Source organism: Kogia breviceps, chromosome 13 (genome assembly GCF_026419965.1).
Source record: "Kogia breviceps isolate mKogBre1 chromosome 13, mKogBre1 haplotype 1, whole genome shotgun sequence".
Classification (NCBI taxonomy): domain Eukaryota; kingdom Metazoa; phylum Chordata; class Mammalia; order Artiodactyla; family Physeteridae; genus Kogia; species Kogia breviceps.
Window position 1 is genome coordinate 4,392,817 of NC_081322.1, and position 72,089 is coordinate 4,464,905.

The 72,089-nt window shown below is 41.3% G+C and overlaps 1 protein-coding gene across 11 annotated transcripts; it reads left to right on the forward strand.

Annotated features, from left to right (window-relative positions):
- Window positions 1–5,488: 5,488 nt before the first annotated feature.
- On the forward strand, window positions 5,489–38,321 carry HMGN3 (high mobility group nucleosomal binding domain 3). 11 transcript variants are annotated; one of them, XM_067011278.1, is made up of 7 exons: window positions 5,489–5,728; window positions 26,052–26,102; window positions 32,824–32,853; window positions 35,857–35,907; window positions 37,187–37,300; window positions 37,421–37,520; window positions 37,842–38,321. In XM_067011278.1, exons 1-7 carry the CDS (start codon window positions 5,714–5,716, stop codon window positions 37,853–37,855), a joined length of 375 nt encoding a protein of 124 aa, XP_066867379.1. In that variant the 5' UTR covers window positions 5,489–5,713; the 3' UTR covers window positions 37,856–38,321. The 11 variants fall into 11 exon arrangements, with proteins under 11 accessions (XP_066867379.1, XP_058939090.1, XP_066867376.1 ...); XM_067011275.1 differs by having other exon boundaries at window positions 5,535–5,728; window positions 32,824–32,934; XM_067011274.1 differs by having other exon boundaries at window positions 5,538–5,728; window positions 32,824–32,934; window positions 37,421–37,507.
- The last annotated feature ends 33,768 nt before the right edge of the window (window positions 38,322–72,089 follow it).

A 72,089-nucleotide genomic window follows, 5' to 3' on the forward strand; every position in this document is an offset into this window, starting at 1 on the left:
GAGAAGCTCTATAGCTCTGAGTTCAAATGCAAAGAACAGAATCCACTGTATCTAACTTAAGGAGGAAGAGAGAGATTCAAAGATTCAATGGCTCATGGATAGTTGGGAGGACTAAAGAAATAGACTGTAGGTTGAACTTCCAGAAAACTCTCCCAAAGTCTCACCCCAGAACCGGGTCATCAAAGGAGCTGTGCTTCTCCCGCAATCAGGAATCCACTGGCGTTAGGACCCCTGGAGAACGGAAACTCTCTCAGTCAGGAAGCCATCATTGCCACCAGTTCCAGACCAGGCTACACCTGCCACAGTCTATGTCCACAGGATAGATGCAGGGAAGCCTGCCCCTCAAAACCCACAAAGCTGGTGCCTGGCATCTCTGCTGATACTGTCACAGAAAAACAAAAAGCAGCAGACACGACAGGCAGAGCTAAGTGTGGCCTTCTCCTAGTCTCCACTTTCTAAATCTCTTGCCAGTGCACCCGACTGGCCAAATCCAAATCCCGCCCGGAGCCCAGGCTGCAGTGGACTCTAGGTATGGTTTTTAGACTCTAGCATCTACAGTCCAGGGAGGCACACCACAGCAAAGACAAGGTTGAGTAACAAGGCAACACATCCATCCTAGCTGTCGTAATTTCAGGCATTACCAGCAACTCCCAGAATGCAAAGGGGAGGAACGGAGGCAGACGGCAGCTGCGGGCTGGGTCCGCCCTGTTACAGGTGATGTTTACACTACGACCTCGTGACTCCCGCACACATCTCGTTTCCAAAACAGTGTCACATGGCTACCTTTCCCTCTGCCAGGGAACTGGAGGACGAAAGGTTCTGTTTCGTTTTGGCCAGAGCTAGTACCCAAATCAGAATTCTGTTAATGAGGAAGAAAACCAGAGTGAATATTAGGCAGGAAGCTAGCAGCACCTGCCTCAGATAAACATTATTCTCTTCATTGTACAACAAAGAAACCAGGGTTCAAAGAGGCTGAGTAATGTGATCAGAGCTTGGGAATTGAATTCAGGCCTTATGATTGCAAAATCAGGGCTTTTTGATAAGAATTTATTTATTGGGGGCAGGAATTCTTTTATGAGAGCACAGTTGATTTACAATGTTGTGTTAGTTTCAAGTGTACAGCAAAGTGATTCAGTTATATGTATATATATATATATATATATATATATATGTACACACATGCTTTTTCAGGTTCTTTTTCATTATAGGTTATTTCAAGATATTGAGTATAGTTCCCTGTGCTATACAGTAGGTCCTTGTTGGTTTTCTATTTTATATATAATAATATGTATCTGTTAATACCAAACTCCTGACTTATCTCTCCCCTCCCCCATCTCCCCTTTGGTAACCATAAGTTTGTTTTCTGTGTCTGTGAAAGAATTTATTTCTAAAATAGTTAAAACAACAAGAAATTTTGACCTCTTATCTTTTTTTCAGAAAACAAACGAACAAAAAGAAACCATTTGCTAAAGATTCTGGACAGCTGAAGTGGGAGTAGGAATTAGAAGGGGGGAAAGGACGAGATTTTCTGTGGGAACAGCACAATCTCATGCTTAAACAATGACAACAAAACCCCCCCATGCTTAAAAGCAGCCTTAAAGATTATGGAACATTTTCAGGCTAGTTTCCCACTGCTGGGTAAAAATTCATTGCCCTGTGGTTAGAATTCATTCTGACCTGGCAAAGTCATTTTTATTGCTTCTATTAACTCTTCCCTCGTGCTTGAGAATTAAAGCAGCTCTTAACCAACCTTACCTGAAAATCATCTCCAATTGCTATATGGTGTTTTCCAGAGTGATTCATTTGATTCTCATTTCCCTAAACCTGGCTATTTTTGCTGTTGTTGTTGTTTGGTGTTTTTTGTTATCATTGAGAAAAGGAAATGGTTTGATCTGCCCTGAAAGGCAGGTCCCCTGTGAATAGCGAAACGGATGGGGCTATTGGATATTTCCTACCAGCTCCCAGGGATTCTGAGGTTTGAAGGAAATGCAGAAGACATCAGAAATGGGTGCCAAGATCCCAGCTGAGAAGGGAGGGGTGGGCCTGCTTGAGAGTGCATTGCCCTGGCCGTAGTGGGCAAGCACGTACGACCCCCAACTGGTCTTGGGCACCTGACAGCCTGTGGCTTTTCCCTTAAGGGGATGGGATGTGTCCTTACTTTGCTGTGTCCTTGCCTTGAACCCTGGGGATTCCCCTCCCTTAACTTTCACCACCTTGAACCTGGTTGGCTCTTGGCTCTGGACATGCAGACAATCCAGCCAAAAAGGATGGCCGAGCAAATGTAGCCCAATCCCTGGCTCTAGCTACTGAGCATGGTTAATTCCTGCCCAAATAGTCGTTTGGGAACTACAAAGAGAAAATTAATTACACTCCTGTGAGTTTAAGCAGCAGCAACAAGAAGGAGAGGTAAATAATACCGAGATTGGATCTGAAAAGGACCAGGGGTGGGAAAACTGTGTAAAACACACTTGGGGTAAAGAATCTGCACACAGATTAAATGTAATTGAAGGCTGGGAAAAACAAAAAGGGGGTTCCTGTTGGAAGATCACAGAACGCCCTGGCCCTCCTTGCTAATGCAGTTACAAGGTGTGCTTGTCCAATCATTGAAATAATAGAGCCTTCAAAGTTTGTGGCTTGTGGGGTTCTGCTCAGCTTGGGTTCCCTCTGAGGATGGGGTGGAGGGGCAGGGAATTTAATCTTGCCATGGGCTGAGGAGCTGCCTAGCGCTGCCTGGGAAGCTAGGAGGAGGTGCTTTTCTAAGGATCTCGGGGTGGGACTTTTTCATCTTGCAACTAGCGAAGAAGGTGGGTAGTGCCTAGAAAAACTGGAATTGGGGAGGGATGGAGCCCAAGCAAATTCTAGTATAAAAATCACATGGGAAGCTTGTTTGAAACGCAGATTCCCAAGGGCAGCCGTAAAAGACTCTGATTCAGTAAGTTGGGGTCAGGGTCTGGGACTCACAGGCAGTGTCTATGATTTGGGAGCAGTGGCTCTCTGTCCCAGTTACTTTGCAAAAACTAAATGTGGTCTCTTCAAAAGTTAGCACTCAATCCAATTAGAGACTTGACTGATAAAAATACAAAGAACAAAATAGACTATTCTTTTGCCACCTCTCGTTCATTCACCTTTGGAGTTCTTTCGCCTATCCACTGAAGAATAGTAACTTACCCAGGAATTACAGAACTATCAGAAGCAACAAAATATGATTCTAGTATTGATTTCTCCACAACTGCCACTACTTAGAGCAAAAGCCTGCCTGTGCCTGCCTGAAAGAGGGAAGGAGGGACAGATCAAGAAGGAGGTGATCCCTTCCTTTCAAGATTTCCTTTCGACATCTGAAGACTGAACACCTTTCTTCCAGAGGAAGAAAGTGCTGGGACCCCCAGAGATCCACAAGATTCATTAGGGCTGTGCAGTAGCTTTAAGGTTTTTTCACCAAGACCCATCCTAAAAATACATTTCAAGACACAACCTACAACACACACACACACTCCACATACATGTACCTATGTGTGGTATGTGGCTACGTGGATGGAAAATGGAAACGCTTTATAAAACACGACTTGCCTTTACCGTGTGAAATGCACTCTGATATTTTCTATGCTCTGCCCATTTTTCTTTTCCCTTCTCCCTCCAGTGTAAGATTCCAACTGTTCTGAGTAGGAAAGAAGGGGAGAGGAGTTGGAATTGGAAAAGAGGTTTGTTTACTCATTTTTTCCTTCTTCCGTCCTCAGGAAGTAACTCTCTTCATTTATCCATTGTCTAAATTGGCTAAGACAGCATCCACATCATGCAGAGAAGACTTTACAGTCTTAGAGGTTGATACATCAAAACAAGAGAAACGCTCCTCGGAGTTTACTGATAAACAAAGAAGTCTTCTGGGGCAATATGAGTATCAAAAAAAAGTAATAATGGCAATAGATTGAAGCATGCCAAATATATAAAAATCCGTGAGTTCCTAAAGATATTACAAAAAAGAAAGTCATTGACCACTTCTGGAGTTTTCTAGGATACTAATTCATTACTCTGAAAATTAATAAAGAAAAATGTCAAGCATTAAAATTAATTACCTGATAATGTTATTTAATACATATTTGTAGCCTCTGCGTGACCAAAGTGGATTTGGCCATATTTGTAGCGTAAGGTTTCATTAGTGTTTTCCTAAAATGTGAACTTTTGCCTTCTAATATGATTATAAAACTAACGATGCCTAATTTTGCTTTTTAAAAAAACTAATTTCATATGAGTGGAATTATTCAGTGTGGTCTTTTGTATTTTCCTTCTTTCACATAGCATTTTGTTTTTGACATTCATCCATTCAGCAATATTTTATTAAGCTGAGCAGTATTCTACTGTATGTAGTTACCATAATTTGCCTAACTGTTCACTAGTGCTTTTCCTGTATCTATTGAACTGATAGGGTTTTTTCCCTTTATTCCAGCAATACGGTGATTTACATTGACTGATTTTCAGATGTTAAACCAATTTTGCATTCCCAGGATAAACTTAACTGGTCATTCTCTTAAATGTTGTTGGGTTTGATTTACTAAAAAGAACTTTTTAAATTGAGGTATACCTGATGTACAATATTATATAGATTCCAGGTATACAACATAGAGGTGATTCACAATTTTTAAAAGTTATATTTCATTTATAGTTACTTGATTTACTAAAATTTTGTTCAAGATTTTTGTGTCTATGTTTATGAAGGATATTGGTCTGTAGCTCTCTTTACTTTTGTGGTTTTTCACTGGTTTTGGTATCAGGGTAAGCATGATTTCATACATTCAGAAGTGTTTGCAATGCCTGTTAAATGCCTTGCAGAACTTTGAGAAACATTAAATTATGCATATTTAAATTGTCATTTAAATATGTTTCAAAAATAAAATAATCTGTTCTGACCTTCTTCAGTCTTTTCTAATTTCTATAACAAACATGGAAGGTGAACTCTGTTCACCTTCAAGCCTGGTTTGAAGGTGGCTGAATTAGTGAGTGATTTGTAATCAGATTTCAGGAAACTATTCCTAAGCAATTTTAGGGAGTATTGTCACTAGAAACCTAGAAGGGGAAACCGAGACCCTTAAAGGCTGCCAGACTCTTCCAGATCAGAGTACCTTCCCACTTTCACAGCGCTCCATCACACAGCATTCATTACAAGCTTTTACAGGAAACTATATAAAGTGCCTGTTGTGTATACATTTACCTTATGAAATTAATGTGTCCATCCTTACTCTTTTTCTTCCTTATGAAGGCCTACTCTTCCTACTGACACAATCCAAAAGGGGAGGGGCAAAACAACGAAACTACAGGATCCTGTGGCTTGGGGGTTACTAGTTGAACTGGGCATGCTCAGTCGCCAGGCAGATTTTTTTTTTTTTTTTTTTTTTTTTTTTCCGGTGAAGTGGAAACTACAACAGAGCGTACCGTGCGCACGAAGGTGGGCGTGCCCTCGTGGAATTTAGAACGTTGCCGCAGCCAATGGGGCCTCGCGGCCGGCTGCCGGGGCTCCTTATTGGAGGAGCGGGGAGGCAAGCGAGTAGAGGGCCCCTGGAGGGAGCCGCGGAGGTTCAGGTCCCGGAGGCCGGGCTACGCCGAGCCTTAAGCGTGAACAGCTGCGGCGGGGGCAACCTCCAGCGGCGGTGCCAGCCTCCAGCGGCGGTGCCAGCAGTTCCAGCCCGTTGCTTTACTTTTTAGCTTCACCAACGTAGTCATTATGCCGAAGAGAAAGGTGAGTCTTTACCAAAAAACATTTCAAAGGCCTTCAAATTGTGCTAACAGCAAATCTTGTCATTGCAATGGATGGCGTGCGGTGCACTCGGTAGTAACTCGGGGGCTTGTTTTCAGTTGCCTGTTGCAGACATTGCGCCCTCCCTCTGTCCTCATCGATCTCTGAATGTTACTTTCTTTCCGGAGACCCGGCTTCCCTTCTTTTTGAACTCATTCTAGCCGGAATGGTTTCCACCTCGACCAAGAAGCAAAAGCGCTTTTCACGCCCGCTTCCAGGAGGGGAGTTTCTTCTTTACAAACTGCCAGGTTGCGGTTAGTGTGGAGGAAAAGCAGCGCGGGGTGGGGAACAAGTCCACGCATAGGGAGATCGAAAAGGAATCCAGTAAGTCGGGCAGATGTCGGGGTTATTCCCATGTGGGCCGTGCCCACGCCGGTGCGCCGCGATGGCTCTGAGGCTACAGGAGAGGGAAAGCCATGTTTAAAATAGCGCTCACTCCCCTGCTCGCCTGCGCTGCAGACCCGTATGTATCAACTCCAGTGTCAGGCAGGGCTGGGGACGGCGCAGGCGGGGCCGGGGTGGCTGGAATTGCCCGCAGTTGGCGGCGGCAGCCGCGGAGTTGGCCACACGCAGGACGGGACGCCGCCGGGGGCGCGCGCACCGTGGCTGCAAAGGGCAGGGGCCACCGGGTCCGATGCGGGGACGCAGACTCACACTCGGTCCCGGAAGGCGGGGTCCGCGCGCTCCCGCGTCCCTGGGTGCGTAGGGGGCACTGGGGTCACTCCTGGCGGACTGTTATGTCCCCTTCCGCACAGTTATGTCCCCTTCCGCACAGGCCCCGGACACCAAGTAACTCGCATGGGGAGGCACGTTTCCCTCGGAGTCCGGCTGCGACTTGTCATTGTCCCAGGGAGGAAGGGAAGGCTTTCCTCCCACCCCGAGGCAAAACCGCTGTGTAGCGGCTGTTTCTAAGAAAATGCCTTGCCCTCGTGTTTCCAACGATGTTAACCAGTGAGGGTATTAAATTTGAAGCAAAAGGGCAAATAATATTCTGCTTAATCGGTTAAAGATGGTGGAATGATTTGTGTGTGTGTAAATGACTGGATTATTTTAACATATTGAAGCTTTAAAAATACAGAAGCTTTTGCCTTTTTATCTGTCTTTACTAGGAATTTGGTGGACACTTGTCTCCTCCATTTTTAAAAAAAACATTATAATTAAAAGTTTCAAAAATTTTTTTAGAGTTTATTGTGCGCATACTATGTGCCTCGTAGTGTGGGCAGAGTTTGATTTAACATGTCGTTGAATCCTCTCGTTTAACCTTGACAGGGGTATTCCATGGAACTGGGGCTTAGAGACAGGAATTACGCAAGGGTCTCACCAACCAATAGCTAGTACCAGAGATTTAATTAGATGCTGCAGGTCTAGAGGCTTTATTTTCAGACATTGTTTTTACTCATTCTCTTCATTTAGTGGTGGGTGGGTCAAGCGGAGTTTGAAATGCAAAGAGACTCCCAGCCTAAGAAGATGGATGGCATTTTGAGTACTAATACTTCAGGTTCATTATTTAAACTTAATTTTTATGAAAGTATTGTTTTTGCATTACTAGAACGAGGATATTAGAATGATACCACAATTTTCAGCATTTTATCTTTGGTTTAATGACGAAGCTGGGAATTCTAGTAGAGTCCCCAAGAAATGGGTTGCTGAGTGAGTTGATGCCATCTCCTTTCTTGGGAATTATTAACAAATTTAGACAAATAGTAGGTAAGAGGTGCACAAATTCTTTATTATAATGGACCCTGATGTGCTGGAATCCTTGTTGTCCAAGGGTCAGAGTTGGTGAAACCATTGCTCTTACTTTTCCTCATTGCCCACCTTTCTTAAGGAAATAGAAGGGAAGAAAAGAAGAGCAGTAGAGGAACTGGCTTTTAGTTATTGTTTTATTTCCCTAGAAGGCAGGGAAGAAGCTAGCCATAAAGAAGCTAGCCAGGCATCCTGGGACTAGGGGCAGACCTCGGTGCAGGCACCTGTGTGTCATCGTAGGGACATCAGAGTGTTTTCGGAGGTGGGAAAGCTCTTCTTTTTTTTTTTTTTTTTCTTTTCTTTTCTTTTTTTTTTTTTTTTTTTAACATCTTTATTGGAGTATAACTGTTTTACAATAGTGTGTTAGTTTTCCCTCTACAACAAACTAAATCAGTTATACATACACACATGCTCCCACATCTCCTCCCTCTTGCATCACCCTCTCTCCCACCCTCCCTATCCCACCCCCCAGGCGGTCACAAAGCACAGAGGTGATCTCCCTGTGGGAAAGCTCTTCTTGATGAATAGAAATGCTCTTCATTTATACCCATGGCCAAAAGACCTGGACTGGTACCTGGACAGGAGCAGCCACAAATTAAACATGGCTTCCATGGCCATCCCGTCTACAAGGCAAACCTTGGAGCCGCCTCATGGAACCCTGGAGTTCACGGCAACTTACACAGGAACCAATAGTCATTAGGTAAAGGCTGCCTAGATGCAAAGAAGAGAACTGGAGACAATCTGTGCGTTGCTCTGCAGGATCTGTGAAGCTGGGGTATCATGTACATACTACTCCACGATATTTTTCTTGGCTGAAGCACTGCCTGTTCTACGTTATAAGTTTCGAAAGTGTCCCCACAATACTTTTTTTCTTTTTTGAACCGTCTTGGCCCCTTTTTTTCAACTTTTCCCAGAAATCAAGAAATGTTATTTAACGAACACCGTTGAGGCTGCAGAGTAAGAAACGGCACTAATAAAGTCAGTAGAAACATCTGGAATCCTAGCACTGCTTGCGTGCCATAGGGATATAAAGTTTGCCCTCATGGAGCTTCTGTTTAATTCAATGAGGTGATAAGGGTAGTGGCCACAAAGCAATTGAATAATATTAAGCCTGTATATATGTCCCAGAATACATAGTATAGATTCTAAAAGCTGTAGGATACATAAGGAAAGAAGGTTGAACTGGGGCCAGTCTTGAAAGTGTGTGTTGGCGGGGGGCGGTTTCAAATATACAAAGAGAAAAGCAGGCATTTTCTGTTTTCAGGCATTTGGATGCCTCTTCTGATTGTATCTCAATATGACCGGGCCTCAGGTATACACTGTACCTCGAAGGCCACAGTATCCACATTAACATAAAACATTCTTATGACATTTCTTTTCTTTAAATATTTTACTTTTTTATTGTCTTTGTTTTTGTTTTAATTTTTTATATAATTTTTAAAGGTTACTTTCCATTTACAGTTATTAGAAAAAAAAATTGGCTACATGCTCCGTGTTGTACAATACATCCTTGAGTCTGTCTTACCTTTGTGAGTTTTATCTATATCTTCGTGTGTGATAGTCATAATTACACGAAACCAAATGGTTTTTATAACTGCGGTAGTATTTTTTGAAGCAGTATAGCCCTCAGTGGTGACGAGTTCTTCAGCTAGCGTTCCATCTCTTCCCAAGTTGGTGAGATTTAAATAAAGTTGAGTTTCCTCTATTCATTACCTAATGGGTCGTGGGTCACCACCCACTAATTCCTGGACTCAGGTGGTGGTGGGACACTGCATGACTGAGTTCTAGACTGTTCTGGTCAGACATCCACGAATGCTTACAGTGATCATGCTGTTATGTGATGACCTGATGGTCTACAAAGAGACCTCAGCCAGCAAGTCCTAGAGCCATGGTCCTGGCATGAGTAGCAAGCACATTTTCACAGCCGCCTTTTTCTTTTTCCAGTTCTTCATCACTGGAACTATTGGAAATGTCTAGTGTATCGCATCAGAAATTTTCTCTAATGAGGCAGTTTTCCAGGAATTTGCGATGTAAACACGAGTCTCTCTTTATAGTTAAAATAAAGGTTTAAGGAAGAAAAGTCTGTCCGCCTCTAGCTTTGAGATTTGAAATTACGTTTTATCTCTTTTCATAAAGTGGAAAGGCCCATAGTGCTGGGCTTGGCACGTGGGATGCTTAACTAACAATACTCAAGGTTTCTGATTAATCTTTCAAAGGAATATCACATATTACAACACCAGAGACAGACTCTGTAAATGAAAATAGAGATAAATTTGACTACGTAAAAACGAATATGTCAGTATGGCAAAGAAAAGAAAACGCCGTTAACAAAATTTTAAAACTTAGGAACAACTGGGGAAAAAATATTTGTACCATGTATCACTGAAAAAAGTGTCCTATTTTAAAAAGATAAAGAGCCTCACATGTCCTTATGGAAAAGATGTATATCCTTATGAGAAAATAACAGACTCAATAGATGAAAATGTTTAGTTTTACTAAAAAGCAAAGAATTGTATATTATTAAGAATAACGAGATGTGAGTTTTTAAAACCAGTCTGGTTTAAAGAAAAGATTGAAAGTGTTACTGCCCAGTGCTTAGTGACACTGACATTTCAGCAACTCTCAAGCAATGTGGATGGGGGTATAATTTCGTCTTTTTTTTAAAAAAAAAAAGCCTTATTGAGGTATGATGTACTTACCATAAAATCCGTTCATCTATTCAAAGTATACAAATCAAGGATTTTTAATAAATTTATAGAGTTGTGTAACATTACTATAATCCAGTTTTAAACCACTTCTATCACTCCAGAAAGGTCTCTCCCATTGTTTGCAGACAGTCCTTACTCCCACACCAGTCCTAGACAACCACTAACCTACTATCTCTGTAGATTTGCTTTCTCTGGAAATTTTATATAAAAGGAATCACACAGTATGTAGTCCGTTACGTCTGGTTTCTTTCACTCAGCATAGTGTTTTTGAGGTCCACCCGTGGGGTAGGATGTATCCACACCTCATTCCTTTTTAGTGCCCAATAATAGTCCACTGTGTGGATATTCGACTTTTTGTCTATCCTTTCACAAGTTGGTGGACATTTGGATTGTTTCAATTTGGGGTTATTATAAATAATGCTGTTGTGAATATTTGTATGTCAGTCTTTGCACGGACATATCTTCATTTCTCTTGGGAAGTTTCCTAAGGGTGGAACTGGTGGATGGTATGAAAGTCTGTCTTTAAGAAACTTCCACACTGTTTTCCAAAGTAATTGTATCATCAGTGAATGACGGTTCCAGAGTTTCCACATCTGTGCTCATAGCTGGTATTGTCAGGGTTTTTTGCTTATAGCCTTCTAATTAGTCTAATTTACATTTCCATGATAAGTAATGATGGTGAGCATCTTTTCGTGTGTTTACTAGCATAATGGATATCCTAGGTGAAACATCTATTCGAATATTTTGCCCCTTTTGAAATTGGATTGTTCATCTTATTATTGAGTTGTAAGTGTTCTTTATATATTCTGACACAAGTCCTTTATCAGATATATGATTTATAGATCTTTTCCTTCAGTCTGTGGCTTTTAAAGAAATTTTGTCTTGATGTCTTTCAGAGAACAGAAGCTTTCTAATTTTGATGGAATCCATTTAGTGTCCTGTCTAATACATCTTTGCCTAATCTAAGGCCACAGATATTTACTTCTAGAAGTTTCATCATTTTAGCTCTTCTATTTAGGTTTATGATCCATTTTGAATTAAATTTGTGTAGAGTATGAGATAAGGGTTTCAATTCTTCTGTGTGTGTGTGTGTGCACGTGTGTACGCAATGTGGATACCTACCTGTCTCAGCACCAACTGTTAAAAAGACCATCGTTTTTCCACTGAATTGCCTAGGCACCTTCGTTGAAAATCAATTCATCATAACGTAAAGGTTCGATTTCTGTCCTCTGAGTTGTGTCGCATTATCTATAGGTTTGTCCATATGTCAGTACCACAGTATCTTGATTACTGTGGTTTTATAGTAAGATTTGGTCAGTTCCGCACTTTGGTCTTCCTTTTCAAAATTGTTTTGGCTACTACATCCTTTGCACTTCCATATAAATTTTCAAATCAACTTGTAAATTTCTACAACATGCCTGCCATGATTTTGATAGGGATCGAACTGAATCTGTAAGTCAGTTTGGAGACAACTGCCTTCTTCGCCATATTGAGTTACCCAGTCTGAATATGAAAGGGCCTGATATGTAGTATGCCATCCATAAATACTTGCTGAATTTAATTGCGCCAATATTGATATGAAACCTGTATTTGAGTAAAGGCTTCAAAATGCCAGGGTTATACATTTGATTCATTCCTTCACTCACTTCATGTTAAATAAACATTTCTCAGGCATCACCTTTATGCAAAGTACCATCACCTCGGGAAAGTAAGTGAATTGTTGTTTTATCCAGCCCTTTTTGAAGTGAATGAGTAAAGGCCCTTACTTTTAAGCATCTTTCAGTCTGACAGGGTACATAATATACATGTGTCAGTATTCATAACTCAGGGCAAGAAGTGATGATGAACCGCAAGAAAAACTATGAGCTCTGAGCATTCAGAAGTTTGGTCAGACTCTGTGTCCAAAGAAAAAACACTCGCAGAAAGTTGTTCGGTTAAAAGGGTTGGGGATTATAGCTTCTTTTTTTAAAATCACAAGAGAATCGGTGCTAGTTTGTTAATAAAGGTGATCTCTGAAGTCTTGCTTTCTTTGAAGTGGAAGGAAGTTAAATTCAAGGCCGGTTGCAGCATTTGGGGTTAGATTGTGTACGGTAGCCACCCTCACTCATTAGTAAAGGTTCAGTGACTTCTTGGCCCCTATGCTTTTCGTAACCACCCTCTTGTGTTTAAAAGGTCGTCGTCTGGGACCATGTTTCTAAGTTGACACATGTTATTTGATTGATTACCTAATTTTGAATTAACTTTGTAGTCCTTCTAATTCCACTTGACCATGAAGTCTTTGGTGGCTCTGGTCTTTTTTTAATCTCCCTACAGCTCCTCGCACAGGTACTGTAACTGTCTGCTGAACGAGTGCATGAATGAATTGTTTTCAAGGGAAGAAGGTAGTAACTTTAATTATTTCATATCCTTGTTGGGGAGATAGTCCAATATAGCCTGGCTTTACTGTTTACTAGCTGTGTAATTTAGGGCAGGTCACGTAACTCCTCCCTAAGCTTCTGAGTTCCTAATTCTCTGAGACTCGGTTTCCTCATCTGCAAAACTGGGCTAAAACTATGTTCTACCTCGTTGCGTCGTTGGAGGCATTAAATGAGATGGTGAATGCACAGTTCTTAGCACAGGGCCTGGCGTGTGTGTGAGACGGTCAATGGATGTTCATTACTGTGGAGCTGGTAGTTTTAATTATTAAGAGAACTACAGTGAAATAACAGGCTTCTAATAAGCCAGGCTTCCATTTTGTAGGACCAGTGGTGCACAGATCTCACCCTGTATGTCCAGTTAACTGCAGTTATAGGAGTAGGTAGTGTTCTTGAAAGAACATAAGCTTTCATCTGGTGCATTTCTACACGGCTGATTTTTCTCACAGAAAAAACTATGCTTAAAAATATTGCCCCATAACATTAAAATTCCCTTGGCAAATCAGTTATCAAGTGATCCTCTTTTCCTATATTTTTTTCCCCTACAGCACTGCCTTTGTTTACACCAAAGTTAAATAGATTCCACTTTCCTGCAGGGTACAATTCGGAAATGGCAACACCGTTTAAGCCGTCTGCTTTCACAGTACCTAGGATGTTGAAATACGATGTTAGTCCCCTGAGTAATTTAAAAATCAGTGTTGAAGATAACGAACCAAATCAAAATGCTGAATATTTTCTCCCGCTGGCTGCTTATTTAGTGTACATTTAACTGCGTTCTTGGAAGAGCTCAGTGGAAGCATGTACGGGTTCCTGGTCAAGGTATTTATTGAGTCCAGTATTTTTACATCTTGTGAGCATGTCCAGAAACAGGGCCATTTATATATGCCCAAGGCAAATGCATGTTCAGTCCCAGAAAGTAAATGATATGCATCGTCAGAAGTAGGGAGATATAGAAAAAGGTTTTAAATCTCAAAATTGGTTCCAAAATTTAATATTTTAAGAAGAACTTATATCCGTAACCATATATACACATATTTATCCCCATTAAAATTTAAAGAGCTACCACTTATTGAATACCTGGCCGTACCGGACCTGAGCTTTGTGCTTTCTAGTCGTTAGAATAAAATAAAAATTAAATAAAGATATGGGAAGCTGTTAGAAATAAGCCTGTGTGGCAGGTATTACGGTGTAATTTCATATTATTGCATTTTATTCCCCCCGCAGTTCTGCGAGGCTGTCCTCATCTCACAGTAAATAACATTTAGGTGGCTTTCTTGTGACTCAAGTCACCGTTCCCAGCACTTGGCATTAATGAGCTGAATCGTCCAACCACCCGGTCGGGCGTGTGCTCTCCCCGCGGACATCTTCAGAGGTAGCGGGTGGCCGAGCCGGGAGTGCAGCCCTGGCTGGCTGGCTCCAGAGCCTGTGCTCTGAACCACGGAGCCCTGGGGCCTGGGATTTGGTGCAATGAAGGCATTTCCCCTGAGGCACACAGCTGGGAAGGGACCGAGCCAGGAGTTCTACCCCAGCCCTCTTTTACTCAAGCTTTTTCCTCCTAACCATGACACCACAGTACTTCCCGTAAATATTTATTTCTAATGGCCTCGTGTATTTTTATTTCAATCAAGGTGCCCAACAAATGAAACAGGGAAGATTCAGGGGTTATGTAAATATGTGAGTGTCCATCTGCTTAAAATGTTGTCTTTATTAAGATAAAGGCTGATGCCGTCGTTTCTAGGTACCAGTCACATAGGAAGGTACCCCACAAGTCATTATTATCTGTGATCACGCCCTCAGGCTGCCCTCAGGGTCCAGGCCTCTGGCTTCTGAAAGATGTAGGTTATCATGAAGCCTTCTGGGTGTTTCGGGAACTAATGGACTGTAGGGTCATGTACAAGGTATATAGATGACGTTTCCTCATCCAAGCCTTGGTATCCGAGTGCTGAGGGTCTAAAACTTCGTCTTTTCTCAAATTCCACCATGAACTGTTGGGTTTGCTATTTCTAACATGTATTGTCTTTGTTAATTTGTTATATTTCAGATAATAGGGATATTCCCCTGTGGCCAGAAACATGTAAACACACTTGCATATTATACAATATATTGAGAGCTTATAATGTAAATGTTAAGCCACCATTGCTTACGCATTGGATTTTAAAAATGAGCAGGTGTTTTGTTTTAGGAGGTGCTAAAAGCCTCATAGTTTAGCAAAGCTGTTGGACCTAGAACTGGATGGGTTTTAGTTTCAGAGTCCTGGATTACCAAATGCTTCATGTTTAATTACAAAAGTTATTTTTTAAAGATATAAAGTGATATTATTTTAAAATTATATCTTTATTATTCTGACCCCATACAAAGGTAAATACAAAGTTTACCCCAAGAGATTGTTTTTTTCTTTTCTTTCTTTCTCTCTGTTTTTTCTTTTTTGGGTACAAGCTGTGGCTTTTTACAGTACAGTACTGGACAGAATTTGTTAAATTCTACATCGTGGGAAGTTGTGAGTCTTGGGCCTGGTGTATGTAGGAGGTAAACATACCAAAGGCTTGAGGTGATCAACGTGTGAAGCTTTAAAGACTGCTTCTGAAGTTACATATATATGCCACATCAGTTTTTAACTGTATCTTTTCTATCTGCTTCTCATTGCTTTCCTTTATCGCTTCTCTTAATTACAATTTTTAATTTTACTGTTCCCCCTTTAGTGGTCACATGTCCATCACATCAGAGCTGGCTGATTCATTTTGCAAAAATATAAGGAACATCATAACTGTGTTTACCATTTAGTAGAAATAAACTCATGTCTGAGAAAATAGGAAAAGAAAGTAACTATCTGATAACATCCCTTTAAAATCCCTGATATAAAAGTTGGAAGACTGGGGTCTAGTGTGGTCTCCACAACTCTTTATTGGGGGAAAGTCACTTGACCTCTTTGAGTCTCTATTCTTCATCTGTAAAATGGGACTATTAAGACAGTCCCTGGGTATCTTAGTGCTACTGAGAGGATCAAATACAGCAACAAGGTGAAAGTATACAGAGAAATGTAAAGTACTATTAAAAATGATAGAACTGATTTGGTGTGTTGTCTTTACTTTTAATAGTGAGATAAAAATACTTGTATCTGTGTGTGCGACCATTTAAAAACCCAGAATAGTACATTTCTGTGCATCTCAACATGTAATTTTTTTCTTTTTTTTGTCAACGTGTAATATTATTTAGTTTATTTTTTATTTAAAAAATTTTTTTAGAATTATCTGACAAAAATTTATTTTTGTTTGTAAGTTTAATCCTTTTTAGTTTTTATTTTATATTGGAGTATAGCTGATTTACAATGTTGTGTTAGTTTCAGGTGTGTACAGCAAGGTGATTCAGTTATACATATATCTATTCTTTTTCAGATTCTTTTCCTGTATAGGTTATTACAGAATATTAAGTAGAGTTCCCTATGCTGTACAGTAGGTCCTTGTGGATCATCTATTTTATATATAGTAGTACGTATATGGTAATCCCAAACTCCTAATTTATCTATCCCCTCACCTTCCCCCTTTGGTAACCATAAGTTTGTTTTCTAAGTTTGTGAGTCTGTTTCTGTTTTGTAAATAAGTTCATTTGTATCATTTTTTTAGATTCCACATATAAGCGATATCATATGATATTTGTCTTTCTCTGACTTACTTCACTTAGTATGATAATCTCTAGGTCCATCCATGTTGCTGCAAGTAGCATTATTTCATTCTTTTTTATAGCTGAGTAATATTCCATTGTATATATGTACCACATCTTCTTTATCCATTCATCTGTCAATGGACATTTAGTTCCTTAAAAAACTAAAAGTAGACCTACCATATGATCCAGCAATCCCACTCCTGGGCATATACCCAGAGAAAATCATAATTCGAAAAGATACGTGCACCCCACTGTTCATTGCAGTGCTATTTACAATAGCCAGGACATGGAAGCAATCAACATGTAATCTTTTTAATGGGAAATTGTGTCTTGCTATTCCAAGAGGCTCACAAATGAGAGGGAGTAGGAAACACTCCCTTACATATTATGTGTTGCTTGGCTGGGTCTACAGGTTAAGATATTTCCCACCCTGGAAGCGCTCTGCTCTCCTAGCATCCCAGATCTGCACACAGTTTTGAAATTGGGAAAGCCAGCAGAAACGACTTAGAGTGGTATAGTGGATGAGACATGAACCTGAGCCAGCCTCCCTGGCTCTGAATCACAGCTCTTCCGCTGACCAGCAAGATTACCAGCTGGGTCATCTTGGGCAAGTTACCTAATCTCTCTGGTTTCAATTCCTCATTTATACAATAGACGTGATACTGTTTACCAACCTCACAGGATTGTGGTGAGGAGATTAACTCATTCAGAACATTGCCTTGCACGCGAATGCAGTACAGAATCCATGTTTACTGAGATTATGGTTGTTCCTTTGGGTCTTTTCTCGTGTCCTTTTCTAAGACTCCCATACCTGGCCACCTCTGTCCTAGACACTTACGTAATGTGATTAGTATGTGTACGAGCATCTCACAAAGTCAGGCAAGTGAGATCTTCGGGTCCATCCTCTTAGTTTTCCTCATGAAGAAACTCAGGCCCAGGGACGTAAGATACAAGCCAGACTGGGATCAGGCTTCGGACCTCAGCTGGGACCTTCGCCCACAATCCCATTCACACAACAGGGGGCAAGAGATAGCTCTCATGAAAGAGGCAGCTCAGACCAAAGAGATGTGTGAAATATTTTAAATTATTTCATATTAATGATATGCTTCCATTATTAAATTATGTGTATGTATACTAAGAAAAGTTCACTGAACATACTTGAAGAGGGCTTTTTCTTTGCTTTCAGTTATCTTTTGTAATGAAATATAATGTGAGATAGTTTCCCTAAAAGTATCTCTCAGAAAAGAAGAGTTGCTGTTTATATCGGTTCATCCAAAGTCTTCTAAAGCAGAGTTCTTACTCAATTACTTTTATCTTGAGCAAAAAAATTTTATTTGGGGAAGACATACTAGCCTCATGGCCTTAATAAGCTATTTGGGTTTATAGAAGTTGATGGAATTAATAGGCACAAGCAAGGAAGGAGGCAAGAAAGAAATTTGACATCAGTTCGATTATTAATCCTTTGCATGTGATCTCTCAATCCTAAATGCTGGATTTTTAAGGTTTATTTTAAAGAAAGCAAGGCAGTATTGGAGGATCCCAAACATATACTTACAGCATGCATGAAAAACAGCCATGCTGATGTTAAACAATGGTCCTGGGCTTCCCTGGTGGCGCAGTGGTTGAGAGTCCGCCTGCCGATGCAGGGAACGCGGGTTCGTGCCCCGGTCCGGGAGGATCCCACGTGCCGCGGAGCGGCTGGGCCCGTGAGCCATGGCCGCTGAGCCTGCGCGTCCGGAGCCTGTGCTCCGCAACGGGAGAGGCCACGGCAGTGAGAGGCCCGCGTACCGCAAAATAACAACAACAACAACAACAAAAACAAAACAATGGTCCTTGTGGCTTTGAATAAAATTTTCAGTGTCTGTTTCATATGTCAAATTCAAATATGTGAATATTTGAATTTAAGGGAAGTACCTGTTATTTGGAAAACGTCATAAGAATTTCCTGGACAGTGCCCCCATTTGTGGGGGGAAATTAATCAAGTAGTTGTGTTTATGTGTTAATTTTAGCAGAGAAGTAAAGAGTTAGTTATGGACACGTTTCAGTCTTTCTGTGGGTAGGTTGTTTGGATTTTTGTCCTAGAACGGTTTTCCTCCTCTAACCAGCTTACTATTGGACTGCCTTCTTTTCTCCAGCCTTAGGTTTATAACAGAAAATGTAAATTGATTTTAGAAGAAAATGTAAAGAAAAATAATAGTAATTTAAACATATTGACCAGCAAGTTAGAGAAGAATCTCCTCAAAGTAATACATTCCCCAGGTGAATAGAAGTGGTTGGTTTATTTGCAGTGTTACGTCTACTCCCAGCTTTCATGCATCAGCATGGATAACCCAGGAGTTGAGACTGGATTTGTTCTATGGCTGCTGGCAGATGGTTACTTGAATTTCATGCGTACTCTAGGCTCTCAACAAATTCACTTAAGTTATAAGCAGTAGCCCTTGTCACTTAAAATCTTAGAAGGAAAACTCTGAGACCCTACACTTACCAGTAAAGACTCTTTGGGGGACGCCCCTGGTGGCACAGGGGTTAAGAGTCCGCCTGCCAATGCAGGGGACGTGGGTTCGAGCCCTGGTCTGGGAAGATCCCACATGCCGCGGAGCAACTAAGCCCGTGCGCTACAACTACTGAGCCTGCGCTCTAAAGCCCGCGAGCCCCAACTACTGAGCCCACGTGCCCCAACTACTGAAGCCTGTGCGCTTAGAGCCCGTGCTCCGCAACAAGACAAACTACCACAGTAAGAAGCCCACGCACCGCCACGAAGAGTAGCCCCCGCTCGCCGCAACTAGAGGAAGCCCTCACCCAGCAACGAAAACCCACCACAGCCAAAAATAAATAAATAAATAAATTTATTAACCAAAAAAAAAAAACTATTTGGAACTTTAATACAAGGTCTAGTACTCTTTGCTGAGAACCGTGAGCCCTCCTCTTTCTTCTCGTGTGGCTGAGAAATACGGCACCAGGAGGTACTAGCCTTTTGTTCCTAGCTTTCTGCCACACCCTCGATATTTTTCTCTGTAGTGACAAACTTGGAGGCTAAGGCCATGTAGTGCTGTTCCCAAGCAACTGTTGAAGGCCATAGGATTTTCTCATCTTCTCTGACACCTTCCTGAGTGTGGAGAGAGAAAACGGGGTTCACGACCCCCACAAGAGCCCCTGTGTAAGGTGGTAACCACTGTTACCAGGAGAAGGAGAAGCAGGAGACGCACAGCAGTTGGCAGTTTGTCCTGTTGATTCCTATGGCTGGCCTACAGAATGACAATTCCAATTTTCTTTTCTTGGTTTCCTGAGAAGGGCGGCTGCTGCAGTTATCTTAAGGAAATACTGTTGTGTCCCCTTCAGTGCATTTTTGAGTCTTCAGATGCAGGACCCAGGCATCTCTGTGAGAGGGGAGAACGGAGACAGTGCCTTTGGTCAGCTGCTGCAGGAAGCCGAGCTCTCTCCGTCCATCTCTCATCCTACACTCCCCCAAGAGAGACAGTTCTGAAGTTGCGTTGGTCATGCTCTTGGCGTCCTGTCTTACCCAGCTCCAGATTCCTTCATATCAGCACAAATGAAATGACTATGAATTATATGTCTTGAACAGAAAAGGAAGAGGCCATGTGTGGACCACACGTATAAGCCATTTAAGAAATACAGAAAGTGGGCTTCCCTGGCGGTCCAGTGGTTGACTCCACACTTCCATTGCAGGGGGCATGGATCTGATCCCTGGTTGGGGAACTAAGATCCTGCATGCCGCATGGTGTAGCCAAAAATAATAATAAAAATAAAGAAAAAAGAAAATAACTGTTTTAAGAAAAGGAATACAGAAAGCACTAATAGTCATGGAATTTGTGCTGAGAGTATATGTGGCACTGCCAACTGGGCTTTGCTTCCACTCTCCTACCCCCTTAATATTGCTAATATTTTTAGGGGGTTTTAAGTACAGGAAAATTCAGGAAATAATATAACATACCTATTTACCCATCACTCAGAATTCACACATTTGAACTTTTTTTTATCCTATTTGCTTCAGATCTTTCTTTCTTTCTTTTTTTTTTTTTTTTTTTTTTTTTTTTCACGGCTCACGGGCCCAGCCACTCTGCGGCACGTGGGATCCTCCCGGACCGGGGCACGAACCCGTATCCCCTGCATCGGCAGGCGGACTCTCAACCACTGTGTCGCCAGGGAAGCCCTCAGATCTTTCTAAAAATAAAATGTTACAGACAAAGTTCAAGTTCGGAACACCCCCTTGGTTCCCTTCCCTTGTCAGCCTCCCTGGAGAGAAGCATGATCATGAATTTGGTTTGTATCCTTCCAGTCCATGATTTTATACATTTATGATGTATATGTCATATATAAATCCATAACATTGATTTGTTTTAAAATTTGTAAAAGTGGAATCATATACCTCTATTGTTCTATGTCTTCTGTTACGTGACATTATAATAAATGAATATAGTTTCTTGAGGTATATTATGATAACTAATATATTTGGACTTTTTTAATGACTTATTTTGTGGTTTCTATTTATTATGTGTTTTCCTTTGGTTTGCTCTTTTCTCCCCTGTGGTTCGCGGGCCTCTCACTGTTGTGGCCTCTCCCGTTGAGGAGCACAGGCTCGGGACGCGCAGGCTCAGCGGCCACGGCTCACGGGCCCAGCCGCTCCGTGGCACGTGGGATCTTCCCGGACCGGGGCACGAACCCACGTCCCCTGCATCGGCAGGCGGACTCTCAATCACTGAGCCACCAGGGAAGCCCCACTTCTCCTGATTTTTAAGTTTATAGATCTTATTTATTTTCTTAAAATTTTTAATGCCTCTCTTTAAATTTTGTTTTAACAGAGTCTAAAATGACTCTGTGTCAGTATCATTCTCCGGAACACAACCAGAACCCTCGCATGCTGGGGGTGAGGATCATCTGTTTCCCCTCCTCTCATCTTTTGCGGTTGTTATTGTCTAGAATTGTGCCATCCAATATGGCGGCCATTAACTGCATGAGTCTATTAGCCAATGAGAAAGAATGAGCTGAAGTTTTAAAATTTTAGTTTTAATCAATTTAAATTTAAGAACTGGTATTAGATTCAGTTACTGGAAAATTTTAAATATGCTTGCAACAACCTGGATATGTGAAACTACTATAAACTTCATGATCTCTAACATATTTAGAGGGTCAGGTATTCCTGGTGAAAACTTAACATTTGAATGGAGGTGTGCTGTAAGTGTAAAATACATGCCAGGTTTTGAAGATTTAGTACCAAGAAAATTTGTGAACTATCTCAATAATCTGGATATTGATAACATGTTGAAATGATAAAACTGTAGATATGTTCAGTTAAATAAAATATATTATTACAATTAATTTCACCCATGTCTTTTAACTTTCTTCATGTGGCTGTTAGAAAATCTAAAATTACATGTTATAATTCTATAGGGCAGCACTAGTCTAGGATTTCTTCTGAAATATTTTTAAACACACAAAAAATAGATATTAGTATCTACAGGTAATAATTAGATTTGCCAATGTATTTTATACATTTTTCCTTACATATTTTCCTTCTATCTTAATTCACTTTTCTTATTGCTGAATTTGATTATTTAGTACTGGATCCTTGTTGAAAGAAAGGCTCTGTTGGTAGTAAACTCTCTTAGTATTTGTATTCTGATATGTCTTTATTTTGCCTTCACTCTAGAATGATAGCTGGGTATAGGATTCTAGGCTGACAGTTTTCCTCAACTCCTTGAACATTGCTTTGTAGTTTCTTATAATTTATAGATGCATGAGAAGTAATTCTTTGAAAATAATTCATCTTTTAATTCTGATAACTTTTAAAGATTTTTCTCATTTTCCTTGACCTTCTGTAGTTTTATTATGTCTCATTGTATTTGTTGGCTTTGTTTTGTTTCCAGTTTGTTCCTTGGTGTGAATTTTCCATCTGGAGACTCATAACTTCAGTTTGGGAAAGTTCTCACCCATTATGCCTTTGCCTTCCTACTAGTTAGTATCTCTGTTCTCTGCTTCTGAATGTCTATTAGATGCATGTGGAACCTCTCAGTTAGCTACCATGTCTCCTAACCTCTCTTTCATATTATCTCTTCATTGCTCTTTCCTGCATTCTGGGCTAATTCCTCAGCAGTCCGTGACAATTCATTATTTCTTCTACTGTCCCTGGTCTAGAGTTTACGTTTTGAGTTTTTTAATTTCAATGATACTACTTTAATTTTCAGAACTTGTAATTTTAAAAAGTTCAACTACCTGTTGATTTTTGCCAAATTTCATGCTCTTGGCTGGTTTTGTGTCTCCATTGGGTCACCAGGTGTTCAGTGATCCACCTGCCTGCCAACTTGCCCTCAGATCATCTCTCAGTGGTGCTTCCGACTCCCCCAGAATCCCTGCTGTGCCTTCCATCAGGCCACCACGTGTGTCCCCCACCCCTTGCTGGCTCTCAGCTCAGTCCGCATCCACTTGGGTGCTGAAGGAGCCTCAGATATGTGAATGAGATCTTTTTGTTAGACCGTGGTTCTCTGTCCTCTTGACCGTTCTGGGTTCCAACTGAATTAGCATAAGTCTGCCCTGTCTGGGGGAGCGGGGCAAGAACCCCTCTGCCTTGGAATTCCCCACGTCCCGCCTAACTCACTTCATCCTTCCCGTCAGCCCACGAGGTTGTTGAAGTACATCTGAAATCATCTATGTACACCCCCAAGCCTCATTTCTCCCTTTTCTTTGTTTCTATTCCTCAAGATCCCTTGGGACAAAACCTTCGGGCTTCTCTTTTAATCCCTTCATACCATGATCTCCTGCTCTCTCCAGCCTCATGGCTAAGTGTTACAGTGGACAGAGTGTGTGATAAGACAGCCTGAAACGGTAGGTCTTTCCGAAAACGTGTACCCGTTACTCTGTGTAACAAAAACAGAGGACAAGGTTGCAGGGACTCTGGATGTAAGGAAATGTGCTCAACCTCAAGGCCCTGTTCAATATGATATATCATATTTGATCATTCAGAAGACATATATTTTGTTGTGTAACATCTGTATAGCGATTCAGTCTGTGAAATGCTCTCCCCAACGTCTGGCTTGTTCGTGAACATGACCCTCTGAGTTAGATGTCACTATCATCTATCAGATGAAGAGACTGAGCCACAGTGATCAAGTCACTGCCCCAGATCACACATCTCCTAAGTAGAGAGCCAAGATTGAAGCCAGTGTCTCGACCTGCGTGTGAGCCACAGTACCCCGCTGATTCCAGGGTGAAGATCACTTGGGTTGTTCCCGACTTGCAGTTTTCTACGTGCTTGTTCATAGAATGCTCTTATGGAGAGGTTGAGCTTTGCTGGAGTTGTATCTCTCCCAGTCTCCAGTCTTAGGTTCATTCATTCATGCCTCTGAAAGTATTAACATTTTCAGTTATACCTGCTTTTTGGGTGGGGTCTTTCCAAGTTTCTCTTTTTCAGTAATTTGCATCCAATACAGACATTGTTAGGTCAGTGTTTAGAGAGTGATCTTTCAGTCATATCGCTGTCACAAATCCACTGCCTAGAAGAATATTGAACATAATGTCACTAACATCAGTTTAAGAAAAATTTTTTAATGTCATTTAACGTCAGTAGTAGCTGTGTGCTGCTTCTTTAAAAGCCTATCAGTTACAGCTGGAGGGTACCCCAGATTGAATCTACTGAGTGGCCTGATAAGTAAGAATGAGAGCCCAGCACTTTTTAGACAACAGAGGATCTGGTTTGGGGCCAGAAGGGTCAAGTTTGTAACCGTGGAAATGAGCAAAGCCAAATGGCTCACCTATGGATTCAATTTTCTAAGATTTTTCTGTCTCTAACTCAACTGGCTGATATACCATGAGATCTGTGAGCCAGACATTCTTTGCAAGAGAGTGGGGACAGAAAAGAGAAGTTCTGGGACTCCACCCTGTCCCCCCCCCCACCAGTTAAGACTCTGAGCTTCCACTGCAGGGGGCACGGGTTTGATCCCTGGCTGGGGAACTAGGATCCTGCATGCCATGCAGCATGGCCAAAAAATAATAAATAAATAAATAAATAAATAAATAAATAAATAAATAAATAAATGAATAAATAGAAATTTGCACTAAGAAATTTAACACAATTTTTAAAAAAAAGAAAAGAAAAGAGAAGCTTTGTTTTCCTTGATGATAGAGAAGATTCCATGGATGAGGGAAAAATAATTGCTTGATTTGGGAAACAGGAGAGAGCTCCATGGATCTGGAAGGTTCTGAAGAGAGATGAATTGGTAGATGGTGGGTAACACTGGGTAACAGGCAGCCCCAGAGAAGAGGAGAAGGTTAACTGTGTCTTGAAGAAAAGCTTTTTTGTCTTTCTCAAAGTCTTTATTTACTTCTGACCTGTGTTTTACATATTACTTTATAATCTAAGTGTTTATTTTCTTTGGCTGTGCTGTGCCACTTGTGGGATCTTAGTTCCCTGACCAGGGATCGAACCCAGGCCCTTGGCAGTGAAAGCACAGAGTCCTAACCACTGGACTGCCAGGGATTTCCCTATAATCTACGTGTTTAAATTTAGCCTTAACTTTATGTGGACTTTCCATGTATTCACGTAGCCTAACTATTTTCAATCGCATTGCATTAGTAATTATATCGTTCATTTAAATATTTCTCTGTTTTTTACTGATCATGTGAGTTGTTTCTAGTTATTTCATATTAGAAACAGTACAAACAAAACCGTATTTTTACAAAGTCTCTTTCTTTGAGTCTTCCTGCCAAAATTGGAATTACTGGGTCATTATATGATGAGTCCTAAGTGTCTTTTTCATATTGCCAGGCTGTTCTCTGAAAATATTATATTAATTTACAGTGTCACCAACCCCAGCAAACAGTGAGTTTTAGGAGCTCTGAATGTTTTTCTCATTTTATCAGATGAGGCATTACCGCATAGCTGCCTTATTTTCCTAAGCCAAACATTTGTGCGAAATGTCGTTTGCTCTTTGTATGTTTTCACCCTGGGAACTCCGTTCCTATCTTGTGTTAAATAGTTTTAATTTTCTAATTAATGGAATAGTTTTTATCCTATTTATTGTCTTTAGCCGATAAAAATATATTGGGATAATTGATGTGTCTCATAAATCTAAGTACATTTCCCCCGTTGGGAGTCAGGTTTGAGCTGTCGCGAGAGTGGGAGGGTGCCCCGCCCCCCGGAGGGGCGAGGGATGGATCAAAATCAGGAAAGAAATCGGCTGGGGTGGCCAGGTGCTGGGCCGTCCTACCGAGGCTGGGAGTGTGGGAGAGAGCCTGGAGCTGACGATGGAAAAATAGGAACTCACGATAAATGTATCAAGTCGTATCAAGAAATGGGCTAGAAATCAAAGCTAGGCGAGTATGGGGTGAAAGTACGCTTTTGTGCTTGGCGTAGGTTTTCCCTGCTCTCACCTTAGGGAAACAAAGTGACTGGAACATGTGTTGGGCCCCAGGCACCCCTGCTGCTGACTGCTGGGTCCCTGTTCTTTACCGGGCAGCAAGAGATCAATGAAAATTCCTTAGAGTGAACGTGCATTGAGAACAGGGGCTGAGATCAGTTCTTGCAATACTTCCCGGTATAATCTTAGAGCAGTTATGCAGATAAATGCAGTGTGTGTGTGTGTGTGTGTGTGTGTGTGTGTGTGTGTGTGAGAAACATATCCTCTTACAAACTTACTTTTCCCTGCAGAATATCATTGGCTTATGTGGTCTTTTAATATGCATTTTCCAATTTAAATACAATTCACCGAAATTCTTTCTTTCTAGTCTCCAGAGAATCCAGAGGGCAAGGATGGATCCAAAGTAACTAAACAGGAGGTAGGTGTTTCTTTGACATCCTGTATTTAATTATTAACTGGAATTTTTAATATCATTATGATGGTCTACATCTGAATGAATACTGTTCGAAACCAGATTGTTGAGACGACATAAACCAGAGATAAAAGTGTGGCTGTGTAGCCTCCTTAGCCTGGATAGATTTCAGTTAGGGGCACTCATGAGGCATTTTCCCACTTGCTATGTTGTTTATGTTTCTACCTGTTGGCGCTGCTGTCTGTTAAAAGGGATACTGAGAATTCCTTCTGGGCAAAGAGCGAGATAATAGGTAAATTCATCAAGGAGAACAAAGTCGGCCTTTCACAGCAAGGAAACGAAAGACTTGATTTAATAAATTCTCTGCTCCAGTGAGTGAACTATAGAGTACTTTTTGGGTTCTGAATATTTGCCTAAAAGGAGTCATCTCTAAAGTCAAAAACTATGAAGGATACGTGAAATGTCAAAATATTAAAGTTTTTTTTTTAATCAGGAAAATTCTTAGGGTTTGGGATAGTCAGACAATAAGTCAAAGAAGCTCTGTATAAAATACAGAAATCTCCAGAAAACTAGGAAGAGATGCTTGCATTTGACCTTCCGTGGTCATATCATGAACTTCTAAAAGGAGATGAGCTAAAAAAGCAGCAAGTAACTGTGATGACAGCCATTCCCTTTTGCACAGAGCTTTACAGTGTGGAAAAACTGCAGCTCCTAATCCTTGAACTTATAAACTAAAAGGGGTCATGGGAGAGACAAAAACAATATCTAGTTACGGATTCTTTGATTGGGTGACTCATACTGTGTTAATAATTCAGAGGTTGTCATGAGAGCAAAACGCCTACACACGATTTGTACAAGCAAGTTCGTTCTGCCGAATGGAAAATCTTTAACGGGATCATTTAAAAGCAAAACAAACAGAACTGCCGATAGCCAAGTCCCCACCATCCATTTACCCAGGATTCAGTGTCTAACATAGAGTTTGGGAGGTGAAGTTGGTGATCCAAAGTCAAGTCACTAAACAAATGCTTAGAACCAACCGAAAAACGTTATCATACCAAAGTTCAAATGCTTGAATTTTCTTAAAAATGGCAAAATACAATTTGTAGGACAGTTGGCTAAGTGTAATACCCCCTTAATGTTTTTAGATTTGAGCACAAAATGCATTTGGGTTTCTCCTTGGGGACTGCTATTTAAGTTGATTTGGCAGTCAGAAAACCCAGAAACCATTACACCCAGCAGATCTTGGATAGTGAAAACAGCCTTTCCCTCCCTTCCACACTAAAAACCATCAAGCTGGTTGGAATATATGTAAAAGATTTTTGCTTATACAACTGTCTTATGCATATTCTTTTACCCCCAAATTTTTATTACTTATATTTTTACATTGTTACTTCTAATAGTTTATCTGATTACATGTATTATCTTATTGCTAACAAAAGTTTCCTAGAAAAGACTCTTTTCCGTCCTTTAAGCCAACACCAGATTAAAACTCGTGATTTGCCTTCAGGACACCAACATAGTTGTTTGAAAAGGGAAAAGGTCAGTTAGTTGGTGGTGCTTTGGGGTAAGAACTGTCTGACCATATATTGATTGATTTTTTCTTTTCCCCCCAGTGAATTGACTGAATTTTCCAGTTATGTCATGAGTGTGCACAGCCTAGGCTACAGCCAATAGATATCAGTTACAAAGGGGGAATCCCCTTTTGAAATCATCTTCCACTCCATGATATTTGAAGGGTATAGTGCAGAGTATAGTATCTGGATGATAAATGCCCAAAACAATATGCTACAGTCATTACGCTGGGCAGTTTTTCAAAGCCCTTTCACCTCCATTGTTTGATCTGATCCTTAAAATAACCCTGGAATGAGGGCAGAGAGCCTTTCAGCATTTTCAGAGAGACATTCCAACCAAGGCAAACAAAAAATAGGGAACACTTGAATGCACCTGGCTGCACAGATTCCACAGTGAGCAAGCAAAAGGAGCAAACATCTCTGCCTTCATGGAGCTTCCTTTGTAGTAGGGGGAAAGAGACAGTAAATAAAAAGCGACTGAAAATTTGCCATAAAGAAAAAGAAAGCAGTGAGGGAGTAATTTATGTCAGAGAAGCGCTGTTTTGGTCAACACGTAGGAGTTATTATTCCCATTTGAAGAGAGCAAACAAGGTTCGCAGAGAGATAAATGATTTTCCCCAGGTGTCACAACTTGTAAATTGCGGAATCAGGAACCACATCTGCGTCTTCTGACTCAAAATCCCCTATCCTCCAGCCCCTTTTGGGGTCATCATAAAAATCTGGTCATGGGACTTCCCTGGCGTTCCAGAGGTTAAGACTCCGCACTCCCAATGCAAGGGGCATGGGTTCGATCCCTGGTCGGGGAAGTAAGATCCCCGGTGCCGCAGGACACAGCCAAAAAAAAAAAAAAAAAAAAAATCTGATCTCCCAGTGCCTTTTCTCTGTCTTCATTCTCCAGCCAAGGCCCTGATACACATCTTGCTCCACTTCCCAGTTTTGCAAAGAAGGGAAATTCTAATTAGCTCTTCATTTGTTTTTTTTTTTTTTTTTTTTTTTTTTTTGCGGTATGCGGGCCTCTCACTGTTGTGGCCTCTCCCGTTGTGGAGCACAGGCTCCGGACGCACAGGCCTAGCGGCCATGGCTCACGGGCCCAGCCGCTCTTCTGCGGCATGTGGGATCTTCCCGGACCGGGGCATGAACCCGTGACCCCTGCATCGGCAGGCGGACTCTCAACCTCTGCGCCACCAGGGAAGCCCTCTTCATTTGTTTTTGAAAGTTAAAAGCAACTTGACTTGTGGGCTTTTGCTTGGAAGAAGCATTAAGAAATCTCATAAAAATAAATATGCGTCTGAATTCCAGTGGAATGGCCCATATATTTCAAGCAGTATTCAGCAAAGTCCAGTGATTCTGCTTGCATCTAGCTCTCCTAGGGAATTTTGTCATATTGAGATTAGACTTCTATGTTGCTTTTGCAACCAGGACATTAAAGTGAAAGACTTCACCCTTCACCGTAGTTTTCTCCAACCCAGGGAATTACCAGGTAATCAATAAATGCTTCCTGAATAATAACATTGTATCCAGCACCTGTGTACCACAGTGACAAACCCCCACATTGTCTCTGTAACTTTTGGCCATGTGTCATTCTAAAAACCTTCCTCTTTACCCTTAGAACTGCTCTTTTGGCCACTTTTCCTGAGGACTCACAGCCAACAGATGTAGAGAAATTCTCCCTTTTTTTTTTTTTAATTTTTAATTTTTTTATTTTATTTTATTTATTTATTTTTTTTTTTTGCGGTATGCGGGCCTCTCACTGTTGTGGCCTCTCCCGTTGCGGAGCACAGGCTCCGGACGCACAGGCCCAGCGGCCATGGCTCACGGGCTCAGTCGCTCCGCGGCACGTGGGATCTTCCCGGACCAGGGCACGAACCCGTGTCTCCTGCATCGGCAGGCGGATTCTCAACCACTGCGCCACCAGGGAAGCCCCTTTTTTTTTTTTTAAAATTGAAGTATAGTTGATTTACAATATTGTGTTAGTTTCAGGTGCATACAAAGTGATTCGGTTATACACATATATGTATATATCTGTATTCTCTTTTTAAATTCATTTCCATTGTAGTTTATTACAAGATATTCAATATAGTTCCCTGTGCACTACAGTAAATCCTTGTTGTTTCTCAGGAGAAATTCTTATTATCTTTTTTTCCATAGTACTGCCCCCACAGCCTGAGTCTTCAATGAATACTTTGAATTCTAGTGTTTGAAAGAGGGAAAAAGAGCAGTCTGGTCTATTTTCTATCTGGTATATATGGTCCAATCATTTATAGATTTGAAGGCTTGTGAAAGCTGATGAAACGTTCCAGGAAGGTGTATACACTTGGTGCATAATCAGCACGGGTGACTGTGAGTGAAGGTTTGTCCCAGCCTCCTGTGTCTGCAGTGAGAAAGGAAATCTCTTAGGATGGTTACCCAAAAGGAGCGTTTAAGAGAAATCTCTTTTTTTTTTTTAGCGTAGAAAGAAGAGCTGGTACATTTGAGCAGGAAGTCATAAAATCATTTTACAGTAAAACATGTGGTTCATAGAGACGACTTGGTTTAGACAGCCTAGAAAGGCAAACTCAGTTTTTGCATTAATTTCCTGGGCTTTTTATTCTGAAAATCTTGTACTGGACCTGAATTATGAAAAGGTAGCGAGGCTTTTGGATCAGAACAGCTTCCAGGCCCTGCAGAGCAGGGCTTGGTTGGAAGTCTCTCTGGACATCCCCAGGGCGGGGCGGGGGGGGCGGGGCGGCGGATGGGGGACGGGGACCGGGGTTGGGGGCGGCTCCGACACCCCTCTGCTCTTCAGTGTGTTTGCATCTTCGCCTGGAGAGGGAGGGAGGGGAGCAGCAACCCCGGAGTTGGCGGATTTTTCAGAGGATTTGGCTTCGCTTCCATGAGATCTTACTCAGGACAGCTCGTTGGTGGATAGGGAGGCCCTTATAAGTAACGGTTAACCCGTTGGCCCCTTTTCAGGCTCCAGACTGGATGGTCAGTGAGGAGTGGCCTTGGCATTGCACCCTGCAAGCTCACACGTGGCATGTGTCTGGCGCTTACCACTCCATTTACCTCCACGTTTTACTGAGGGCTCCCGCTACAGAAGTGCAAGAGAAGGGGGTTCTGTGCAGATGCGGTGCAGATAGGAGACAGGGAAGGGAAGGCCAGCCGGGCGCACGCAGGGCGACACCAAGTGGGGAGGGATTCAGGCAAGACCTGTTCAACCCCCTGTAGCAGAGAGGCCGCCGATTTTCCTCTCAGGAGGGCAACTTTCTGAGCGCTCTTCTGCCGGCTGCACGTTCCTCGCGAGGCACTGTGGGCGGTTCCTGAAGCCGCGCAGAAGCGTTAAGCTGAGCTCTGGTTGGTAATTGGAGGATGCTCCTTTGCGCCACATGCGCAGAAAGCAGACTGAAGAAGCGCAGGTTACCCACTTGCTGCCCGGTTTCAGTGATACTGCTGCCTCTTCTTCGGGGATACCCGACACGTGCAATTCACCAGCCTGGGAAAGGCACTACAGGATTTGGGTCCTGGTTCCCAGAATCCAGGCCCCGGCTCCCATACTGTGCACCCCTTACCCCTGCAGGGACGTGTCACAGCCAACGCACAGCCTGCACAGGCTCCCCAACTCGGCACGCTTGGTTCTGTCTGCCAGCCTGAAGTCCAGCTCAGCTCTGCGCACGACCCCAAGGCCAAAATGATTCCAGAAGGCTCTGGCCCTTCATTTCCTTCTGTAGTTTAAAGAAAGATGACTTTAGCTTCCTCTGGCTGTTTTCAGCCAGAAAGTTCTTCGATGTGGAGATGGCGAGAAACATTTCTTTGACTTTGGCCTTGACCAGCTGACCTAGACTGACAGGAGAATTCCACGATTCCTTGCAGTCATGAGCCAGGCTCCTGCTGAACCCCTTAAAAGATTATCTGAGACATTTCAGCTATTGTAACGAGGCAAAGTCTGCATAAGGCAGCAAATTAGGGAAAAGCTTGAGTTTATTTTTTTCAGCCAATATTCTTGCATATCCACTGTATGTTAGGTGGTACACTGTTCTACTGGAGATAGAGCAGTGAACAAAACAGACAGAAAGTATGGAGTATTTGCTTCTGGAACACTTTTTCTTTTTTTTTTTTTTTTTTGGCGGTACGCGGGCCTCTCGCTGCTGAGGCATCTCCCGTTGCGGGGCACAGGCTCCGGACGCGCAGGCTCAGCGGCCACGGCTCACGGGCCCAGCCGCTCCGCGGCACGTGGGATCCTCCCGGACCGGGGCGCGAACCCGCGTCCCCTGCATCGGCAGGCAGACTTTCAACCACTGCGCCACCAGGGAAGCCCTGGAACACTTTTACAGAAAGGCAGTTGTACTTTCAGAAAGTGAAATCCCTCGGGGAGCCATCTTTTGCTGGTGGGAAGTAGAATATCAATTCTATACGTGTTTTTCTGAAATGCCTAGACCAGTTCTGCTCTTAGAAATTTTCTTTGCCATGTCCTTTGCTGTTAACTTGCACCATCCTTGAATAAAAGGTTTCCTTGAAAGATACCAACCTCAGCCAAGTTTCTCTAAATTTGTAAACTTCTAAATGAAAAGATGAGATTATTAAAAAGTTTATTTACATCTTCCAACGTGTGCATTTCGTAGATAAATAAATGTGTTTATTTTGTTACAGGTGAAAGGAAGTCTTGCTTGTTAACTGCCTAGGATTTGTAGCCATTCTCTTTTCTAATGTAGTAACCAGGGAGGGGACTCCTGCTATTTCGGTTTCTGCACAATTATATAAGTCTCTTTTAGTATTAATTTATAAGCTTGAGTTCCATTTGTAAGGAACAAGAGTCAGACTGGACTGGTTCTTAAATAGCACCTCAGGGTTCCTGCTGCCAGTTTTATCACAAAAGTTTGGGTCGGAGCCTAAATGTGTCTTCTTTGCCTTTCTTTGTCCACCCCGCCCTCTACTGCGAAAGGCCATTTCTTTGAACCGTGAGCCTACACCTCTTTAGGAACACTTCTTCTGGAATATTCCAATGCCCAAGACCCTTGGGGATAGTATGTTTCACTGTGCTCACCTGGGGAGAGTAATGGTACTCTTGCATTCTATTCTTTCAACAAAGTAAGACTGTAAGAATGAATTTTTAAGACTCCACCTGGTTGTGTATATAATCACCAAAAAATATGGTTTTTGTCTTTTCGTTTCCTTTGTAGCCCACCAGACGGTCTGCCAGGTTGTCAGCGGTGAGTGCTTTGGACCCCGTTGCTGTTAGCTCTTACGAATACACATCCCTCGGTCCAGAACAAAGCAGAAGGAGGATTAAGGTGGTGTTTCCCTTGAGCTCTTTTTCTTTCCTTCTTAGAATTAACCTGGGTCAGAGTTTCTGGCAACTTTGCCCGGTGTTGCCAGCAGCTCAGGTGATCAGACACGTTGGTGAAAAGCAGTGGCCAGCCCGTTTAGCAAGCGTACAAAGCCCAGGAAGCTGTTTGGATATCACCGGATCCCCGAGATGAAGAATGACGTTAGCAAAGTCCTAGCCTCCCATTCTATACCTGACCTGCTAAAGGAGTCCAGAAGTCCAATTCTCCCTCCATACCTTAGTCAGCACCTGCTGAAGGCTGTCTGAATCCATAGGCTCGAGCCTCACTTCGGATCTAGAGAATCTGAAAAAGTAACGATTTCCACTCTGCCACCTGGGGTCTCCCTCTGTGGGCCAAGGGCCAGGGAGAGGACAAGGGTTGAGATCTTTAAAGCTGGGCCCGGCTGATGTGAGCAAGCCTTGGCCAGGAGCGTGCTTCAGGCCCCCTCACCACGCTGTGCTCCCGGCTGGCTCCAGTGCTTCTTCCTGCTGTCCTGCTCTTGCACCAGTACTCCTGCCAAGACAGGGCAGCCTGCCTCCTGGTGGAGGACTGGGGTTAGTTTATGTGCACTGCCCGCTGACACACAGAGGGAAAGGGCATTGACCTCTTGGCTGATGGCACGTATCCCGGTACTAGATAGCCCGGGAGCTGCAAGCTACTGTGACCTTCAGGGAAGCATGGATTTCCTCCTCAGCCCACAGCTGTGCCTGGCACAGTGTGGGGAATCCAAGCTGAAATGGATATTGGAAACTTGTTTCTGAATTTAAAAAAAAAAAAAAAAAAAAAAACTAGTTTCTGGCTTTTCTTCTCAATATATTTTTGCTAAACTTGTTTCACAAATTATAAAAAATATATAGCAGCTTCTGGCTTTTCTTCTCAATATATTTTTGCTAAACTTGTTTCACAAATTATAAAAAATATATAGCAGCTTCTGGCTTTTCTTCTCAATATATTTTTGCTAAACTTGTTTCACGGATTTAAAGAAAAAAAAAAAAAAGAAGAAGAAGAAGAAGCAGGTTATCGGGACCATTCACAAGTTCAGAAGGATAGCCAGGTTTGGGTTCGGTGAGCGAGTGTTTCACATGAGTCCCAACCTAGGAAGCAATGTCAGAGTTACCAGGAAGATTAAGACCTGGGAGGTGTGGTCGCGTGGGTACCCAGTTAATCCAGATCCCGCCAAAAGCCCTCAAAGGTGGTGGGCTTGTCCAGTGGTATAATTTTCACTGTGGTTGAGAAGTTAAGCTTTAACTCTTTTGTAGATTTCACTGTCGATTATCCTGAAAGCCATTGTATCCCATGGATATCTAGCCTCTCAAGGCAGGGTAGATCGTGTAAGTCAAAAGCCAAAATTTCAAATAAGGCCTTTCCTGAGCGCCAGGGGCCGGCAATGTAATACCTTCCACTGACATCGTTGCCCACGGTACTGATGCAGAGCCTGCTTGGAAGCCAGTGGGGTTACAGACTACAAAGCCTCATCATTTCCTGTCCCGTCGAAAGACAAACGCTGAGTTTGGGGGAAAGGTCTGTCTTAACAGAAAACAATATGAGAGGACATCATTTGCCGTAAATTGAGAAAACAAGGGCATGTTAATACACTATATCAAAGCCCCAAATAAAGTTTTTTTAATCCTGAAATTAGAGGAGCCATGCAAGCTGATAGATGTGGGGAGGCAAGTACACATTTACAGTGGTCAGGAGGTTAAGGAAAAGAGTCCCTACTTTTCAAGCTCCACTTTTCTTTTTTTTATTTGAGAGATCGTGTCCAATGGTCCGTCTTCCAGAACCGAACTGACTACAGTTTCAGTTTATGCCCTTGATGGAGAGGGCCAGGTTCTGTATGAGCCTGAACATCTGGAGGTATTGGGGAGGAACATGTGTTTTTTTTCTCCACGGGGGCGCAGAGAGGGATTCTAAGCAGTGTTTTCTATTTAAAAACCATTCTCCCTGGTGCCACGAAAGAAGTATAATTTTTTCCTAACTCAATGAGAGAAATATTTGCCCTAATATCGCTATAGACAACCACAGGTTTACACTTGCGCAGTATCTTCATGTGCCCATCTCACACCCCTAGGAAGCAGCCGGGCTGAAGGCCTGTGTGAAGGGGCCTGGGGCCACGGGACAGGTGGGCACTGCTCCCGGGGGTGGGGAGAGCCCCACGAGGCAAGAGAAAAAGAGCTGCCCGCTGGGCTCTTTGGCTCATAGGGTCTGTGAAAGATCTTGAACTTTGGGAGCTAACAGTGGACATTGTGTCATTATAATTGTGTTCGTCATAACAAGCTCTGGGGACAGATGAGCCCAGGGTCTGGATGGGCAGGAGAGGCTCCTCACCTTGAGCTGGCCTTGGAAGAGGAAAGTAGGAAGAAGCTTCAAGCTTCAACAAGCGCCAGAAACCTGCATCGGAGGTGGAAGGATTTGGAACTGGCTCTGGAACGCTTCGCGGGCAGCTCTCTTAACTCCTGATGGGCTTTTGCCTGCGATGGTGCTAGGATTTCTAGACTGTTCCGAAGGCCGGTGTCACTGAATTCACCGAGTCATCTGGCCAAGGGCCTGAGTCGTCCCTCTTGCTGCTGTGTCGTGATAAAAGGAAGTACAGAGACGTGGGACACAGAAGCTTAAATCTGTTCCCAGAGAGCTGATCTGGCCCCGGGGAATAGTGAGTTGGCTTGCAGATCTCACCTGCCCTTCACTTGAGAGCCCGGGATGTAAATAGTGGTGAAACGCAGAGGTCTTTTTGCCGCTACATGATGCTGAAAATAGGGCGACATATTCTTTTGAAATGAACCTCATAGTCGAGATGGACTGTCTTTAGCAGTCTTGTTGCGGTTCCTTTCGGTGCTGAGGGTTTTCTTTTTTTCCGTATTTGTATAACTTCATTTATCTTTGCAGAAACCCGCTCCCCCAAAACCTGAACCTAAACCAAGAAAAACATCTGCTAAGGTAAGAGGTGCTCCCCTGCCCCGCTTTGGCGTTTTCAGCAGTGAATAAGTTATAAGCCCATATCCCAGAGTCACGCGAGGCACGATCCCATTTTACGATCCAGGCTCAATGTACGGACTAGAAAACTTCCCCCGGCTTCGGACAGGCTTTCTCTGAAGGCAGAGAGCACAACTTGGTGGTTCACTGGGAGTGTGTTTTCCGTTGGGTCCGTAAAGCGAAGGAGGTCAGAGCGTGTTGGTGTGAGAAGCCTCATGTCTGAGGCGGGGTTTGGTAGCTGCCTCGGGAACGCGCCGTTCAGACAGGGCTCCGAAGGGGTGAGCCCGGGCCCCTGGGGACACTGCTGGCGACAGCTGGAGGCATGGGGAGGGGCTTCTGCCTTCACGTAACTGATCTGAGGAGGTCAGTCCGAGGACTAATAATAATCCTAGAATAATCCATACTAGCAGATAATTAATACCGGCAAACGGTTCCATGGTGCTTATCCTATGCATAGATCCTCACATCAGCCCTACTGAGGGAGGTACACGTGTCCCGTTTGGCAGATGAGGAAACCGTGGCACAGAATTATTAAGAAATTTACCCCCAAATGGCTTTTCTGTACCCTGCCCTTCCGAGCATCGTCCCTTGCTGTGAATTTTTTGAAAACAATGTGTATGTATCATGGTGTGAGTGGGTAGTTCGGAAGCGGAACTCATTTCTGTGGCTTGGTTACTTTTATGTTTTTGGCCGCGCGGCGCAGCTTGTGGGAGCTTAGTTCCCCGACCAGGGATCGAACCCGCGCCCCCTGCAGTGGAAGCGCGGAGTCTTAACCGCTGGACCGCCAGGGAAGTCCCAGCTTGGTCTTAAAATCAGGAATTTTTCTTCCTCTGGGCCTTCCTGTTAAGCGCTTTCTCAGCTTTCTTGTCGCTGAAGCCCCAGGTCCCCACGCGCGGTGTTTCTCCTGCTGGGTCTGCCCTGGCTTCACCCACGCCCCCCTGCTGCTACCTCCCCACAGCAGAGCCACTTCTCACTTTAGCAAGAGACAGTGCCGACCAAAGACACACACGAGGGGAAATCAAAGTCCGGTGGATTTTCTAAGCTGCCTGTTACATGTTCGTGGAGCCTCAGTGTAACGCACTCGAAGCTCAGCGGAACTGAGTTTTCCATTTTCCCCCGAAAGCCGCCACGTTGGCCTTGCTCGTGTTTTTCCCCCTGTGCTTGGACGGAGGCTGGCTGAGTTTACACAACATCACACCATGTCTAACACACTCTGTTTCCCTGTGCTTTGACCCCCTGTTAGAGAGAACTGGCAACAAAGGTTAACAAAGGTGCTAAAGGGAAGAAGGAGGAAAAGCAAGAAGCTGGAAAGGAAGGTACTGCACCATCTGAAAATGGTGACACTAGAGCTGAAGAGGTACTTCCCCTAAATACCTCCCGCTGATTGAATCAGTGTCTTGAAAGCCATTGCTCGATCCTTCAGCCGGCGACCGCATGTTCATAATGTCTCTCTTTATTGCCTGTAATGTTATTGCAGATCCACATCTCTCGCTCAACTGTTAATGTCTCAGCCTCCAGAGGTACCCCACCCAGCACACTGTCAGTAAAGGGGCAGATTGAAACAGTGAGAGTTAAGGGTACAGTAGAAAATTCCGCACGTTTGCAGTGACTAGCATCAGATAGTAGTGTGGTGTTCTTTTTATCGTGAACCGAGGGAGCTCACAGGTAAAGCTTCCGTGGTCGTTTGCAAAGCAGAAAGCAATAAAGGCAGCCAAGTGTTTGTGTCCTATTTTCCTGCCTTGTCTGTTTTACACCCAGAGTTGAAGTCGGTTTTGCAGTAGAGCTGCTAAAAAAAACAGATGTTCCGAAGTGTGTGTGTGTCGGTGGGGCAGGATCTTCTTTGGCCTGTAGTTGTTTTAGTAGTAACTCTATCTTTTTTGTCTTCCGTTTTTTCACAGGCACAGAAAACTGAATCTGTAAACGAGGGAGAATGAATTGTCATGAAAATTGGGGTTGATTTTATGTACCTCTTGGGACAACTTTTAAAAGCTATTTTTACCGAGTATTTTGTAAATGCTAATTTTTTAGGACTCTACTAGTTGGCATACAAAAATATATAAGGATGGACATTTTACCTTCTCGTAGTCCTGCTTTTTGGAAATTCCCATCATCCTTGAGTAAAATAAATACCAATCTAATATTGGAAGCTGTCTGTAACATTGATTCAGCATTCCATGCACTTGCTTTAAAAATTTAGTCCTGTGCATACTGTGGTGTTTTTACTGTGCGTATTTGAATTTTTTCATGCAGTTTTTCTAGAGCAATAATCAGTGGTGCTTTTGTACCTAGGTTTTATGTGATTTTAATGAAACATGGATAGTTGTGGCCACCTGCTGACTATTTGTGGTTTAAAATAAAAGGTTTTCCTGCCTGCAAAATACCTGCCTCTTAGCAGTGTCTTTGCTAAATTTAGGCAGTGTTTCATTTTATTGTTGCAGAAGATGTAAAGAATTTCTAGTCTGTTCTGTGATGGCCTCTCTGATAAGTCAAATAGGATTGTTTCTTAATTTTCTTAATAACATTTAAAAATGTTATTTTAATAAAATCATCTGTGAGTGCCAGCGTAGAAGAATTACGTCTAATATCCTTTATACCAGAAGTGGCCCGCAACGGTCACCATATAATAAAACTTAATACAACACTATTTTATGGAAGTCCTTATAAATAGGATAGAGTTCTGCTAAACCAGGACAGTGAAAAACCATAAACTTGGACTCATCCTTGAAAATGTTCCCACCTTCAAAATAATACTAAGTTACACATTCGTATTAAAATATTTTCCGGGCTTCCCTGGTGGCGCGGTGGTTGAGAGTCCGCCTGCCGATGCAGGGGACGTGGGTTCGAGCCCCGGTCCGGGAGGATCCCACGTGCCGCGGAGCGGCTGGGCCCGTGAGCCGTGGCCGCTGAGCCTGCGCGTCTGGAGCCTGTGCTCCGCAATGGGAGAGGCCACAGCGGTGAGAGGCCCGCGTACCGCGTAAAAAAAAAAAAAAAAAAAAAAAAAAATTCCCATTGGTTGAGGACTTCACAGTTTTGCAAGCACTTTATACCCATGTGACCACATTTCAGCCTTGTGTCAACATAGGAAAGGACTTGGCCTAGGTATTGTCAGAAAGGAAAAGGAGAGTATGTGACTTTACTTCAGGCCCACAGGAAAGAGAAAAATCGGGACTTGAACCTGGTCTTGTGAATAGTGTTTCTTAAGTCTGGTTGGGCTGCTGTAACACAATACTGCAGACTGGGCATCTCATAAACAGCAGAAATTTCTTGCTCACTGTCTTGGAGGCTGGGAGTCTTGAGATCAGGTGTCGATGACGTAGGTGAGGACCCCTTTCAGGTCGCAGACTTGTCCCTGTGTCCTCATGTCGGGGAAGGGGCTGGGGACCTCTCTCTTTTATAAGAGCACTAACGCCATTCATGAGGCTCCAGCCTCATGACTTAAGCTCTTCCCAGAGGCCTCACCTGCTACCGCCATCATGTTTGGGAGTTAGGATTTCAACGTACGAACTTTGGGAGGACACACACATTCAGGCCATGGCAGTGTCCTTCTGTTTCTGGAAGGACACTGGAGCATAGGAGCTGTTGTATAAATGTAGGTTTGTTTGTCTGTTCGCATTCCTGAAGAAGTTGGGTAACTGCATGAACACCCCAGAAAAGCTGAAATCTGCAGGTTCCTCTTCGATTTGAAAAGAGATTTGAATCTTTTAAAATGGAGGATAGTAATTGCCTGTGCCGCTCAGGGACTCTTGCTAAAATGTTGTTGTTTCTCAGGGCCTTCCGTGTATTTCTCTTGTTATCAACAAAAACAAGTTCCCTCCTCCAGTGTATATTTTGGGGCTCAGAACTTAAACCTGTGTCATTGGCCTAAGTTTGTCATTAATCTACTGCAGATATCAACCATGTTATATACAGAATAATCTTGTTTATAGTTTCTTTGGCTTTTGATTATGAAATGTACCTTAACCCAAGGGTGTTAGATACGCCAAAAACCACTTTTGCCCCAAAGAAAAATAGCTGGTATCCTGTGAACACTTTACAAAAATATTTTCAATGTGCAGTAAGTACACAGTTGAAGTACATTGCTGGCTAGCTTCCAATTCAGAAGTGGAATATAAACTTAATAGGTTTCCTTTTTAAAAAGTTACAAAAATCACCTGTAGGTGATTTTTTTTAAAAAAACATCAGACATTACAATGGTATATAAAGTGTAAGTCAGAATCCTTCCTTCCCTCATTCCTATCTGCCAGAAGTAATCACTGCCCAGCCTTTTTTCTATTTTACTATGTATATATGCGTGTATATGTGCATATACCCGCACTTGTATGCACACGTGTATACATGTATACATCATTTTTAAACACTATACATTCAATTTTTTTTTTTTTTTTTTTTTTTTTCGGTATGCGGGCCTCTCTCTGCTGTGGCCTCTCCCGTTGCGGAGCACAGGCTCCGGACGCGCAGGCTCAGCGGCCATGGCTCACGGGCTCAGTCGCTCCGCGGCATGTGGGATCCTCCCGGACCGGGGCACGAACCCGCGACCCCTGCATCGGCAGGCGGACTCTCAACCACTGCGCCACCAGGGAAGCCCTATACATTCAATTTTGAATTTAATTCAACCAATGCATTGTATTTGGAGGTAAAGATGATCTCTAATATTGCAATGCTGCCAACGGTACTGCAGTAAACACTCGTATACACAAAGCTTTGCCTACTTACAGCTTTCTACTCAATTAAATAATTTCCTAATAGCGGTATGTCTGAATCAAAGGGAATGCACGTTTGATGTTTTAAGTGTTGCCTCAAAAAGCGATGCCCGTCCACTTCCATCAACAGCATATGAATGCCAACTCTTCCTGCCTTTGTCAGCACCCTTATTTTGGTCAGTCTCATAAATGAAAAATAATGCCTTACTGTTTTAATTTTCAATTTATTTTATTACTAGTAAAATTGAGCTTTCCGTAGTTTAATGTCATTTGAATTTCGTCTGTAAATTGTGATATTTTTCTATTTTTCTATTGGGGAATCAGTGTGTTTTAAATCATTATTATTTACAGTGACCACTGATGCTGTTACTTTTAATTCAGGCACACAAAGATCAGTGGTCTGTAGGCCATTGGTATATGTCTCTTAAAGCTTATGGGTATTATCACTGCCACAATGACAAAGCAAGGGAATACGTAGCCCAGAAGCCCCACACTGGTTCCCGAGAACTTGAAGACCTGAAGGGTACACTGCCAAGGGTGTGGATACACTGCCTGCAAATACATAGAAGGTTTGGGAATTCCATCCACTGCCACATTGCCTACCCCTTTGGTGGATGTATTCAAGTTAGAAAAATATGTGTTCTCCAAAATACCTGTCTGCTAACCTGCTATGAATCTACAGTGACTTTGAGTCAAATGCCCTGTAGCTGAGCAATGCACTGCTTGTCCAGTCATAAGTGGTAGTCCTAAAATTCTCCCTGAGCCTGGCCCATGGATTGTGGTGGAAGAAGAGTGGACTTTGACGAGCTTATTAAGGTTACCAGAGGGAAAGGGGTGGAGGGGGGACAGATAGATTGGGAGTTTGGGATTGACATGTACACACTATTTAAAATAGAGAACCAGGACTCCCTGGTGGTGCAATGGTTAAGAATCCACCTGCCAGGGCTTCCCTGGTGGCGCAGTGGTTGAGAGTCCGCCTGCCGATGCAGGAGACACAGATTCGTGCCCCGGTCCGGGAGGATCCCACGTGCCGCGGAGTGGCTGGGCCCGTGAGCCATGGCCGCTGAGCATGCGCGTCCGGAGCCTGTGCCCCGCAACGGGAGAGGCCACAACAGTGAGAGGCCCGCGTACTGCAAAAAAAAAAAAAAAAAAGAATCCACCTGCCAATGCAAGGGACACGGGTTCGAGCCCAGGTCCAGGAAGATCCCACATGCCGCGGAGCAACTAAGCCCGTGCGCTACAACTACTGAGCCTGTGCTGTAGAGCCCGTGAGCCACAACTACTGAGCCCACGTGCCACAACTACTGAAGCCCGCATGCCTAGAGCCTGCGCTCCACAATAAGAGAAGCCACTGCAATGAGAAGCCCGCGCACCACAACAAAGAGTAGCCCCCGCTCGCCGCAACTAGAGAAAGCCCGCGCGCAGCAACGAAGACCCAACGCAGCCAAAAATAAAGTAAATTAAAAAAAAAAAAAATCTCTCAACAACAAAAAAAATAATAAAAAAACAAATAAAATGATAACCAACAAGGACCTACTGTATAACACAGGGAGCTTGGCTCAATATTCTGTAATAACCTAAATGGTAAAAAAACTGGAGAAAGAATGGATACTTGTCTGGGTATCCATACTGAATCACTTTGCTGTCTCCCTGTAACTAACACATCATTGTTAATCAACTCTACTCCAATATAAAATAAAAATTAAAAGAAAGAAAAGAGTGGGCTTTGAGGGGCTTCCCTGGTGGCGCAGTGGTGGAGAGTCTGCCTGCCGATGCAGGGGACGCGGGTTCGTGCCCCGGTCCGGGAAGATCCCACGTGCCGCGGAGCCATGGCCGCTGAGCCTGCGCGTCCGGAGCCTGTGCTCTGCGAACAGGAGAGGCCACAGCAGTGAGAGGCCCGCGTACCAAAAAAAAAAAAAAAAAAAAAAAAAAGAGTGGGCTTTGAGAAGTAAGTGATTCTGAAATTCTCACTTTTACGTTCTGTGAAAAGATAACATGAAATAAAAGTCAAGATACGTTGGCCCAACAGTAGGTGAACTGTTTCATAAAGACTTGAATATACATTTACATAATTAAGGAGTTTGAAACAAGGTTATGAAACGATTTTTTTCCCTGTCCCCAAATTTTAGGAGATGTCACTCTTATCTAGAGGTACAAGTATTGTCCCTCAGGTTGCTAATCCCAGCAGGCACAGGAAGGCCATTTCAGCATTCAGCTGTCACCTATGCTAACGTGTCTCTTTGAATGCTTCTCTCTTAATCGTGAGTTCTGAACTTCCATTATTATTTTCTATTGTTTTTTCAGAACATTAATATAAATATCTTGCAATAATTATAATGATTAAGGTAATAATAATAAATAGGCACGATTTATTTAATATCCTGTAATAAGCACTTTTCATAAATTAATTTGGGAGAATATTTGTGAATTCCATAATTACTTTAATCTAATATTCCTATGCCTCGGTTAAAAATAAGCCTGTTTTTCCAATGCCAAATAGAGGGTCAGGCTCTTTTAAAACTGCAAAGGGAACTTGTGATTATATATCTCTCCCTCGTGCGAGAGAAGAAAGTGAAAGCCCAGTTTTAGAATTATATTTACATGTAAACTTCCTGACCTTGAATTCGGCAGTGGTTTCTTAGGTGTGACACCAAAAGCGCAAGCGACCAAATGAAAAATAGATAAATTGGACATCAAATTTAAAACTTCAAGAAAGTAAAGGGACAATCCACAGAATGTGGGAAAATATTGCAAAATCTGATGAGGGCCTAGTGTCCAGATCATATAAGGAACTCATACAATCCAACAATAAACAATTAAAAATTTTAAATGGGCAAAGGATTTGAATAGACTTTTCTCCAGAAACATATATCAGTAGTCAATATACAAGTAAAAGGATGCTGAAAATTATTAGTCATTAGGGAAATGCAAATCAAACCCATAAAGAGACAACATTTTACACTCATTATGATGACTATTTTTAAAAAAATGGAAAATAAGTGTTGGAGAGGACATGGAGAAATTGAAGCCTTGACTTATTGCTGGTGAGAAAATGGTTCAGCATCTTTGGAGAACAGTTTGGAAACTCCTCAAAAAGTTAAACAGAGTTACCAAATGAACCAGCAATTCTACTCCTAGGTATATACACAAGGTAATTGAAAACATATTCACTTAAAAACTCGTGCATGAATGTTTATAGCGGTATTTTTTTATTTTCCCAAAAGTGGAAACAATCCAGACGTCCATTCACTGATGAATGGATAAACAAAATGTAGTACATCACAGTGGAATATTATTCAGACATAAAAAAGAATAAAGTACTGACACATAGGATGAACATACCTATGCATATTCATACCACAAGGATGAACCTTGAGAACATTCTAAGTAAAAGAAGGCAGTCACAAAAACCACTTATTATATGATTACATGCATAGGTAATGTCCAAAATTGGCAAATTCATAATGACAGAAAGTAGATTCATGGTGGCCAGTAGGTAGGGAGAGGGGAGAGTGGGAAGTGACTCTTTCTGGGAACTGAGTTTCTTCTGGGGGGATAATGCAAAGGTTCTGGAATTAGTGGTGATGGTTGTACATCCTTGTAACTATACTAAAAACTACTGACTTGTACACTTTTTTAAATGACATTTACAAAGCTACTGAAAGCACAGGGCTTAGAATCAGGAGGCCTGGGTTTAAATCTCAGCGCCATTTGTCACTAACTGTGAACCCAGTCAGGTCATTTTACTTCTGCCTCTGCTTTCTCATCATTAAAATAGAGATAATATCTGTGTGACAAAGCTGTTAGGGTTGAGTGAGATAGTCACTGTGGAATCACGTAGTGCCATGCCTAAAATGCAGTAGGTTTTCCATAAATGCCAACCGAATTGAAATTGGATGAATACAAATAAGCCTTGTAGGCCTTGCGTATAGATCATGTATGTCTGTCATAGGCAGTCAATCTTGGGTCAGTGAGTCTCCTTCGTGCAAAAGAAAGATTGTGCTTCATGTCAAAGGCAATATAAGATAATGGTTAAGCCTGTAAACTGAAACCGTTGCTGCCTAGGTTCAAATCCTTTCTCTGTTTCTTACTGGCTGTATGACCATGGACAGATTACGTAGCCTGTACTCTGCATATCTTAGAGTTCCCATCTACAAATGAGAATAAAAATAGTACTTACTTTATAGGGTGTGAAATGGTGCAAAATGGGTGTCCAGGAAGTATTATGAGTCAAACCATGGAGCAGGTGAGCCGTTAGCTCCTAGAGGGCAGTGAGCATTGTCTCATTCACCTGTGTGATACATAGCAGAGACGCAATAAATATTTGTTGAACCGAATGTGGTCTTCAATAAACAGGGAAGAACCGAGCTCAGAGTTATACCATTTGCTCTATTTGTCTCCAAATTAAGCTAATTGGACAGTGTAACCCAAACAAATAAATCACAATTCACGCTTGTACTCCTTGGAATTAATGCAAAAATCAAGCCATCTTTGTTTCGTTTAGTTTGTATTTAAAGCTAAAGCCTTTTAAAACACCAACCCATAATTTTGAGATACTATTCTTAGGACAATACTAGTTCGACCTGTGTACTCAAGTATTTACTTTTTTTTTGTTGGTTTTTTTTTTTTTTTGGTGGTACGCGGGCCTCTCACCGTTGTGGCCTCTCCCGTTGCGGAGCGCAGGCTCCGGACGCGCAGGCTCAGTGGCCATGGCTCACGGGCCCAGCCGCTCCGCGGCACGTGGGATCTTCCCGGACCGGGGCACGAACCTGTATCCCCTGCATCGGCAGGCGGATTCTCAACCACTGCGCCACCAGGGAAGCCCTCAAGTATTTACTTTTAATTTAGACCCAACTCCACTTTTCTAGAAAAAATTACACCTTGTTCTACAATACCTTTCTTTCTAGATCACAAATGACTTAATAATTGAACGGGGAATATTCCTTTAGAGATAAATACACCTGGACCTAGGTTGACGGGTCTCACTGAGTTCCTTGAGGCCAAGTCATCAACTCTGAAGATGGGAAGAACCCCTGAGGTCATCTTGTTCCCCTTTGGGGGAGTTTAGATTCCCCTTTACAACAGGACAAACAAAGAGTTTCTCAGACTTACTGAATTCCTCCAGTCGTGAAGCTTATCACCCAAACAGCCCTGAGAGTTACAAAGTACTTTCTCATTTTTGAGCTGAGAACCGTATCCTTGTAGCTGCCAACTATTGATGCCAGGTCTCCTGGGGTGGGGCACGTATAGAACTAACTGATTCTCTATCTAGTGATCCTTCAAACGTCTGAAGACACCTGTCACATCCCCTTGGAAACACCTTGGTTTCTCAAACCCATCTGTAAAGATAAGACATAGATCTGTTTTAAAAAGGTAATGTATTTAAATGAGTCTCATAAATTCAGACTGGTTGAGAAATGAGAGAAGAGTTTCAGAACAATCACATTACGCTGAACTATGTGAAATGCCTATCTTATTTTCTCTTTGGACCTTCAAAAACAGCAGTTTCACATGCTTCAACCAGATCCTTATCCTCAGTTTTTCCCCCTTGTGAAAATTTGATGAGTGTATCTTCTGTGGATTCATCCTGATCTGTAATAACTATGTTTGCAGAGGGCAAAGGACACTTCGGGACTGCACCAAAGTCTGTCTCCCACGCTCATGTATTCAACAAAAATATACTGAACGTCTAAATGCTGGGCGCTTTGCAAGGCGTTGGGGATACAGTGGTGAGAAGGTCAGTGTCCTGCTCTTATGGAGCTTAGAGTCTAGCGGGGAAGCCAACATTATTAGTTATTTAGTAACACAAATAAATGTGTATTTATAAGAGCCATTACCAAACCCGAACCCTTTCCACAGTAAAACCTGCCTATAATTACTCTAATGGATTTCATGCTGAGAACAGACTTTAGCCGCAAACACACACACACACAAAACTAAGTAAGTTAACTTATTGAATAGCATTTTAAACATATTATTTACCTGGTTGCTATAGAGTGCCTGGGAAAAATGACTCTTTGGGCTTGGCATAAATGTTTAGTTGCACTTCCGGGAAATAATTGGTCTTGAGTACTTCTTGTGGCTCTTCCACGGATGTCTTTTTGGACTAGAAGACTCCAGTCTGTCACACAAATGACCTGTAGAATTGGAGTGACTTGAAAGGTAAAACAGAATTTGGGGAGAGTGGAGGCCTCTGAAGGCTTCCCTTCTCTGAAGGAAGCCTCAGAGATGGGACTGACCTTTATAGGTATCTTACGTAGTTTTGTTCTTAGAGCCAAGCCTCCTTTGATTTCCAGAACAATTGCGCTTTTTTTCCTGTGAAATTTTTAAGGTCTTCTCGTAGTAGGATCTAAATCAGGGTAAGGTAGAATTTTACAATATGCATTCATTCTTTTTGTTTTGTTTGCTTTTTAAATTTTTTCTTTGTTGCTGCTATTAAGTACATTGATTTTTTAATTTTTAAAAAATATTTTGGCTGCATTGGGTCTTCGTTGCTCGTATGGGCTTTCTCTAGTTGCGGTGAGCAGGGGCTATTCTTCGTTGCAGTGTGCGGGCTTCTCATTGTGGTGGCTTCTCTTGTTGCAGAGCACGGGCTCTAGGCATGTGGGCTTCAGTAGTTGTGGCACTCGGGCTTAGTAGCTGTGGCTCGTGGGCTCTAGAGTGCAGGCTCAGTAGTTGTGGCGCACGGGCTTAGTTGCTCCGCAGCATGTGGGATCTTCCTGGACCAGGGATCGAACCCATGTCCCCTGCATTGGAAGGCGGATTCTTAACCACTGCGTCACCAAGGAAGTCCCTGCATTCATTCTTTTTGATGGAACTCAACTTGGGTGATTGATAATGAACAATACTCTTAAAAACTCGTTTACTTAGCATATACAAAGCCCCATGAACTGCATTTAACCAGTGACTGTTGAGCAGCTACTGTGTTCTAGTACTTTGCTAAAGAATTGATAACAATCCCAATAGATGTAATTTGGGGCTTCATTCTTATGAGTCCAGACAGGCCTTTGGCCATATGAACTTCTAGGTGGTTTTTATGGTTTGGGGTTTGTTTTTTTTTTCATAGTGAATTGAATACTGATTCATCAAATTGTGTAAAATCCTCAGTTAATCAATAGCTAGTGAGTCGCTACACTGTACCCATGATGGAGAGAAACAAATGGACGTTTGACTGATCTTTTCTGTCACAATGAGTTGCTTTGCCTCTTGCATTCTTAGAGAACCTTATTGACCTATATTTTATACTGATTCCATTCTTTCTGGTACTGTAATATCATGTTCCCTTGTCTGTTTCTTCAAGTAGAACTTGAGCCTCTAGAGGCAAGGAGTTTGAAGATGAAGGCAAGTCCTTCATCTCTTCTCCAAAGCATTCTTATATTCTTGTGCCTGGTGCATAGGAGTTACTCAGTGAATGTTTATTGCACGTTGAAGTGAACTAAATTAAAAGTCCAAGTTGTTTCGCCAACTCTGTGAAAGTACTACTGACCTCGGAGGGAAGCAAAACTAAAATGCATAAAAGAAAAGACTCCAGAGTAAACAATCGAGTACTACACGTGTGCAGTTCAGTCTAAAAAGGCTCTAGGAGGTCCGAGCAGGGAACCACTTTGAGCGTCTGTGGAAGGGTTATCGTGGAGAAAGCACATATGCTCCCAATGTTTGACGGAGGTCTGGATGAGTCCAAAAGGAGCAGGAGGGACCTTGTCACACAGGGAGCAACCTTCATAAAGGCTGGAGGGAAGTATGTGTGGTCAAATATACCTGGAGTAGATTCGTCTCCCAAAACCATGTTTTGGATACCCGAGCAAACAGATTCACTGTTTCCTACTTCCATTTCTTCTGTAAAACGATAGGTCAGATTTGATTAATGGCTTTTTAAACCATGTTTTCGAAGCAGTAGGATACCAAGAATTCTTTTTTGACTGTGGTAGAGGCAGCTGCAAGAGAGGTATGACCCACCCTCTTTGGGCAGCTCCTAAGGCTCGTTGGCTGAACCCATGGGACACAATTTGAAGACTGCTGCACCAAGGGACTTCTAAAGGCCTCGGTGAGAGGTTGGCTCCTCTCAGCTGTCAATGTGCACAGTGCGTGTAGGAAGATGGGAAGACACCATGACTGGAGAAGAGGGTTGCTGGCGGGAAGCAGCGGGAGTTGGGTGGGGCCTGGTACACAGTAGGCACCTGGGAAAAGTTATGTCAGTGTTTGTGGGAATGTGCTCTGGTAGGCTGGGAATGTGACGTCCACACCGTCAGAGACTCCTTGAATGGTGGTCACCAGTGCTTAGCCTTGAAACATAGAGCCACCCGAGATTCTTCCGCAGGGGCGAGACAGAGTGAGGGTGCAGGTCGGGGAAAAAGCTCCCGACGACTAACTGGGTTCCTCACCTAACTCATATTTTCCCTTTAATTAGAATGTAGTCTGGATATTGCATATGAGGGAACTGTAGTTAGTTTTCTAAGGCGAAATATGGCATTGCAGTTAGTCTTAGAAAATGTGTACTGAAGTTTTGCTTTAGGGATGAAGGCTTGCAAGAGCTACAACTTATTTTCAAACAATTCAGATCTAGAAATATATCTATGTCCAGATATAGATATATATCTAGATATATCTAGATATAGAAATATATCTAGATCTAGATCTGAATTGTTTGAAAATAAGTATTATATATAGTGTATCTATTATACATATAATGTATATGTATATATAATGATGTATATTTAACATATATAATGTATATATAATACATGTATATACATCCATTGGTACACATATATTTATCTACATAGATACTGCAAATATGGCAAAATGTTAATTATTGGATCTAGTGGAGGGAATACAGGTGTTCCTTATATTGTAATAATAATCACACATATTCGGAGAGTACTTACTCTCTGCCAGACTATGCAGGAAAGAATTTGGCCTTTGTCTCCAGCTCCTGAGGGGGAACCTTTAAACCCTTGAAGTTTCCCAAGTGGTAGGAGTATCTTTGTTTTTCAGGATGGACCCCTGGGCCACGTGGTTTCAGTCCAAATTGGGGGTGGGGAGACTGGAGACCAAGTTCCACCCCATGGGCAATCAATCAATCCATCAAACATGCCTATATAATGAAGCCCCCCCAAAACACCTCTGCACACCAAAGCCCCGGTGAACACCTCAGGCTAGTAATACTCCCTGTGGATTGTCAGACGTCAGCTTTGCCTTTGGAACCCTCCTAGACTCTTCCATATGTGTCTCTTCCTTTAGCAGGTTCTGATCTGTAGCCCTTTCCTGTCATAAGCTGTAACCATGAGTATAATTGCCTTAAGTGAAGCCTGTCCCATTACCAAACGTGGGGTTGGCTCTGAGAGCCCCCTGAACCCGCAGTTGTTCGGAGTTGAGGTTGGTGTCAGAAGTGAAGATAGTCCTGGGGACTGTGCCCTTAGACTTTGCAGTTTGCCTACCTAGGGCACAGGCATTCTCCTTTGTATTTTTGTACGAATATTTATTACTCCTAACAGGAGCATTCATGAGTTGTGATAGGCACTACTGTTTGCCTATTTTGTAGATTAGAAAAACTTAGGAACAGATAACTCTCTTGCCCAAGCTTATACAGTGAGTAAACGGTGAAACTAAGCATTTAATCCTTGCCAGGCTGCACCGGAGTTTGTGCCTCTTGCTGATAAGGAAACAAGCTTATTATCTCAGGGATATAATTCCAGAATCCTGAAAAGAATTCCCAAGTCGGTAGGTCCAAGTTGGGTCCTGTCTCCTCCATTCTGTAACTGCAGTTCTGTGCAATAATAATGGACCTTCAGAACGAAGACCCAGAGGCATAACAAGACACCAACCCCTGAAAGAAAGATTCAGGGGTGTTTGATACTATACACTTTGTTTTCTAAGGTCATTAAGTGGACTAATGAATTTTGTAAAGAAGTCCAAGAGCTCTAACAGAGTGGGCTTTCTCATAAACTTTTCCGTTGTCCAAGTAACAAGACCTCCACATTCTCTAAGCATCCCAGTTAATAGGAGGCTTGCTATAAAATGTCAGTGGCATGGAAAAAATGCTTTAAAAGAGAGAGCCGTCCCACACCTCTCTCTGCTAATTGCTGGTTGACGATAGTCCAAATCAAAATGGCATGTGCTTCAGAATTCCAAAATCAGGGTGGTAAAAATTTCAATAACCTCGAGAAATTGTATGAGGGAAGAAGATCTATCCAGCAAGCTCTGAATACTCTTCTTTTGCAGAATTCAAAACACTTCCCTAGGAAAGGTTTAACTTTAACAGGCCACAAATGTCAAGACTTTGCAAGCACGTTGGTAATCTTGTAAACCCACTAGCTGAATGTGCGTTAATTTTAATCAAATCATCACAAAAGCCTCCAGATAGATGGTGCTATATAGATGCAAGCTAAAAGTGTGAATGACCGTCTGCAGTGGTCCTGAAGTTGGGCATTTGCTCTTTGAATATGTGCGTTGATGTGTGAGCGATGCCGTGACACAGGTTGTGAGGGGTGCTATTCTTCCTTGGCCATCCCCCAAAAAGCCTGGAGGTAAGTGATTCACTAGTGGGAGGAAAATTTTCGGCAATGCCAAGAGCACATAAAAACAAGAGAAATCCAAGAGATTAAACCTCTGGGGTTGCTTTATTCTGCTAACGTGAGCCTAGTGGCCGAAAGAATCTCTAAGACGTTTTAGTTTGGGCTCTTCTGTGGAATTCCTTAAGTGGCTTATATTTCACCTAAAAAAAAAAAAAAAAAAAAAAACCCACAAAAAAACAGCGCACAACTTCAAACATTGTGTTTTGAGATAATGCTTTGCTCTGATCTGTACTATCCTCATTTTCCAATTGTTTTCAATGATTAAAAAAAAAAAAATCGGTTCCAGAACATAATTAGGCGTAGTCCTAAAACCTTATGTAGGAAAAAGAAGAAACCCGCCCCCCAAGAAAGAGAAAGAAAGAAAAAACAACCACCAAAGGAAAATAGGAAATGGTGTATACGTTTCCTCATCTATATAATAAGAATAATAAAAGGGCCAATCTCATAGGGCTGTTATGAGGATTAAATTAATTAATATCTTTGAAGTGCTTAGAACAGTGCCAGGCATGTAGTAAGCTACATAACTTCCTTTAATACAATATTTTAAACACAAGAAACTTTGCAGGCACAAGTGGAATAAAGTGAGTGACCATCAGAAAAGCTGCCTTTGTCTTCCTTATAAGTAATTAGGTGCCATGAGGCAGTTCTGTAGGCAGAGAGAATTGAGGTACAGTGGGAGAAATGTGTTTCCAGCGAGGCTTAGCTAAGTGTGTGTTATCCCTGGGTTTATTTTCATTATATGAGTTTTTGATTCCTGCATACTTTGAAGTTCGCCTCAAGGGAAAAAGTTGAATTGGGACTCTTTGTGACTAGAATCTTTGGCCTGGAAGTTGCTCCTTCAACTGTTTCTCATGCCAAGCCTGTGAGATTCTGTTCCCGTTCCAAAAGCTGACAGGAGCTTCCTTGCAAATTTTTCTGAAAGAAATGAATGAGACTAAACTCCAGCAGATTTCTGCCTTTATGGACCCTTAACTAGCCTAATTAGCTTGGTGAATTAGCAGCGCGAAGGCCAGAATGCACAGTGCAGCGGGCCCAGCTCTGGGGGTGGAGACGCAGGAGGCCCCCCAGATCCCGAAGCAGGAACCCTCCCGCAGCTGGTCAGGGACACTCAAGACAGGCTGCCGTGAAAAGACTGAAGAAAAACTGCCATCTTTTGGCTGATTCCACAGGAATGTGGATTTTGAACTTTGAGCCATGTGAAATTATATTTATACCCAAAAAGGCTTTGTAATGCCAGACCTAGTGAGCATAAGATATTACATCATTTACACTTTGGGACATTAAAAAAAAGAAAGAAAAATTTAAGGTCGTTTTCAGTAGTTCTTTTCCATCTCCGAAGGGAGAGGAAAAAAGACTGAAAATGGAAAATGGCATTAAGCCGTGGCAGGAGGGACCCAGGTCTAACACAAAGAACTTTCAGGCCTTCAGTTGAATCGTTGTGTCCAACCCTATCAGACCCACCCACTCTGTATAACAAATATTTTTTAACATTCCTTTTACCAAACTAAAGCTCATAGACAATATAACATGCCTACAAGCATTCGAAGCTTAACATTGTTGGTGGGAATGTAAATTGGTGCAGCCGCTAGGGAGGTTCAGCCAGTATGGAGGTTCCTCAAAAAATTAAAAATTGAACTACCATGTGTTCCCACATTTCTACTTCTAGGTATTTATCTGAAGGAAACAAAAACAATATCTTGAAAAGATACATGCATGCAACATTCTCATGTTCATTGCAGCATTATTTACGATAGCCAAGAAAAGTGTCCACTGATGGATGAATGGATAAAGAAGATGTGGTATATTGGAATGGAATACTATTCAGCCATAAAAAGAATGAAATCTTGCCATATGTGACAGCATGGATGGACTTGGAGGGTATTATGCTAAGTGAAATAAGTCAGGCAGAGAAAGACGGATACCATATGATCTCACTTATATGTGGAATCTAGAAAACAAGCAACAACAAGAAGAAAACCAAGCTCATAGATACAGAGAACAGAACAGATTGGTGGTTGCAATGGGGGGGTGGGGTGTGTGTGGATGGGCCAAGGGGTCAAAATGTACACTCCTCCAGCCAGCTATTAAAAAAGTAAATCATGGGAATATTGTGTACAATATTGTGACTATAGTTAATTATAGTATATTGCATATTTGAAAGTTTCTAAGAGGGTAGATCTTAAAAGTCCTCATCACAAGAAAAAAAAAAAAAAAAAAACATGTCCGTGACTGTGTACGGTGAAGGACATTAACTAGACTTATTGTGGTGATCATGTCGCAATGAATACAAATATAGAATCGTTATGTTGTGCACCTGAAACTAACACTGTATGTCAATTATACCTCAGTTTTAAAAAACCTCAGTAGACTGCTGTAACCATAAAATAAAGAATTTAAATCAAAGCAATTTATAATAAACTGTGTATTTTGATATGTAAACGTTTGGGAGTGACTTCACAAGAAGACAGGTAGATGCATAAAATAAGTTCAGGTCTAAGAAAAGTAAGACATATTCAGTGAGTTAACATATTTCCTTTACATTTGAGACTTTCAAATGGGAGATAAATATGTTTATATGGGAGCATGGAACCACGGTGAGGCAACAGCTGCATTTGCATTGGAGACTCAGACACTACAAATGGCGTTGCCGTTGGCCATGTGATTTCCTGAAATGGCGCACAATGCTTGTTAAAGTTTCAAGCTAAGCACAGTGTTTAAAATGGTGCAAAAAGTATTAAGAATACTCAGTGTGTATATGTTAAAACAGAGTTAGGTTCTGGGCTTAGAACTTATAAACAGGAGCTTTTTTTTTAATCGACATGAATGTCCAGGCGGACAAGTGAACGTCGTGAGAGATGCGGGGCGATGCTCTGTTGTGCGGGGCTGTCACACATTGCAGGACGTCTGTCATCCCTGGTTCCTGCCCAGGAAATACCAGTCGTCCCTCTGGACCGCCCCCCCACCCCTCACCTTCCCTCTCTGGTCATGGTGACAACTAATAATGACTCCATACCCTCTGAGAGCAGAGTACAGCCAACACTGAGAAATACCACTCTAGGATCTCGGTCACCGCCCGTGCGAAGTCAGGGTGGGAGTCTGGGTGGGAGGTCAGGCCCCAAGGGGTGGCGTCTGTGTTCTTTTTGGGGGGTAGGATGGAATGGCAAGCTTGAGATCACAGAGAAACTTCCTTCTCTATGTTTCTCCACTCTAACTTTTAAATTTTAATTTACTCTATTGTTTTTAATCAAATGTTTTAAAAGTCAAGCAGTCGCTTTTTAAAAAATAATAGATTTTTTTGGTTGAAGTATAATTTACAATATTGTGTTAGTTTCAGGTGTACAGTGGAGTGATTCAGCTCTGCATATATATTTATATGTATATATATATTTATAAACATATATATATATTCTTTTTCAGATTCTTTTCCATTATAAGTTATTACAAGATAGTGAGTACAGTTCCCTGTGCTCTACAGCAGGTCCTTGTTGTTTATCTGTTTTATATACAGTAGTGTGTATGTTAAGTCCAAACTCCTAATTTATCCCTCCCCATCCCCCCAACCCCCCAGCACCGATGTCCCCTTTGGTAAACACAAGTTTGTTTTCTACATCTGTGAGTCTATTTCTGTTTTGTAAATAAGCCCATTTGTATCATTTTTTTAGATTCCATACAAAAGGGATATCATATATTTGTCTTTCTCTGTCTGAAAAGACGAGTAGTCTTAACAGTTCCCTGCTACACGTTACGCAAAGCCCTCTCCCCAAAGGCATATCCTCTCAGGTATTTCCTCTCATATTTGCTTCTGTAATTCTAAATAATGTGCTTTTCTCCCCCTACAATTTGATTTTTTAAATCATGATCACCTTAATTACATACGGTATATAATAATGTACATTGTAAATTATTAAAATCATTTGTAACCATAACTATTATCTGTTGGCTTTCAAACAGGGAAAAAAGCTTTCACACCATATGTACAGCAAGGGACTTCCCTGGTGGTCCAGTGGTTCAGATGCTGGGCTTCAAATGCAGGGGGCCTGGGTTCAATCCCTGGTCGGGGAACTAGGGTCCCATAGGCCCCATGGTGCAGCCAAAAATCACACTTAAGCAATTTTCATATAGTGTTTTAGAATTTACAAGTGAGTTTGCACAGGCATGGATGGGTTCATACGATCCTTGCAGAAGTTTTGAGAGGGATGTCATTGGGGTCATTCTCATTTAAAAGATAGGAAATTGGAACACAGATAAGTGACATGCCCAAGATCACATGACTGTAAAATAGCAGAGACAGGACTAGAACCCAGAATGTTCGCTCTTATTAGGCTGCTCTTTTAAAATTTGCTTCGATAAATGAGGAGACTATTCTGCTTAGATTCCCTTCTGGCAAAAACCCCTTTAAGGCCCCATTCTTAAGAACACGGCACGTTCTTCCTGAAACCCTGGCTAACCCTCCCAGGCAGGTCTTTTCTCTGAGCTTCCCCGGCAGTTTTGTTGGTGCCTCCATCTTGGCACTCAACACAGTGACTCATTAGTTGTCCTTTTCACACCGCCCTAGGCAGCTTCTCCCTCCTCTTTCTGTCCCCAGACCCCAGCAGGTCATCAGGTGGAAGGTGTGGCATCTCTGTACCAGCACCTGTGCTAAGCGCCCGGGTACACCGACGACCAGGACAGAACACATTCCCTGGCTTCCAAGCCTCAGGTTTGGTAAATGCGTGAATGTGTGATGCTACTCTGTGCAATGGATAGAGGAGCAACGATTTCAGGAGGATAGCTACACAGAGAGTAACGTCCTCTCAGATTTGGCTGCTTTGCACCTGAAAACTTCAAACATTAGCCAAGTCAGATTGCAAGAGACACACATGCCAGACAAGCTAGATTCACAAGATAATGAAGATCATGGGAGTGGAATTAAGAAAAGGGGGGCCAGTAAAGGTATGTTCTTATGAGAACAAAGATGGAAAATAATTTTTGGTGAATGGAAGTGATTTATAAGTAAGGCCAACTGGAGAAGTTTACATTAATCGAGGTGGGAAATGTTAAATGCATGGATGGATATTTTATCTGGAAGAATATTGAGTAGCTTTAATAATGGAGAAAATATCGTTGGCTTTCTATATGGTCAAGGAGAAAGACAGAGAGGAACAACTGAACGTGATAAGCTTAGTGGCAATATGGTAAGAAAGAAGGAGTGAGATTTAGCAATAAACTAGCAATGGACGTGAACTTAAAGGGAGTTGATGAAGTTTTCAAGTGCTAATGAGAAGTTGTGAAGGAAAAGAAAGGAGACGGTTTTGTAGGGGCTGAGTGATTCTTTCATTATCCAGTTGGGTAAGAAGTAATGGTGACGAACACCCAGCAGAAATTCTACTACATAACATACAGGTTATATCCACACCAGACAGGTTATATCCATAAATGCCACTGAAAGGTATTTGAATTGCCAGTCTTGCATTTCCTTTCTTTTTCAACCTAAGAAGGAAAACATCCTCATTAACTTTGATAAATAACCACAGTTATCAATAAATAACTGTGAAGAGGTAGCCTATTCCTGAAACCAAAGAATAGGTTCTTGGTTTTTATCACTTGTCACACACCCTTTTATGGGCCAAGACCGGTACCTCCTCCCAGCGTCCCCTTCCCATGAAGAGACCAGATTTGATATCTATGGTTGGATTAAAAATTGAGGCAGAAGTAAAACTGTCTTTATTCACAGACAACAGGATCCTCTGTGTAGACAATCCTAAGGGAAACAAACAAACATACACACAAAACTGTTAGAACTAAGGAGAAAAAATAAACTCAACAAGATCTTAGGATGCAAGATCAATATATAAAAATCAATTGTAGTTCTATATACTAACAACGAACAATCCAAAATGTTCTAAAACTGGATTTTGGCAATGGTTACAAAACTTGTAAATCAGCCCCCCCAAATCATTGTACACTTAAAATGAGTATATTTTATGGTACGTAAATTACATCTCAATGGTTTTTTTTTTAAAAATTGGGGGATGTCAAAAAAGCAACAAAAGATATTTTTTTTTCCATAAAAAGAGGATTTTACTCATCATCTACTCTTAATTTTTATGGTGTAATCTTTTGTGTCAGATACTCTAGCCTTGAGGGGTAGAGCCTGGCCTGGGATATTTCTAGGTCATACCCGAAGTTGAAGTTGAGAGATGCCAGTGTCATAAAATATATCCTTCCTCTCTTCTGTGTGGCATCCTGCAATTCTTCTTTGATGGGAAAGGATGCAAGGGAGTCAATGTGAAAATGAATGATTATAATGTCCAGAAAAAGCTAGCTGAATACACTGTGTCAGAAGCGGGCAGGACTTGTTTATTTGGCAGAGAATTGATGAGCCCGGTCACAAGAAAAACAGACCAAGGACAGTTCTGAGGGGTTAGGATCCGTATTCCCTGAGGTTGGGTGGGTCGCACCCTAACAGGACAAGAGGCCCTGGTTGTTTGAAAGAAAACTACCTCCTTGACTTCCAAGACACAGTCAGCTATTTGGACCAGAACAGGGGTCTTGGCTTTGATAACCAATGTGACTAGTACACTCACAGCTCTCAACACTTGACTCTTCACAGCTCCCAACGTCTTTGCAGACCAAGAAGAAAACACAGTCCTGAGCATCTACAAATGATTGTTGCACAAAATGTCAATGGCACAATTCCCACCAATGGCCCCCTGCCTTCGGCTTTTCAAAGCCCTAGACACTTATAATTCAAATCACATTTGCAGACATAAAACATTCCAGGAACAACTGTAAGAATATTTAATACTTTTATGAAGAATTTGTGTTTCCTGTCTAGAAACATCATGAAAACCATCAGTGGAGTAAATTTAGATTCTGGGCTCAGAGGCAAAGTATACAGATTTAATCCCTCATGTTTGGGTGATTAAAATAGACAGGTGCTCAACAAAAAGTTCTCTTTTTTTTAAATGCAACAGTGCAATTCATGAACTGATTCTATGGCATTTAGGCCTATAGCCATTTTTATTTAAGGTTTGTTTTGTTCCCTTTTAATCTTTTGTATTTGAGAAACATTGAGAGGCTTACGAAAAATACAGCAGTCCTTTGTTATTTGTCATATTTTAGAAGTACTATGTTAGCCAAATACTCTGGTTCAAGGAAAGTTGGCTATTTGCAAAGAATAATAGCTATATACATGTTCTACACCTTGTCCTAATGTTGTGGAAAGAAGTTTTAGTGAGGAAACTAACACACCTTGTCGGTGGTCACACAGAGCAGCTTATAGATTTGCAGTGCCAGGCACTGTGCTAAGCATTTTGTATACATTCTGACCTTTAATCTTCATAAGAAATCTAAGGAGAAGCTTGCTCTTGTTTTACAGATAAAGAAAAAGGAATTTAGGAATAATTCTTGCTCAAAGTTGTTAATAAAATTTGTGGAAAGAATCTCATCAGAGTCTACCTGGTTCTAAAATATATCCTTCCTCTCTTCTGTGTGGCATCCTGCAATTCTTCTTTGATGGGAAAGGATGCAAGGGAGTCAATGTGAAAATGAATGATTATAATGTCCAGAAAAAGCTAGCTGAATACTCTGTATCAGAAAAGCATCATCGTTATCGTCATTGATAACAAACATTAGCCATTCCCCCCCAAAGCCACCCAACTTTTATTAATGACATTGAGTTGTGAAAATTCCTCAAACATGGCAAGTCAATGACCACTTTGGATTCAAAATATGGGCTCATAAGAACAACAGCAAAAGGAAACAACTCTTGTAGCTTTGATGCAAAGCATACATTAAAAAGTTATTTTAAAAAAAGAGGGGGCTACCGAATGAACTTCAGGATGAAATAATGAATGTTAAATTAGGCTTTTTAAATCTCAGAGGAAGTCGCAGGGTAATAAAACAATATACCATATTTTATTTCAAATTTTCTTCTTTTATATTAGCATCAATTTTAGAATAGTCAGTAATTCATCTTTAGCGGGCAACCAAAATAAAATAAATTGATTTTAAAAGAGAGAGTTTTAATAAATTACCTCTGTTCCTGATGCATTTGTATCTCCATCAACCATGTCCTTACAGAGTCCAAAAGCTAAAGAGTAATTTGGAAGTGTGCCCTTTTAGAACCAGGTGAAACAGCAATTATCAATGTAATGGGGTAAGTAGTGGGCCCAATAGCTTTTCCTGAATTAGTTTGTAAAAGGGAATGTGGGAAATTAACTGTGTATAACTAAGTTCCACTTTATTTGCTGCTGGGTGACGTATTGCTAGAGCAGGCAGAGGGCCTGAATAGACATTTTTCCAAGGAACACACAGATGGCCAACCGGCATATGAAAAGATGCTCAACATCATTAATCATCTGGGAAATGCAAATCAAAACCACAGTGAGATATCACCTCACACCTGTCAGGATGGCTATTATCAAAAAGACGAGAAATAACAGGTGCTGGAATGGCTGTGGAGAAAAGGGAACCCTTTTGCACTGCTGGTGGGAATGTAAATTGGTACAGCCACTGTGGAAATATAGAGTATTTCCACATATAGATGTTCCTCAAAAATTAAAAATAAAACCACCATACAATCCAGCAATTTCACTTCTTGGTATTTACCCAAAGAAAACAAAACCACTACTTCGAGAAGATACATGCACCCCTATGTTCATTGCAATATTATTTACAATGAGCAAGCTATGGAAGCAACCTAAGTGTCCATCAATAGATGAATGGATAAAGAAGATGTGATACACACACACACACAATGGCATGTTACTCAGCCATAAAAAGAATGAAATCTTTCCATTTGCAACAACATGGATGGATATATATGGTATTATGCTAAGTGAAATAAGTCAGAGAAAGACAAACACCATATGATATGACTTACATGTCGAATCTAAAAATAACATAAATAAACAAGCAAAAGAAAATGAAAACAAGCTCATAGATGTAGAGAACAAACTGGTGGTTGCCAGAGGGTGAGGGGCTGGGCAAAAGAGTTGAAGTGAATTAAGAGGTACAAACTTCCAGTTAGAAAATATATGTTATGAGATATTATACATCATAAGAAATATCATCAGTGGTACTGTAATAAATTTGTATGGGAACACATGGTTACTAGACTTACGGTGATCATTTTGTAATATATTTAAATGTCGAATCACTATATTGTACACTTTAAGCTAACATAATATTGTAGGTCAACTATATTTCAGTTTTAAAAAAGGATTTAAAAATTCCAACAAGGTAAATCAGGGAAGAGTGAGGTCCCTAGTAAAGTAGTGGATTCTTTCCACCTTTATAATACGAAATAAAATCCACTTAAACATGTATATCCAGAAAAGCTCTTGAATTTTACTTATTCAGAATCTCTATTGATTTGGGTACTGTTAGATGTTATTGAGATGATGTTTCAGCCTGCAGAACAAGGAATACCTAGGGATCCAACCTCAGATGAAGCCCCATTAATTACTAAATCCAAATCCAAATCTCAGAATTTACTACTAAAAGGTGATAAGGAACCTCTTCCAGAGACAATCAGAATCAGACCTCCAGAGAGCAATAGAAAATAACTTTCATCCACTCAGCCAAGAGCTGGTGTGGCAGAGACATTGCCAAGTCTTTACCAAGCCCATTTTACTTTCTTCCCTCTTGGGCCCCTTTACAGTTAGGCTGGGGCCATGCGAGTTCTGGCCAATGGAAATTAAGAGGTAGTAATGTACAGTACTTGCAGGCCTGGCCACACCTTCTGCAATGACCAGGATATGTGTTGACAATGGTGGTGTCACAAGATAAAAGGAGCCTGAGCTCCTGAATAATTACCAACCACATTAGACCGGGTGATGGGAGAAAGCAATACATTTGTATCAGATTAAACCACTGAGGCATGGTACTGTTTGTTACAGCAGTTAGGCTGACTAATACAGCCAACTGAGACCTTCTGCTAAGGATCTTCTTAACAAAGGCAAAGCCAGGTCAAGGACACCTAGCCTGTGGACAGAAGCAGGCCAAACTGGATTTGTAGGGGAGTATGAAAAAGGGCATTATACTCTTTGCATAGCTAAGTTTCATGACATTTTACATTCCTTCTCATCAACCTCAGACTCTTCTTTTCAAAAATTCATTCAAGAGTTGCTGTTCCCTTTGCTTTCTTCTGCTTCTCAGGCCAGGGCAGTGAAGCTGGACACAGTACTGGAGAAGGGGGAAAAAGGAGCTAAAAAGGAGTCAGAGAAAAGGGACTCTACCTGAAATTGCTGGACCTTTAAACTCCTTGGATAGTTCCATCCCTGGAAAAGTAGCCCCTTCCATGTGCTGAAATTGGATCCCTGGGATCAGCCCTCCTCCGACTGCTTGGGGTGGAAGCAAGCTGTGTGGAAGGGCAGCAGGGAAAGAGAGGATTCATGTTCACTGTTCTGGGGACCACTGACCATCACTAGGACAGACTGCATTGGCGAGGATTCTTGAAAATCCTCATGTGCACGAAAAAATATGAATAGGCTGAACCAGATTTCACCTCCCTAAGAAGGAAGCTCTAAAGCCATTTAAAGCACCATTTATATACAATTGCAAATATGTTTATTGTAGATCACTTTTAGCTGTTCATTAAACCAAATCCCCTGGGGACATTTTATGCCAATGCTTTGGAAATTAGACCTTGTTACTTTATGTAATTGAAAACAATAAAGCTAAGTGCCTGTTATACTCTTCTGTAATTTGAAACAGGAACTCCCAACCTCATGTCCTGTCTCCAGGCCCCTTGATGGCCTCAGAGGTAATGATGGGAATCTGTGCATTATTTTCATTATATCCAAAAACCTTACAGAAATGGAAATTTAACTTTAAGCTGTATGAGCCATCTGAATTGTCAAGTTTCAGTCTTTTGACTGAGAATACATCAGCTTAGTTCAATAATTGATTATCTCAGAGGATGACTGATAATTATCTCATGCTATTTAGAAACTCTAAATAACAGTCATTTAACGTCTTTGATTAATATAAATGGGTTAATCACCCAATAAAACTTTCATAAAGAACAACTTTTAAGAGATAAGCTCCATGTGGGAAGAATTACTATCAGTTTAAGAATCTAGCCCCAAAATGGGTATAATCCAAATGTCCATGAATAATATATAAAATATGGTATAGGCATACAATGGAATATTACTCAGCCATAAAAAGAATGAAATACTGATATATACTACAACATGAATGAACCTCAAACAAACATTATGCTTAGTGAAAGAAGCCAGCCACCAAAGACCATATATTATATGATTCAATTTATCTGAAATGTGCATCAGGCACAAATCTTTCAAAACAGAAAGTATATTAATGGTTACCAGGGGCTGGGATGGAGGAGAATGGGGAGTGTCTGTTAACAGATATGAGACTTCTTCTTGGAGTGATGAAAGATTATGGTGATTGTTGCACAACTTTTATAGTATGCATTAAAAGCACTTAAGTGTACACTTAAATGGGTGAATTTTATGGTATATAAGTTGTATCTCACTAAAGCTGTTAACATTTTTCAGAATCACAAATTGAACTTCATAATTTTCCATTTGACTTTACCCCAAATTTGTCTGAATTAATGGACTCTTACAGCCTGAGAGTAAATTTGGATTCTGGAGAAAGAAAAACAAAAGCAAACAATAACTGTGTGTCTTGCCTTGGGAGAAAATGCTAGAACCTCAGCCCTGTCTCCCCACTTGCATTAGATCTTCTCTTGCACCCTGTTCCTTACTCATGGCAGGAGGGTATGAGACAAGAGTGTGGTCCAGGAGAAGCTGTTTCTCCTAGTACTCCGTCCCCATAAAGGACCCGGGGCTTCATACATCCCTTCCATACAGAGAATAAGGCCTGTGGCCTTCAACCACACTGAGGCCAATCCTCCTCCGTGACAATTTCACCTTTTCTCTCTTCAGCCAGTTTTACCTGGCGCTAGATCTGCAAATGTGACCCTTTTTCATTTTCCCCCTTTGAGGCATTTAACAAATTTCTACCAAAGTCATCAAGATACACAATAGCATTCTCCTAATTATGTCATCAGTCAATTGTGAAAATTTCAGAAAATATATAAAAGCATAAAGAAAATACAACCATTACCTAGTAATAACCTTTTATAACATTTCAGCATGTTTCTCTCTGAAGTTATATATATATAACATATATATATGTATACATATATATATATAAATTTTTTTTACCCAGTTGAGAGCACACTATAAATTCATTTTTGTAGATTATAGAAATCTTATAACTAGCCACCGTGTAGGCAGTAACTGCCAAAAAGCCTAGCATCAAACATCTTACAACATTCATGTTGTAGACAAAACTCATTCCTAGATTAATTTTATGCTTTTCTATTCAGATTTCTTCTGTCCTACTTTCCATGTTCTCTTATTTCTATATTTAACCTTGTTTTATTATATGCATTTCTATGAAACACTCTAAAGGCTTTCCAAAATAAATAGTTTTTCCAACATAACCATTTCAAGGGTACAGTTCAGTAGTATTAAATATATTCGCATTGTAATCTTGCAAAACCGAAATTCTAGACCCATTGAATAACAACACCCATTCCCCTCTTTCTCTACCCCCTGGTAATCACCATTCTACTTTCTGTTTCTATGAATCTGACTACTCTAGATACCTCATGTAAGTAGAGTGATACAATATTTGTCTTTTTGTGACTGTCTTATTCTGTTTAGCATAAAGTCCTCAAAGTTCATCCATGTTGTAGCACATTGCAGAGTTTACTTCCTTTTTAAAGCTGAATAGCATTCATTACATGTATATGTCACATTTTGTTTGTCCATTCTTTTTTTTTTGGGGGGGGGGCGTGCATCACAGCATGCAGTATCTTAGTTCCCCAACCAGGAATCAAACCCTTCCCCCCTGTAGTGGAACCATGGAGTCTTAACCACTGGACCGCCAGGGAAGTCCCTGTCCATTCACTGTTGATGGACACTGGGTTGCTTCCACTTCTTGGCTATTGTGAATAAAGATGCTCTGAACATGGATGTGCAAATATCTCTGAGATTCTGCTTTCAATTCTTTTGGATATGTAGCCAGAAGTGGGATTGTTGGATCATATGGTAGTTCTATTTTTAATTTTTGAAGAACCACCATACTGTTTTCCCTCATGATTGCACCATTTTACAATCCCATTAGCAGTGTACAAGGGTTCTGATTTCCCCACATTCTCACCAACACACACTATTTTCTGATATATTTTGCAATAATGGATGTATTTCAGTGGTCAGGAACCAAATATTTTCTGATTTTTTTGGTAATAACCATCCTAATGGGTATGAGGTGATATCTCATTGTGGTTTTGATTTGCATTTCTCTAATGATTAGTGACGTTGAGCACTTTTTCATATCCTTGTTGGCCATTTGTATATCCTTTTTAGAAAAATGACTATGCCAGCCTTTTGTCTATTTTGGGGGGTGTTATTTGTTTTTTTGTTGTTGTTGAGCTATAGGAGTTCTGTATACATTCTGGATATTAACCCCTTATCAGATATTTGACTTGCAAATAATTTCTCTCATTTCATAAGTTGCCTTTTTACTCTGTTCATGTGTCCTCTGATGCACAGAAATTTTAAAGTTTAATGCAGTCCCACTTGTCTATTTTTGCTTTTGTTGCCTGTGGTTTTAGTGTCATATCCAAGGAATCACTGCCAAATCCAATGTTGTGAAGCTTTTCCCCTACATTTTCTTCTAGGAGTTTTACAGTTTGGGGTCTTATGTTTAGGTCTTTAATCCACTTTGAGTTAATTTTCATATATGGTGTAAGATAAGGGTTTAACTTCATTATTAGCATGTGGATATCCAGCTTGCCCAGCACCATTTGTTGAAGAGAAAGTTTTCTGTCCCATTGAATGGTCTGGGCATCCTTGTCAGAGATTATTTATTTGACCATGTACAAGAGGGTTTATTTCTGGGCTCTCTGTTCTATTCCTCTGGTTTATATGTTTGTCTTTAGGCCAGTACCACACTCTTTTGATTACTGTAGCTTTGTAATATGTTTTGGAATCAAGAAGTTTGAGGCTTCCAACTTCGTTCTTCTTTTTCCAGATTGTTTTAGCTACTTGCAATCTTTTGAGATTCCATATAAATTTTAGGATGGATTTTTCTTTTATTTCTGCAAAAAAATGTCATTGGGATTTTGATAGGAATTACATTGAATCTGTAGATTGCTTTGGGTGGTATTCACATCTTAACAATGTTAAGTCTTCCAATCCATGAGTACAGGATGTCTTTTCAATTATTTGTGTCTTCTTTCATTTCTTTCAGCCGTGCTTTATTGTTTTCATTGTACAAGTCCTTCAACTCCTTGGTTAGGTCTATTCCTAAATATTATATTCTTTTTGATTCGCTTGTAAATGGAATTGCTTTCTTAATTCCTTTTCAGATTGTTCATTGCTTGTGTATAGAAATACAACTGATTTTTTGTGTGTTGATTTTTGTATCTGGAAACTTTGCTGAATTTGTTCACTATTTTAACTTTTTTTTTTTTTGGTGAACTCTTTAGGTTTTTCTACATATAAGATCATGTCATTTGCAAACAGAGATAATTATATTTCTTCTTTTCTGATTTAGAGGCAATAAACAATTTTTTAAATAGAATAAGTTTTCCTGTTTGAGATATAATTGACAAACAAAATTGTATTTGTTTTAGGTGTACAATGTAATGATTTAAAACATGTATATATTGTGAAATAATTACCACAACAAGTTTAGTTATCATCCATCCCCTCTCATAGTTACAAATTGTTTTCTTATAATGAGAACTTAAAAGATCAACTGTCTTAGCAACCTTAAAACATAAAATACAGTATTGTTAACTTTAGTCACCATGCTGTGCAATATATCCCTAGAACTTATTTGTCTTGTAACTGGAAGTTTGTACCCTTGACCACCTTCACACATCTACCCCACTCCCCACCCTGTGCCTCTGGCAAGCACCAATCTATTCTCTGTATCTATGAGGTTTTTTTCTTTTAGGCTTCACTTATAAGTGAGATCATACAGTATTAATCTTTGTCTGTGTAACTTATTTTTAGCATAGAACTGTCTAGATTCATCCATGTTGTCACACACGGCAGGGTTTCCTTTTTATGGCTGCATAATATTCCATTGTTTATCTATACCACATTTTCTTTATTCATTCATCCATTGATGGACACATATTATTTTCCATGTTGTAGCTACTGTAAATAATGCTTCAAAGAACATGTAGGTACAGATATCTTTTCAAAATAGTGATTTCATTTCATTCAGATATATACCTAGAAGTAGAATTGCTAGTTCACATGGTAGTTCTTTTTTTTAATTTTGGGGAAAAGTTCATACTGTTTTCCATAGTAGTTGCACCAATTTGCATTCCCACTGACAATGCAGTGTTCCCTTTTCTCCACATCCTCATCAGCATTTGTTATCTCTTAACTTTTTTATAATAGCCATTCCCACAGGTGTGATGTGAAATCTCACTGTGATTTTGATTTGCACTTCCCTGATGATTAGTGCTTTTCCCTTTCATGTTTCTGTTTGTCATTTGTGTGTCTTCTTTGGAAAAAAATGTGTATTCAGTTCCTCTGCCTAGCAAATATTAAAACTATTTTATAAACATTATTTGTAATTGCTACACATGAGTCCGTCATCTAGATCTACCATAATTGACATGAATATTCTTCATTTCTCTGTTGTTGGATGTTTAGATTGTTTTAAATTTGTATTATGAAGAACAATTTCCAATGTATATTTCTGTGTATAGTTCTTTGGCCATATTTAATATTTTTTTTTACTTATGATAGATTCCTAGAAGTGGCACCACTGAGTTAAAGAACATGAATAGAAAGACTTTGTAATACTCATTTGTAAAAGTATGACTTAAAAAATATTAATTGAACGTGTAACGTTTGGGATACATTGTATCTATCTTTTGAGAATTTACATTACATATCACATTTTTAGATGGCATGAAATATACCATATATGTAGCTTTAAATACACAAGTATATGAATTATATTTTTTTATAAAGTTGAGCTCTTTTGTTGACTCTTACATTCCTTTTCCAAATCCTGCTCCTCCTTGTTGGGGTGCCAGACAGCCAGTAGTACTAAAGGCTGGGTTCTGGGGGCCAGGTTGGGGTGGACTAGCTTCCTCTACTTGTACCAAGTAGGGGGTTTTAGACAAAGGTCTTGGGGGCAAGGCTGCGAGTGATTTTTCCGAGGAGATGTAGAGCGAGTCTGAAGGGCCTGACTGGACTTAAAGTGTCGAGCTATGGCCTCAGTAAGGCTCGTGTAGCAGCTGGGGGGCAACTGGAAAGGGAGGCTATTTAGAGCTGTCACAATGATTGGGAGGGTACCGCTGGCATTTAGTGGGCAGGGCCAAGAAAGACTAGAGGCATCACATGGCTTGAGACTATTGTCTTAAAATAATTGTTTCAGCTCCTAATGTCAGTATCTCTCCCACTGTCACACACTGGGCTAGTTTTGTGTTGACATATCTAGACTCCAAGGGCCACCCTGTATTCTGTTCCTTTAACCATTAAGGACCATAGAATTGTGAACATTCCATAAGTGAATAACTTCAGCATCCCCAATTATAGACCACTGAATGTTGTATACGTTTTTAAAATGTACATTTCATTCTATTTTATGGCCGGTAATATTCCACTGTATATATGTACCACATCTTCTTTATCCATTCCTCTCTTGATGGACATTTAGGTTGCTTCCATGCCCTGGCTATTGTAAATAGCGCTGCAATGAACATAAGGGTGCATGTTTCTTTCCAAATAATGGTTTTCTCCAGATATATGTCCAGGAGTGGGATTGCTGGATCATATGGTAGCTCTTTGCTGTACAGCAGAAACTAACACAACATTGTAAATCAACTGTACTCCAATAAAAATTTTTTGAAAAATGTACATTTCAGTGATGATGGGTTGCGAATAAAAGGAGAAAATTTATATTTATTAAAAACATATTAGGCACTACAAACTTTATGTGTTAGTTTCCTATGGTTGCTGTAACAAATTACCACAAACTGGGTGGCTTAGAACAACCGAAATGTATCCTCTCACAGTTCTGGAGGCCAGACGTCTGAAACTGAGGTGCCAACTTTTGGAGGGACTGCGTTCTCGCCACGGGCTCTAGGGGAGGGTGCATCCCCTGCCTCCTTCAGCTGCTGGGAGCTCTCAGCCTTCCTTGACTTGGGCTGCTTTCCTCCAATCTCTGCCTCCAATGGCCTTCTCCTCTTCTGTCATGTCACTCTTTTATAAGGACACCTGTCATTGGATTTAGGGCCCACCTGGCCAAACCAGCATGATCTCCTTGTCTCAAAGTCCTTAACTAAATATCAAAGACCCTTTTTCCAAATAAGGTAACATTTACAGATTCTGGGGATTAGAACGTGGATCCCTTTGGGGAATTTTCCAGCAATCTTGTGATGGGGACATCATTTCCCTTGTACGTGAATAAATTGAAATTTAGCAAGAATACGTACTTGGCCAAAGTGTTCTGGCGCCTTCCAGAGCTAAGATTCACCCTGAAGCTCCTGCCGCCTGGATGCAGTGTTGACCAGCTGTGCCCTGTGCCTGGTCAGTTACAGAGCACTGTCCTCACTAATGCAAAAGTAGCCTCAGACAGGGACTTCCCTGGTGGTCCAGTGGTTGAGAATGTGCCTTCCAATGCAGGTGACACGGGTTCGATCCCTGATCGGGGAACTAAGCCCGCATGCTCTAGAGCCCGCGTGCCACAACTAGAGAGCCTGTGTTCCACAACTACTGAGCCCACGCTCCACAACTAGAGAGAAGCCTGCACGCTGCAACTAAGTTCCGACACAGCCAAATAAATAAATATTTTTTAAAAAAAGTAACCTCAGACAGCAGTGTTCACAGGTGACCTTGTACATGCCACCGGTCTTGGCCTAAAAGAAGTAAACGTTCTGTTTGCTAAAAGAGCATTCCACTTAAAATAAGAAAAAAATAGAGGCAACAAATTACACGTATTCTATCACAATTCCAAATAGGTATCAAACTAACCTAAATTTAGATATTCATGCAATGTTCTAAAAGTGCCTTTTTCCATTTTCTTATCCCCTGAAAAAAGACACATTTCTTCAGCTCAGTCTGATTTATTCTTTCAACATTTGTTGAGTACCTACTACACTTTATGGTCCAACCTCCCTTGAAATCCTCTTCCTGTACTATGGACATTTTTATTTTAGTGTAAGAATACATTTGAACTCAGAAATAAAAGGCATAAGGATATTCTGGCAGTTTCTATATCCTGGATTATTTTAAAATCTACTTTATGGAGTATTAACTTTTTGTTTTACTCTTTTACTTTACTTAACTTTGGGATGTTTTAAATAGCGTTAAGATTTTACATAACTGCAACTGGTTACTTCTAAAGAGTTCTTTTCTTTAAATAAAGCTTTTTTTTTTTTTTTTTTTTTTTTTTACAGTTTAGATTTAGGAGTGGTTTGAAACAGGTCTGGGGTACACATTCAATCAGGTCCATCGAAGCAATTGTGAAATAAAGAGAATATCATGGTGTTTTCAAAGATACCTTGTCCTTCTATCAAGGATGAGTTTTTCAACAGATATATACCACAATGCCTCAGGAGTGAAACATCTCATGTATTCAAAAAGTTAGTAGTTTAGAATCATAGCATCTTTTAGGGAAGGGATGGATTTCTTGATAAGCTTGTGTGTTTAAGGAAATAACATATTTAATGAACTCACACGCACAAATAACATCTGTTATCACTGATTAGGGAAATTTAGTGGAAATGCAAAAATTGAAATGACATTAATTTGGCCACATTGGAGAGGAGCTGCAAAAGAGACTTGTGTTTAGATGCTTTAAAATGTAAATAGTACCCATCAGGGGACATAGCTTCGCTTCACATAAGGGGTTTTCAGATAAATGAGTGGAAGAAATTTGCACGAATTCTATAGGGGCATAATTAAAAATAAGTAGAAAACAAACCTCACATATTTTATAAAATAACTTCAAGAAAACAGACAGAGATGGATTTTGCACTTTCAGAAAGCAGTGAGCATGTAGCGCAGGCTTGAGATCTGAAGTTCCCAGGGCTGCAAGCTTCCTTCCTTGTGCAAACCTGCCAATACACTTCTTAAGAAAGATAAGAAGAAAACATTTACAAAGGCGGTCTCCAAGGAAGAGAAGGTATGCGTTTAGTGATTCAGTCCTTGGCAATCATCAATAAGTATGCTAGTGAAAGGCAACTAAAGAGTATAGTATACATGTCGCAAGTCCAGGAAAATGCTACTGTGGCTGACTGGCTAGGTAGGTAGGTAGGTAGATAGATAGATAAACATGGTGAAATGAAAAAGTAGGCAGAATGACCATCACTCTGGCTTTTGCTACAATAACAAATAACAAGGGGGCTTCCCTCGTGGCGCAGTGGTTGCGAGTCCGCCTGCCGATGCAGGGGACGCGGGTTCGCGCCCCGGTCCGGGAAGATCCCACGTGCCGCGGAGCGGCTGGGCCCGTGAGCCATGGCCGCTGAGCCTGCACGTCCGGAGCCTGTGCTCCGCAACGGGAAGAGGCCACAACAGTGAGAGGCCCGCGTACCACAAAAAATAATAATAACAAATAATGGCCACATCTCAGTGCAACTACAAACATTTATATCTCGCTCACATATCATGAGGGCTGTAGGTCAACTGGACTTGTGCTGAACTTGGCTGTGCTCTATATGTCTTCTCATTCTCAGACCCAGGTAGAAGCAGCAGTCACTGTTTGGAGCACACAATACTCATAGTTGAGAGAGAGAGGCAAACCAAGCCACACTAGGGAATCATAATTTTCTGCTGGGACATAGCATATTTCCCGTCTGCTCACCTCCTATTGGCCAAAGCAAGTACAAAGTCAGCAGGGCAAGAAAGTATGTTGCATTACAAGGAAGCATGGCTAAAGTGGAGAGGAATGAAACATTGTGAGCAAATCAATAGTCTATCACACCTAAAATGTAGGAAACAGCAAAATAATATGACCAAATATATATATTTTAAAGAAAACACTATGATTATTAAACACTTATGCAGTTCCAACAGAAGACTACTCCAGTCAGTGGTAGATTCAAGTTTTATGGGGCTTAAACATATGCAATTTTTGTGATTCTCTTTAGGAAAATGTGATCAAATACTCCTATTTCATAATTAGAGCCCCTGAAGCTTAAGTTTAATTATCTTCAAGGTAAATTCGATTTTGCTTTCAGTTTGTATGATGTAAAAACTCTAATTCCATTCATCAATAAAATGTAGCAAAATATATATATCCTCCACTTCAAAACTTGTACTGACACGGTCCTTTAAAAATAAAATACTGTAATTTTTAATAGGCAAATGGTCATTTATTAATTTGGACTTAAGAACACAATGAAATCTCTGTCTTCCTGAGGTCACGTAGGTCACAGACTTAAAGGGAGGTGGGAATTCCCTGGAGGTCTTTGTCTGAAGAAACCCATTTTTATTTATTCCAAGAATCCAGATTGGCGGCCATTGTTAAATATCTTATGACCTATGATGACCCCGGAAGATAGCTAATGTGGAGATGGAAGATTTTCACTAAGAATTAACTGATGTAGTTTTTCAGTCAACACACAAAGTAATTTATGTCTTATACATTTTCTGCACTCCCCGATATTGTTGAGAATAATGAAGGAATGGTATAGTTTTCAAGCCAGGTGAGTTAAAACTAAACAATAAGAAGAGAATAAGGCTGGAATATATTGGAGGGCATAGCGGTAGTCCCAGACCCATCAGTACATTAAGATCTAAGGATAAGGTGAAAGATTGAAGCCAGAAAGACTGCACCCCAAGTCTTTATCATTCCACCCTCCACTTGG

Bases quoted from the DNA above. Each gene is read 5' to 3' on its own strand.
- HMGN3 (XM_067011274.1), top strand. The intron at 35,908-37,186 runs GTAAGAGGTGCT...ACCCCCTGTTAG, and splicing joins CAAGAAAAACATCTGCTAAG to AGAGAACTGGCAACAAAGGT. The intron at 37,301-37,420 runs GTACTTCCCCTA...ATGTTATTGCAG, and splicing joins GTGACACTAGAGCTGAAGAG to ATCCACATCTCTCGCTCAAC.